Source organism: Microtus oregoni, unplaced genomic scaffold, assembly GCF_018167655.1.
Source record: "Microtus oregoni isolate MIOR12 unplaced genomic scaffold, Mior012 000002F_ref0000024, whole genome shotgun sequence".
Taxonomy (NCBI): domain Eukaryota; kingdom Metazoa; phylum Chordata; class Mammalia; order Rodentia; family Cricetidae; genus Microtus; species Microtus oregoni.
Genome location: NW_024543061.1, coordinates 30,329,637 through 30,401,725, shown reverse-complemented (window position 1 = coordinate 30,401,725; position 72,089 = coordinate 30,329,637).

The window sequence follows — 72,089 nt, the reverse complement described above, 5'->3', positions numbered from 1 at the left end:
TAGTGGCTTAGCTTTCCCCTCTGACCTTTAGGCAAGCTTTATTTATTAAAAAATAAATAAAATATCACTATATAAACCTGTTCTCAATAGGTCTGCTGTTCTTTCCCCTCCCCCTTCCCTCAGGAGTGCAGCAGAGCAGGGGAAGTGAGAAGGGAAAGTTGGGGACGTCCTCCAACATACACAGTTTTCTCATCAGCTCTGGCCCTGACTGCCAGGTGTCCCTGGAGCCTGACCTCATTTTCAGCTGCCAGAGCCTGCTTTCTAGATTGACCAGAGCCCTGCAGTCGTGGCTTGCAGGCTCGCAGGTAGCCTGATGCCTTTGGGGGTTCTTGGTGGGTTCCATCAGCCAGGGGTTTCTGTACCTTGTTTCTCTTCCCGCTGCAGCAGTCACAGGGTAACAGGCACTTGACTGTCAGAGTGATGGCAGGTCTGCTTGCCTGGGTCGTGCAATCAAAGGTGAGAGCATGGGAAGCTGGGGTTGGGTTGTGGCAAGGCATTCACTGCTGCAAGAGTCTGACTGCCTTCACTCCCAGGGTTCTCAGCTCGGCTGTTGCTATGCAGCTCAGATCTCAGATAGCTCCTGGGAGCCCTCCTGCTGCTGGCCACCTAAGATTGTCATGGAGGCTGTTCCTACCCCTGTCACCATGGCCCATGGAACTTTATGTTTTTTTGGTTCCTGCCCTCCACCCCCAACTCCCATTCTCTCTGGGTTTTCTTGTGCTCTAGAATTGAACACACACATTTTGATCGTTCATCACTGGACTGTCATGAAGTCAGATAAGTCCTCCCCAGGCAGGAGCTCGCGGTGTGAAGTTTGTGTCCCATCTAAGAGACTTTTACCTACTCCAAACCCAGAAAGAGTGATCTAAGGCTACAGGTGGTGGTGTGTGCCTGGCAGCCCAGCACCTGTAAGGCTAGTCGGGAAGAACACAAGTTCAAGGCTAAACAGCAAGACCCTGTCTCAAAGTAAACAAACACAAGGTTTTTAGAAGATTTTGCCTTTACCTCAGTGGTCAATTTTTGACATTTTGAAAAAAAAAAAAAAACCAAGCTTTGAGTTTGTTCTAACATCATTTGTTGAACTCTTTACTGTTTCATTTTTTTATGAAATTGTTTTAAATTTTACATGAAAAATGCAGTTTTAAATATACAGTTGTTTTAATGATAAATCCATGAACATTACACAACTGCTGTGAGAAGCACCATGACCAAGGCAGCTTACAGAAGACAGGGTTTATTTGGGTTTACATTTCCAGAGAGATAAACGTTGTGTTCCCCCTAAAACTTCCCGAGCTTGGCAGTCTGCTTTGCTCCCAGCACCACTTTCTTAATGCCCCACCCCTTTCCAAATATTTTAGGTCTGTTTTATTTTGTGTGTATTAGTGTTTTTGCCTGATGTATGTATGTGAACCAGCTGCGTCCTAGTACCATTGGAAGTCTGAAGCGGGCATTGTATCCCCCGGAACTGGAATTACCAATGATCATGAGCTACCATGTAAGTTCTAGGGACTGAACCCAGGTCCTTTAAAACAAGGACCTAAAATTCTGAGCCATATCTCCAGCCCCCATCGTGGCAACAGGAACAGGAGGCTAAGAGCTCACATTCTGAACCACAAGCATGAAGTCAAGAGGGAACTGTAAGTGTCACAGATTCTTTAAACTTCTAAAGTCTACCCATGGTGATGTATTTCCTCCAGCAAGGCCAGTCCTCCTAAGCAGCCCCAGACAGTGCCACCAACTGGAGACTACGTGTTCAAACACATGGGCCAGTGGGGGAATTTCTCATTCAAAACACCACAGGCCTTTTCCAGAAGGCATGAGTACAGTTTTGGCAAAGGAGCAGGTAGGTTAGGCAGGAAAGCAAGCCAGAGTCTGTCAGAGCTCACAGTGACTCTGGTTTCCTGGTTACTAACCCTGTGTGTGCCAGGCATGGCTCTCAGTCCTACCCCTGTGTTCAGGGATTCCATCTACTCAGTAGCTCCAGGGGGCAATACCATCAACATTCTCATTCTCCAAATGAAGCCATGAGGACTGGAGTGATTGAGTGTCCCCAGTCTGTGGGGCAGAACCAGGGTGTGAACACCACTATTATTCCAGACCCCAGAGTATAGCCCTCCTCATCACATCCCCACCACCCGTGAGAGATTGCAGCATGACCTGAGGTGACATTTATATTCAATTAGAAATCAAACTTTTCTTAGTCTTCTTTTCAATTTTTATTTTATTAATTTACCAGTTCACATTCATTTATGTAGTGTAGGAGAGGGACACTGGGGCTATGGCTGGTAGTAAGTCACACTGTGGGTGCTGGAAATCAAACGTTGGTCCTCTGCCAGGCCAACGTGTGCCCCCAGCAGCTTTCCAACCCTTCTCACTCATCTTCATCATGACAATATCACTCGAATATGCTTATAAACTTATAACTAATATTTATTGCTTTCCAATAAACTAAGGTCTTTTTATTTTCCCATCTGGGACAATATCACTTGAATTGTCTCATAAAACTATCATTAATGTTTATTGTTTGCCTACAAACAATTTTATTCATCACTGTCTCATTATTTTAATTGTCTGAAAACCCCTCCCTCATCTTTGCATTACCACAACACAATACTCTGGGCAGCAAACTTTATGAAAGGAAAAGGTTTTGTTAGCTCCACAGCATCGTTGGTAGAAAGTTTAAACAACATGACATTGATTTTATCACTGATAAGGGGCCTACCATGGCCAGAAGGGTAAGAGGGCACATTGTGGTGGAGGGCTGTGTGTGTGTACATGCATGTGTGTACATGTGTGTGCATGTGTGTGTGTGTGTAGCAGCAGGAAGAGGAGGGTAAGATTTATCCAAAAATAGCTAAACAATTGACAGAGACTTACATGACCAGACAGGAAGGCAGAGAGACAGAATAGAGGCTCACATCCTCTCTGTCTTAGTTACTGCTCTATTGCTATGAAGAGACGCAATGACCATGGCAACTCTTATAAAAGAAAGCATTTAATTGGGACTGGCTACAGTTTCAGAGGATTAATCCACTATTATGGCAGACTGTGTTGCAGTGTTCAAGCAGACATGGCACTGGAGCAGCAGATAAGAGCTACATCCTGACCCACAGGCAGCAGGGAGAGGGAGAGAGAGAGAACCAACTCGGACTAGACAATCAAATATAATGAGCCCATTCTCCCTCAAACTACCACACTCTCCAAGTGCATATTCCTAATGATATATCTTCTTCTTATCAGGTTTCACCATTTTTCAATAGAGCCACCCTGGGGACCAAGTCCCTATTATCATAGACCCTTGGGTAAATTACATTCAAGTCACCAAACACATTTGCCATTGCTCTTCTGTATTGTATGGGGCCTTACAGTCACTAGGAGGCTCATTCAAGGTCAGATCTAAAGAGCCTTGAGTTGGCACAACAAAAACCAGGCTCAGCCACTTTCGGGTCTACATTGTCAGATCATGTGACTAACACCTCCAGAAGTGGTAGAATAAATTTGATCAAAACAAAACAACAAAAACAGTTCAGTCTGTAAACAGCTTACATGAGAACCAGAGTTTGAGCCCCAGAACCAATGTAAACAACTGGACAAGGAGGCCCATGGTTGCAATCCTAGCTCCAGGGAAGCCCAGATTGGACTTACTGACTAGCCAGCCTAGCCTATTCAGCAAGCTCCAGGTTCCAGTGAGAGACTTTGTCTCAAAAAACCAGGTGGACAGTTGTGCTGACTAGTCCTATGTCTCCTTGACACAAAGTAGAGTTCTCTAATAGGAAGGAACCTCAATTAAGAAAATACCTCCATAAGATCAGGTTGTAAGACATTTTCTTAACTAGTGATTGATAGGAGAGGGCCCAGACAATTGTGTGATGCCATCCCTGGACTGGAACTTGCTTTGTAGATCAGGTTGGCTTCAAACTAATAGATCTGCCTGCCTCTGCCTTCCAAGTGCCAGAATTAAAGGTGTGTGCCACCACTGCCTGGTAGTCAACTTTCTTATAGAATCCAGGTCAGCCAGAGCTTGTTACACAGAGAAACCCTGTTAGAGATGGGCTGTAAGGTGAAAGTATAAGACAAATAAATCCTTTCCTCCACAGCTTGGTTTTTGGTCATGGTGTTCCATCACAGCTATAGAAACACAGAAGAATGACACCCAAGGCTTATCTCTGACCTCTATAAGTACATGCACACATGCATGTACACACGTGCACACCCAGGTACACATAGACAAATGCCCTTCTACATATGCGCTTCTGTGTATGTCAATCAAGTAGCTATAGCTGCAGAGCACCCTTCCAGTGCAAGCTTCCTGTGTCATGGAACGTTCAATATAATTATAAAATTAAAAAAAAAACATAGCTTAAACATAAAGAATTCTAACACAAGGCTGATGGCTAGACAGAGAGTCTAGAGTCAGAAAGAGAGAAAGGACTGAGGTATGGAGGAGCATCCAGGAGAGTCCAACACACACTTAGTGGGTGGAGAGGTGCCATTCAGAGAACAGAGCAAAAAATCTTCTGGAATTGAGGGAAAGCATGAGTGCTCAGAGAAGAATTGAGATTTGCAAAAAGGATAAAGATAAATAACTTTACACCCAAGCATTGTGTGGGTGAACCTGCCAAAAACAGGAGGCAAAAAGAACCAGCAAAAAGCAACTGCGACAGAAAGAGATATATTGTCTGAAAACAGCTAATCAGTTGACAGAGACTTCTTATTGGCGGTGTCAACAGATCTTCAATGTGTGTAGAGAAGACAGTGTCAGAGAGAGCTCTGTGCCAGCTGAGGCTCGGAAGAGAAGCTGAAGGCAAGAAAATATTTTTTTAAGCTCTGCAGAAAAAGTTGAGTTCCATCTAACTTCCCAGGAAAGAACTTTAAAGACATCGTCTTAAAGAGAGCAAAGACATCCATTCTAAAGGAAGCCGTGAGAGCCCGTGAATGAACAACCACTTTGTGTATCTTGTGACCATGCAATGCCCCAAACCTGTTAACCTGAAGCTCTGCAAATAGACCAGGAGGCAGAATTCTATAATTGGGGGAGGGGTGTGTGATAGGCAGCAGGGATTCAATCATCTAGTCATTGGCACCATCTGAGTCATTAAGAACATAGATTCAGGCCTGGAGAGATGACTCAGTAGTTAAGAGCACTTGCTGCTCTCTCCTGAGGGCAGGAGCTTGGATCCCACCTCCTACATCAGCTGACTCACAAATGCCACATAGGCTCTGAGAGATCTGTTGCCCTCTATTGGTCCCCATAGACACTGCAAACACATGTGTGTATACACACATGCACACACATAGGCATAAGTAATATAAATAAAACACGGATGCTAGCCCCTTTCTTCCATGACTCATAATAGGGTGGAGCGGTGGGGGCAGATGTGGTCCCCAAAGGAATGCGTCACACACAGGTTAGGACCTATGGGAGGAGTCTGGTTGAGCTCCCTTCCATTCAGATTCAAATCCCATTCCCAGACTGTGGCAAAATGCTACAGAGCTGTTGCTGCGACTCTGTGTTCTATTTAGTGTTACAAGCGTCATGCAAGGGCTGCTGAGTGGTAATTTGGTCTGCCACCAACCAAGAAAATGATGAGGACTTGGAGAAAACAGGAAGAGCAGCTTTCAGCTGCTAGATGTGGCAAACACAATAATTACATGTTTTCCCTGGAAAACACTTTAATGTACTTTCAACACACACACATAAAAAGTATTTAAATGTTTTCTCCAAAATTTTTCTTCCTTGGAAAATTGGCATGCAGCATGTTGTCTTCTGGCTGTAGGTAAGATGTCAAATTAGCATGGGACCACAGCTTCCCAAGAGAGCCTCAGAGAGTTTCCAGAGACAGAGTGAGGGGAGAGGGCTGTCACTCCTGGAAACAGTGGGGACTCCAGGAGCATCTAGTGATGGTTGCGGTCCTGAGAATGCCTGGGGACAGTCCTAAGCACATGATGTCAAGGGTGTGGGAGGGAGGATAAGGAGAGATGCTTTTGAGGGAAACTGTCACCATCCCAAATTATCTCAGGTAAGCCACAATCTGTGACTTATGTGCTGAAGCCAAGGATTCTGTGGGATGCCTGAGAACTCTCAAAAACCAGGGAACATTAGAAGTGAATGGGCCATCCACCGAGGGGGAAGCCACAATTGTGAGCAGGAGAGGATCTCAGGCTTCCCAGCAAAGACACTGAATGCCTACAGATCCATCAGATGGGCAAGAATGCCCCTAGATAGGGCATTTGAACACTTTGGTCCCCAGCTGGTTGCTCTGTTTGGGGGAGATTTGGGAGGTACAGTGCTGGTACCAGAAGTACACCATTGGGAATGGGCTTTGAGGTTAAAACTCATGCCACTTCCAGTTTGCTTTCTCTGCTTGGTCCTCGAGGTGCAAGCCACCATGCTTGCCACCAGCTGCCATACTGTCCCTGCCTGCCATTATGCTCTATAGCCTTCTAGAACTGTAAGCCAAAATAAACTCTTGAGTTATCTTGGCCATGGTGTTTTTATGACAATAACGAAAAGTAGCTACTACAACTGTTGAAGGGAGCTGCGGGCTGGTTCCTGCCACCCAGCTCCCGGCTGCCTGGCTAGCTTATGCCCCGAAATAACAACACACAAATTGTACTCATTTAAACACTGCCTGGCCCATTTGCTTTTGCTTCTTACTGGCTAATTCTTACATCTTGATTTCCCATTTCTATTTATGTGTGTAGCACCCCAAGGTGTGTTTACTGGGAAGATTCTAGCCTACGTCCATCCTGGGTTGGAGCTTCATCGCGTCTGCCCTGGCAATGAGCTGCATGGCGTCTGTCTGAGGCGTCTTACCTCACTTCCTCTTCCTCCCAGCATTCTGTTCTGTTTACTACACCCACCCGTGTTCTAACCTATCAGGGCCAAGCAGTTTCCTTATTAATTAACCAATGACCTTCCTCCATCATACAACCAATGTCAGGGAGATGCATAGTGTGTGTATGTGTGTGTGGCTGTGCATGTGTATGTGTGTGTACATGCTTATACAAAGAGCAGGCTCTTCTAGCTGGAATGGGACTCTAGGCTTCTGGAGAACAAGCCAGTGGTGAGTCAAAGCAAAGCGTTGCCCGGTGGCCTGGTGGCCCAGCAACTACTCCCATGCAGATCAGTCCTGAGAGAAGTCAGATATTGTGAGAAACACAGTCAAGCAGGGGCTGGCCTCACCTTGTTGTTTTGGGAACCAAGAACAGTGAACCCCCCCCCCACACACACACACATTCTTTGCTAGAGAAATGAAGGGATAAGCATGGTGGCCTTGAGGCCAGAGGACCTGAGGAAGAGTACTCCACAGTGTGGAGGGTGTGAGATGCACCCAGTGGGGGAAGGGAACAAACACTGTCCACCTGATCACGTATTATCATTTGTTCAGGCTGAATCCAGTGCATTAGTCAACAGCAGACCAAAGGACCATCAAGAGATTCTGCTACCCGGTGACCTTGTCAAAAACATATCTCAGAAAGTGTCTCCAATTGCTGGGCAATAATACATTGATATATTTGCAAAAGGTAATTGTGGTGATTAATCTTGATTGCCAAATAGATGGGACTGAAAATCACCATGGAAACAAGTCTTTGAGCTTGTCTGTGAGGGAGTTCCTAAGTAGGTTAATTGAGATAAGAAGGCCCAGCCTGCACGTGGGCCAGTGACATTCCATGGACTGGAATCCCAGACTAAGTACCAGCAGCCGTCTCCCTCTGCCTCCTGAGTGTGGATGCAATGCGATGGACCGTCTCATGCTCCTGCCGCTATGATGGACATGCCCTCGAACTGTGCGTCAAAATATACTTTCCTTACTTTGCTTTACTCAAGCATTTGCCACAGCAATAAGAAGAGAGGGAGCAAGTTCTAGATACCCCCGGGAAGAGCCTTGCACAGGAAAGAAGGGAGCCAGCCACAAAGTGAAGAAGAAACTGAGTTTGTCTGCAAACATGGTAGTCTCTTCCTTTCCTGGGCCTTCAGAGTGGCTACCTTTGCCAAGATCATTTGTGTAAGTCCTCATTCAAAGGCCCGTTCTTCAGCGCGCTTTTTCTTAGAACCGTGGCTCCAGGCTGTGCTTCAAGGATTCTGATGTAAGTTATAGAAACTGGCCTTCCTTCCTGACTATTCCACCAACTACTTAGCTGCTCCTTCATCATGCAATGGGGAAAAGAACATATTGGTAGTTTAAATTGCACTAAAATTAGTAAATTAGCTGAAAAGTCGACATTTTTGTTTAGTTTTAAATGTGTGTGTGTGAATTTGTACATACACACATTGCCTGTCTATCATTGATGTATATATGTATCTATCATCTATTATCTGTCTATGGATCATCTATATTTACTCTCTCATTTGTCTGCCCCATTCATCTACCCACTTCCTGATCTATGTATTCTACTAAATCAGTTCTTATAATATCGATCTGATAAATTATTATTTATCTATCATCTTTATCAATCTATCATATAGCTATCATCTTTTATATCTGTATCTCTCTACCTTATCCATCCACCAACCCATCCACCCATCCATCTACCCATCCAATATATCCATTTGCCCTTTACCAGTTAATATGTCTGTAACTTCTGTACATGACTAGCTACATCTTGTGAAGCTACACATGAGCCCTCACTGATGACTCCAGCCCTGGTCCATGGCCTGCTAGGCCAGCACCTCTCCCTCCTAGCTCCCTGGCACGTACATTTCATAAGCGCAAACATGACTGTTGTCTCATGGCACATTTTTGGTGGTGCCACATGGAGACCTTTCACTTAGAGCTCAGTGCTTCAGGGATATCACACTGGGCTTGGGCCTTTTTGGGGGGTTGGGGGAGTTGTTTTGGCTCCCCCTGTGTCTGAAAGCACTGAGCACCTCACTTGTCCTCTATGGCCTGCCACAGGGTTGCTCAGGCAGGTGTAATGCAGTTGGAATATTTGGCCCCCTTTTGCCTTCCACACTGGAGTCCTTCTACTTCCTGAGTGATTTTTAAGTTTGAATATATTAATGTTCTCTCCTGCTGCTGTAAAGCTGCGTGGGTTTCAAGAGTGTCACGTGTTCCCTACAGAAACACACAGACAGTTCCACCACAGGGCCACGCTTCATCTGCTCAAACTGCCCCTGAGGCTGGATTTTCAAACATCTCTATGGTTTTGCCTTGCCAGAATGTCGTATAATTGGACTCAGATCAGGTGTAACTTTTTCTTGTCTGGCTCTTTCACCTAACAATTAAAATTTATCTGGAGCATTTTAGAGCTTGATATGGTCTTTTCTCCCCCTCTTAATTAATGGATTTTAGATTTTACTTTTTTGCAAGTTTTTGTGTACATTTTTTGCTTTAAGTTTGCAGAGAAACTGAAGAGAGCATATAGCATCTTCCCCGAAGCCCCGTCCACTGACTCCCTCTATTATCAATACCTTGCTGCATTGCATGCGCTGCAATGATTGAACAAAACTGTGCACATGATCACTTATGAAAGCTCATGGTTTACATTGATGTTCTCTTGTTAGTGTATGTTCTGTAGTGTCTAACATGGATGTGTCAGAATACAAGTAAATTCTGTACACTCCCCCTACATGCTTGTCATATGGGTGGAATCACCTGGAACATGAAGACTAACATCTTTCATTTTCTTTTCAACATTTACGATATTTGTGAGACTAGAGAGGTGGCTCAGTTGTTGGGAGCACTGACTGCTCTTCCAGAGGACATGAATTTGATTCCTAGCACCCACATAATGGCTTATAATCAGGAACTCCAGTCTAGAGGTTCCAAACCCTCTCATGGCTTCCCTAGGCATTGCATGCACAAGGCGTATAGACATACTTGCAGGCAAAACATCTGTATACATAAAATAAAAATAACAAATAGTTTTAAAAGATTAATTCTCATGTTGGTAGTGAGCTATGTGTTTTAGATGCAGCTGTTTGTTTATTTTTATACTCTTGCCTGGCTCTAAACTCAGCCCCTTCCCAAGTGCCATGACGTCCAGCTCTTGGTGTCTTTTCATAGCATGATAGGTAATTTCTTTTTACTTTTAATAATTTTTCACAGTAGGGATATGCTGGTGAGGTTGTCAACTCAGCACAAGCTAGAGTCACCTGGGAAAAAGGACCCTCAAATGAGGAGATGCCTCCATTAAACACCATGTGGGTATGTCAGTGGGGCATTTTCTTGACATATGATTGATGTACGAGGGCCCAACCCACTGCGGGCGGTGCGGTTCCTAAGTGTGGTGGGGAAGGAGTGGGAGTTGGAGGAAGGGTGGGCTTTATAAGAAAGCAGGCTGAGCAAGCCATTGAGAGCAAGTCAGTAAGCAGCTTCCTTCATGGCTCCCACCTCTGTTCCCGCTTGACTTCCTGCCCACAAAAATAGACCATGATGAGGGCACGCAAGCCAAATAAACCATGTTCTCCCCAAATTGTTTTTGGCCAGTGTTTTACCACAGCGACAGAAAGTCAAACTAAGATAAGGAGTAATGGGGGCTGAAGAGATGCTCAGTAGTTAAGAGTACTTACTGATCTACCAGAGGACCCAGGTTCAATTCCAAGCACCTACATCAAGTGGCTCACAACCAGCTGGAACCCCAGCTCCAGGGGCATCTGATGCCCCCCCCTATTTTTTGGCCTTCATGTAGACATTGTGCCTGTAGAATTCTCTCTCCTCTCCTCTCCTCTCCTCTCCTCTTCTCTCCTCTCCCCTCCCCTCCTCTCCTGTCTTCTCTCCCTCTTTCACCCTCCCTCTCTCTTCATCTCCTTTTCCCTCTTTCTCCTTCTCCCTCTTCCTTTCTGCTCTCTCTCCTCTCCTCTCCCCTCCCCTTCCCTCCCTTCCTCTCTCCTCCCCTCCTCTCCCCTCCCCTGCTCTCCCCTCCCCTCCTCTCCCCTCCCCTGCTCTCCCTTCCCCTCCCCTCCCCTCATTTCCTCTCCCCTCCCCTCCCCTCCTCTCATCTCCTCTCTCCCTCTTCTATCCTTCCTCTCTCTTCATCTCCTTTTCCCTCTTTCTCCTTCTCCCTCTTCCTTTCCTGCTCTCTCCTCTCCCCTCCCCTCCCCTTTCCTCCCTTCCTCTCTCCTCCCCTCCTCTCCCTTCCCCTCCCCTTCTCTCCCCTCCCCTCCTCTCTCCCTCTTCCACCCCTCCTTCTCTCTTCATCTCCTTTCCCCTCTCCCTCTTTCTCCTTCTCTCTCTTCCTTTCCTGCTCTCTCTCCTATGCACATTAATGGTAATAATAATTAATAATAATATCCCACACTTCATTCTTTCATCTATTCAAGGTCTCTCAGATGCTTCTTAGTTTTGCTTTGTTAGGAATAAAGCCACTATGAACATCTAGAAGCAAGTTTTTGTATGCATAAGCTTTCGGGTAATTTGGGCAAATCCCTAGGAGTACAAGCTGCAGACTTTATGATGACAACATCCTTAACCTTGTAAGAAAGGGCCAAACTGGCTTCCAAGTACCCACACCACTTGGGGTCCCACCAGCTCCTGAGGCCCATTCGTTTCCTTCCCCCTCCTCCTCGTGCTCGCCCGGGTTCTGGATTGTAGCCATTCCACCCCACCTGTGAATTACACTGTTGCCGTTTGTGTTCCCCAGCTACAAACGCTGTTGAGATCTTTCCCTGTGCTTAGCTGTCACAATACCTCTTTTAATAGATCCAGAATTAAAGTCCTCCATTTGTCTTTTCCAGCAAAATACATAGTACATTTCCTTACAACATTGTTCACAATTTTCCGTGGAAGTAGTTTCTGAGGATTTAATATTTCCTGTCCCTGTGCAAATGAGATCTTTTTCAATGGTAGCGGATGCTGGTATCGCATAGAAAAGCCAGGTACTTGAGGAAAACTCTCTCAGATTGGAGCCTCTTAATTAATTCCAGTTATTTTTCTTCCATACTCTTGGGAAATATAGACATATAAACATATCATTTATAATAATTATGATTCTGTATCTTCACTTAGAAGAATTATACCTCTTATCACTGGTGCATATGTAACTGAAGTGCTTGGAAAATGTTAAATAAAAATGATGGAAACCAAGATTACATTTTATTCCTCACTCTGTAGGATTTTTAACATGACGGCTGCTGACTTGAAGTTGCTTTTGCAGGTTGGATTAAAAAAAGAATCCTTCCGAATACCCGATTTCTCGTAGGGAATTAAATTAATTACTCGATTGGGTACTGGCAATTAAGATGTAGAAGCTTATATAGAAATATGTTCACAAATATTGCTAAGTGAAATGTGAGCTCCCAACACCACCCACGCCCTCATTATGTGAGGCATACAGCTCAGGTGAACACGGCTGATGGTAATTTGGTCTGTCTCCGGTTCCCCATCAAGTGAATAGCTGCTTGTTCTCCTTTACCTAGAAATAGTGACACACAGCACCCAGACAGAGACCTGAGCACACCAAAGTGACTCTCTTCTGCGGTCAAAGCCTGGAGGTGGGGATCCCAGGGCTGCGCCGATGCTTCTGTGCCAGTGTGGCCACCTGCTTTTCCTCCCACATCCCAAAACCTCAGAGTGGCAACAAGGACGCCAGCGTTCCTGCCAATATTCCAGCAACAAACAGAAAAGGGCAGGCAATGATGGGATGAGTCAGGAATAAGTCTCCTTTCCTCCCGAGTGTTATGTTGGCCACCTGAGTGCCAAAGCAGACCCAGTGTTGTCTTAGAGGGTCCATCAGACTTCACACATGAGAAGAATAAAAGGTGCAGAAGTCACCTATACAGAGGAGTTAAGCTGGCCCTGGCCGCTGGAGGGTTTGGGCCCTATAACCCTGGTGTGGTCTATCTCTCAGGTCTGTCTGATGCTAAACTGATATCTCACTGAGTAATCCCAGCCTGTGGAATTCTCGGAAGATCTGAGCTCATGACCTGTCCCTGAGCACGAGAGACACCCAAGGCTGTTTCTAAAAACACAGTCACGTAGAGGCCAAAGTTCCACATCCTCTGGGATGGGGATTGGGGGGGGGGGGGTGGCATCTTCCTCCCTCCTGTCTCCTCTTAAGGGATGAAATGAGTTAACATCTAATCAAAATATTTTTTTTACGCTAGTTGGGATATCAATAAACAAAATCGCCCACAACTTTTCGGTTTATCAAAAGGAAATACATGTGAAATGAGATAACAACTGCAGTGCAGAGGTTTAAAGCCAAGAAGTCCACTGTGCAGAGGCCTCGGTTCGGGAGCTCGGGGCTCCGATAACAAAGCCACTGCTGACTGGCTTCCCCACGTTCCTGGAGGAGGCACCTCTGAAGGAAGACTTCAGATCTTCCTTAGACTAAAGTACCAACCTTTATTCTTTCTTATGCCATTCCTCAACCCCACCTCATCTTTAAAAATAATCCGGTTTTCTTTTCCATTTTAGACCAGTTGTTTTTATCTTCTAGAGGTAAAAAACTTTTGTCTCCCAAGCAAGTCACTTCCTGCAGCGTGCAACTCAGTAAGGGCTTGTTTATTTATTTTTCGAAGGAGCTTTCATGAACTTCCGTGTTCTGTTTCTGTGGCAGAACTGAGAGCTCCCCCACACAGCACCCTCTCCTCACTGTTGACCCCGGGCTGCGGGTTCTCTAACACAGACTGTTCCCTCTGCCTCTTCACAGTGAGGGTGTATGCTAGTGTGTCCCCACACCTGAGGAGAGGAACCGGTTGATAAGGCAGCTGAACAGCTCTGCCTGGGCCAGTAAGAGAATGACAGCCTGGCCACCAAAAGGCAATGAACACAGACCCTCCTGAAGCCCGGTGAGGGGTTCACAGGCATAGTCCCTTGGAATTCTGGGCTAGGAACCCTACCAACCAAAACTCCAGAGCTGTCACGGGCCAGTTTAGGGCAAAAGCATGGAGTTCTTCCACAGCTCACGGCCGTGCCCACCTTCCAGCATCTTCTTCACCCATGTTGACCATTTGTATTTTGTATGAAGTTGTCCAGCTTTTCTACATTTCGGACCCACCCACAGAGTCAGCCCTCTCCTAACCTGGGGACCATAGCGGTTATCTCCTGTGCCTTCATCATCTATACAGCTCACGGGCACCTCCACTTTTATTGCACTGATTGTTCATCTCTGAGAAAAGACTCTGTTTTCTCTCCTGCTGTCTTCTCACCCGGCACTCTCACACCTCTGAGTCAGGCTGTAGATGTGTGTGGTTTCCCTGAGACAAACTGGTCTCCAGGAGGCATCTTCCCGGCATTTACAGTGCGGGGCAAGTCTCACACTGCCAACGTGGAGATTGCCTCAGACACTACAAGTTGGAGGCCTTGTCCCGGGCAGTATCCTCTCTCCACGCAGAGGCCTGCTGCAGCTCAGGTTATGATGAGGCTTCTAACTGAGCTGTTGTACCCCGGGATTCACACTACGCTCCTGGGGTGGGGTCATTTGTGGGAGAAGCACTCAAAACTCAAGGGCACTTTATTGTTACAAAGCACTTTCTGAAGAATGCAAATGAACACCTAGATGGAGAGCCTCGGGGTATCTAGAATCACCTGAGAAGTCTCCATGAAGGATGGCCTAGCTCAGGTTGGCCTGTGGGCGTGTCCATGGGGGACTGGCTTGTTTATGCTAATTGAGGTGGTAAGATCTGCTCACTCACTACGGGTAACACCATTCCCTAGACAGGGCATTCTAGACTGCACAGGCGTGGATAACGTGAACTGACCAGTAAGCATGCATGCATTCGTTCCTATCGTGAATGTGGATATGACTAGACCTTTCCAAGTTCCTGCCTTGACTCCTCTGCAGGGGTGGACCGTGATGAGGAAATATAAGGTCAATAAATCCTTTTTCCTTTCAAGTTGCTTTTGTGAGGTGTTTTATCATAGCCACACGAGAGGGAAAGATGAGGAAAGGCCCCCAGCACAGGCGCGTCTGCCCTGGTAGAGCTGGTGTACTCTGTCTCTTGGCAAATGTTTTAGTAGCTGTTCCTATGTAACACACATATGCTAGAGCTAAGCAATTTACAAAGAGCGGTTTTGATTTTGGCTCCCAGTCTTGGAGGTCTCCAGCTGTGATCAGTCCCACCCACAGTCAGGCCTGTGATGAGATGGCACAGCACAGGGGACCACGAGGAGTGCAGAGCTAGGATGTGAAAGCAAGAGAGGAGGAGGGAAGGACCTGCCTCCCACAATACCTTTTGAGTTCACGACTTCCAGTGAGTGACATAAAGACCTCTCCCTAGGCCCTGCCTTCCCAAGATTCCACCTTCATTTCATTATGGCACACCGGGGACCAAGCACTCAACAAGGAGGGCAGATGAAGTCTACAGAGAGCAAGGAGAGTGTCAGCCAGTGCTGGGGGCTAAAGACTCCACCGGCTAAGGCATGGATGGATGTCCTGAGGACCAGTCCCATCTTAAGGCTGTGTAGAAGCCCCACCACCAATAAGCATACAGGCAGACATTTGTGGGTTTGGAGAGTCTACGAGTTTTCACATGTCAGGGAATGACATAAAACTTCTCTGTGTCACAGTGTCTGGGGTGTCAAGATCTTAGCTCTGTGAAATCTCTTCTATGTTTCTTGCCTCTCACAATGATCTATGTTCATATTTTTTTTAAATCACATCATTTTGCACACTTTAATAACTTGTTCCATGTTCTCCAACACTGCTCTCACACTGCCTGCTACTGTCTTGGTGTCAGGCTGCATAGGCTAGAGTTCAAGGCCTCCTTAAGGCTGTCCAGACCTCGTATCCTGGGTGCTGGCTCTCAGAACACATATGGTTCTGACCAGTGAGCTATGAACTCAGTCTCCCATACTCCCTTGAGGGCCTATCTTTACTAGAATATTACCAAGGCCCTGGTCTAGTTTGATTCTCTGTTACTATATATGAAGAGACACTATGTATGATCAAAGAAACTTCTAGAGGAAAGCATCTAATTGGGGGCTTGCTTAGTCAGAGGGTGAGTCCACCATCATCAGGAATTATCAGCAGGGAACATGGCATCAGGCAGGCAGAGTTGGCTTTGGGCAAGTTGCTGAGCACTCCTATCTGACCCACAAGCCTAGGCAGAGAGAGACATTGGAAGATGGGATGGGCTTTTGAAAGCTCAAAAGCGACAATCCTCCTGGAACAATGCCACACCTCCTAATCCTTCCCAAACAGTCTGCCAACTGCAGAACCAGGCATTCAAATATATGAACCTATGGGGCCATTCTCATTTAAACAGCCACACTGTGAATAAAACACTGACCAAAAGGAATTTAGAGAGGAAAGGGTTTATTTCAGCTTACAGGTTACTACAGTTTATCATCAAAGACAACCCAGGCAAGAACTCAAGGCAGGAACCTAGAGTTAAGAACTGAAGCAGAGATCATGGAGAAACTTGCTCATCCTGCTTTCTATATAACCTAGGACCACCTGCAGTGTGTGTGGGGGGGGGACACTTCCCACAGTGGACTGGGCCCACCCACATTCATCATTAGTCAAGAAAATGGACCCATGGATTTGTCTATAAGCCAATTTGATGGAGGCAATTCCACAACCAAGGTTCCCTGTTTCTAGATGTGTCTAGGTTTGTGTCAAATTGATAAAACTATGACACTGGAGCTGATTTCCCTGCTACTGCCTTACTACAGTGGCCACAGATCAGGACCAAGTGAGTAGAGAGACACCAGGCACCTTGGCGGTGGAAAGCAGCCTCCCAGAACCTGGCACACCACCCGCTCCATTAGCTACCTTTTTGTCAGTGCTCAGACAAACTATGGGACAATATGCACTTAAAGAAGGCAGGGCTCCTTTTGATTCATAGTTTGAGGATATGGTCCATCGTGATGAGGAAGGTGTGAGGCAGTTGGTCACACTGTGTCCACAGTCAGGAAGCAGAGAAAGGAAAGCTGTCCCTCAGCTAACTTTCTCCTTTTTATTCAGTGTTGGACCGCATATCACTGGGGTCCCATGTTTGGGATGTGTCTTCCAACTTCAACCCAAACTGGACACTTTTACGTGGACATGCCTAGAGGCCTGTCTTTTAGGTTGTTCTAGACCCTGTCAGGATGGCAAGAATATAAGTCATCATGCCTGCCAGTCAGGAATCCCGAGGAGCCTCAGCACCCAAGCTTCTGTGATGTCTCCGATCTCTGGCCACAGGACTGGACTCGTCATGCAGAGGTTAGACAGCTCAGGATTCCACCCACTAATCCTGTGCTTGGCTTTCTAAGGATGGCTGCTATCCTGAAGCCAAGAGGATGTCACCAGGAAGCACCCAATCAATATAACAAACACTGCTGTCACTCGGGAAATTCCCAGGGATTTTGGAGCCAGAAATCAGAGAGAAAGACCAGGTGTGTTTTTCGTTATACCACAACTGAGCTTCTCCTCTCGAGCAGCTCATTTATTCATCATTAGCGATTTCTCATCACCGTGTGTGATCTAGGCATTGTGGGATACACTAGTGAACAGAACCAGAAGGATTCTATTTTCGGTTCTCACATGGGATGTGGGGGACAGAGGTCAGGCAAGAAATGCAAGTGCAAACACTAGCATGCCGAGGTGATTCCTGGACCAGACAGAGCAGGTGACTCCTGGGAGGGAGAGTCCCCTCTCGGCATCCTTTAAAAAGACCAGGAACCCTTGAGATGAGGTAGGGATCGGGAGTGCTGCTTTATGTAAGAAACTTCATTACCACACTGCCACAATCGGGACAGTAAGATGGCTCGGTGGGCGGCATAGCATGCTTGATCATCTGAGTTTGGAGCCCAGATCCCACCAAGTACATGCATGGCACACTGCAAACCACTGCCTCTAGCCATAAACAAAATAAACATCATGGTAGTGATGAGAGGGCAGTGTGTAAGTGGCCAGCTCTGGATGGAGGGCAGGGAGGACAAAAGGATCAATGTCACTCACGAGCAAAAGGCACCAAGAGAAAGCTTCACCAACGGCACCCAGGTATTTATAGCCAAACTAGCTTCTTTAAAATGCCCTTCTTATTAAAACCGTTTGCAGACAGATGGTTCTGTTGTGAATCTGTGCCTCTCTAGGCTCTGTCTCCTCTTCATTCATAGTGTGTGCATGTGCGTGTGCGTGTGTGTGTGTGTGTGTGTGTGTGCGCGCGCGTGTGTGTAATCTTCTTAAAATTGCATTATTTGAAATTGTACAATGGCAGTTTTCTGTTAATTTCTTTTTAATTTTGTTTTGTTTTGTTTCACTTGGCCAGAAATCTGAATAATTATTCTGATATATTTAAATAGTCAGATCTCATCCAAGTAAACAGTGTCTACTACAAGCACGTAATGAATGTTGAAGCAGGATGAAGGGGACAGGATGGGAAAGACGGGCTGGGTATGTGTTGGCTCCAGAGAGCACCTGTCTACCATAGTCAAGGCTCTGTACCTCAAGCACAATTAAAGCAAAAGAAACAACAACAAAAGTCTACCACCGATAAAACTAAATAAAATCAAAATGAAATAAATACCAGTCCGATGTTGAACTGGCTAGATTGACATAACTGCCTTGTGTTTTGTGTTTCTTTCTGTAGCAGAATACCCCAGACTGACCACATTATAGACAATAGAAGTTAAATGGGCCTTCTTGCTATGTCTTTCTCTGGGTGAAGGGAAACTATAATGTCTTAGTCTCCTTTCTGTTGCTGAGACACATACCATGGCCAAAAACAATGTGGAGAGGAAAAGGTTAACTTCAGACTGCAGTTCACAGCCCAGCATGAAAGGAAGGTGGGCTGGGAGCTTAAGGTAGGAGGCCTTGGAGGCTGCTGCTTCCTGCCTCGCTCACACTCAGCATCTTATACACCCCCGGCTGCCAGCCTAGCCATGGTTGCTGCCCAGTGTCTCTTACTGGAGCTTGCCCCTTGGCTACACTGGCTAACCAGCAAGTTCCCAGGATCCCCACCTCCCCAGCGCTGAGATTACAGGCTCAGTGTGCCTGGCTTTTATGTAGGTGTGCCCCAAGCTGAGGTATACATGCTTGACCATCAAGCACTTTGCCAATCAAAGACTCGGCCTCCTATTCCCTTTGTTTTAGATTCATGTCTTTGTATGTGTGAATTCACCTCTTTTGTGAATTCATCTCTTTGTATGTGTGTGAATTGCTGGCAGGTGTATCTGTGTACTACTTGTGTTCAGTACCACAGAGGCCAGAAGAAGGCATCAGATCCCCTGAAACTGGAGTTGCTGATGGTTGTAAGTTACCATGTGGGTGCTGGGCACTGAGCCCAGGTCCTCTGCAAAACAGCCACTACTCTTACTGCTGAGCTATCTCTGCAGCCTCTAGATTGGCCAAGTGCTTTCCTTTCTCACTCAGAAGTAATCCAAGAGAGAAACAAGATGACAAGAGACAGCAGAAAAGCACAGGAAGAAAGGTCCATTTCTCCGAATGGGTAGCTTGGAGACTTCAATGTGCTAATTCTTCCTCCATTGCTGGTCTCAGCATGCACAGGTGAGGAGGAGGACCACCAGGGAGGAAGGGGATGAAAAACGAAGGACAGCACGGCAGACTCATGTCTAGATGGGTCTGAGCAGAACAATGAAAAGAATTAAGTGTCCAGAAACTGACCCTCCCAGTGCCACAGATGGGGCTCTGATACCACTGACATGGAATTAAGGAACAGGAAAAACAGGCAGAGAGGCAAAGACAGAGAGAAAATACCACGTGGCTCAGTCAGCCCTGCCGCCACAGTGGGGACAGCACTCCAGGACCACGTGGCTCAGTCAGCCCTGCCGCCACAGTGGGGACAGCACTCCAGGACCACGTGGCTCAGTCAGCCCTGCTGCCACAGTGGGGACAGCACTCCAGGAAAACAGAGCATGTCCATCCTTCCACCCTCTCATGTCACTCAGTGTCACACAGACCATCATGTGACCAAGTCTTTTATGATGCCTTTCTCAACTGCCCTCCAGGTGGGATGGTGACAGACATACCCTGCTGTCCACCCCAGTCCATTCAGCAGGGGGAACCTGGGGTCCTGAAGTTGTCCGGGGTCCCCAGGGCCATAGCCACTGAAGTTTCTTTTACCACTCTCTACCCTACCTGGGAATTCTTCAGCTTCACCCAAGAGGCCATATCCTGGAGCTTCCTCATCACACTGATCCCCGGCCACATGGGCAGGGGACCACACAATCAGCACCCAGCCCACCTCTGCCCCTGGCAGGCCCCTAATCTCTAGTCTGGCTGGTCGCAGGGAGATGTTGACTACCCTGGTGTCAACACAAAGCTCAGAATGTCCTCGCCTATGAAGCAATCAAGCAGAACCTGGTCTCTGTCCCTAACCCAGGGCCTGCTCCCCAAGGACATCTGTGATAGAAACTCTTTCTTCTCCTCCTTGGTCTTGTCCAACACTCACTTGTCTGGGATGGTGGTTATTTTCTGGTTTCTGGAATATTCCAGGTGTTTTGGGCTGGCCCACCCCCAACCTAAGGCAGCACAGTCTCCAGAGGACTCTATGCCTATCAAAAACCAATTACTGTCCCTCATACCCATCAATATGGAGCGAGCTTAAGAGCTGCATAAATGGTTGTTACCACTTTTATTGCTTCCCATATAAACGCCTCCTGAGTTAACACGCCTTTAAAATACCTGGAGACCGCCTTGAAGTCAGCAAGTGTGTGAGGGGGTGGTTTCTGAATTTTAATAGCTCTGAGCAGATGCTGCCCCTCACTAGGACCATAGTCTGCTCCTGATAGGAAGACTCAGCAGCATGGCCCCCAGATGCTGCCGTACCTTGGATTCATCTGGGAAGCATAAAACACGGAAGGCCTGGATCCAACAGGGTAGACAGCCTTGCAGTGCAACCCAGCACAGGGAATTTCAGAAACTCCCAGGAGACTCTGCTGCAGGCCAGGGGAGCCCCAAGTGTGTGTTGGAGGGTGAAGTTGACCTTTAGGCTCCACCCGGTGCATTGTCATCTGCCGTGACAAGAAACTGCACCACTGGCCAGAAAGCCCACGTGGGTCACAGTGCTGCCTCTGTACAGGCTCTAGGGCCGAGAAGAAGCGCTCCCTTTCTCTTCCTTCCTCACCCCCTCCCTACACCTTCCTTCCCACTTTACTTTCCTTGCTCTTTTCTTCCTTCCTCCCTTATTTCTTCTTCCCTCCTCCTTTATTGTTTTCCCTTTCCCACCCTTTCCTTCCACTTCATCTTTCCCTCTTGCCCTCCCTCTCCCTCCTTCTCTTCTCTGTAACTACAGCCAGCATTGCTTATAGCATCTCAGCCAACAACACAGGCACGGTAGTGAACACAAGAGCCCATCTCCTGGTGATGCTATAGCCATCTTAGTTTGCATGAATCCGGGCTGTGATGTTCACACAATGACAGAGTCACACAGGGAGACGCTTCTCAGAACACAGCCCCATCACCGAGTGATGCACAACTAACAGTTGTGTAATCAGAAAACAGTGTCACCTCGAAACAAAACAAAGCCATCAAAAGAGACAAAGGAAGTGCCCTGGTGGCAGGGCTGCCTGAGTACAGCTTGGGACTCTAAGTTCCCCAAAGAGAAGCCTGAGTTACAAAGCAGGCAAGGAGGAGGAGGACCAGGTGGCCCATCCTGGAATATCCACAGGGCTTTGAGGACAGCACAGTTGCATCTGCAGAGGGCTGAGAGAGATCTGGCCTGGGCTGAGCCTGTCCTGTGCAGAGGAGGAGCCCCTCAGCCCTGGCTCCTCACTGGGCACCTTCCCTGCCGTTTCCTTACCACGTCCTTTGTTCCATTTGAACCTGTGTGTCACAGACCCCCTGGCTAATCCCATTGTCCAGTTTTTAAGCCAGGGAGCCATGCGCTGTGGCTGACCTCAGCCTCCAGGTCACCTCCCTTGACCTCTCTGCCGGTTGCTGCAGCTTCTGAGCTTAGGGACTTTGTTCTGGGAGCTTAAGACACAAAAGACCAAGTTTTCATTCCCTCACATTCTCCTTCACTCATTCACTCGTCTGTTAATGAGTCTTGTTCTGTGCTGGATGCCATAAGGGCTCACAGACTTGACTAGTTCCTGTGAGGCTAACCAGGCACATGAGCGCTTGGGGCCTGCCAAACTGTATGTGCTAAAACGTCATCCTCGGCACAGTGGTGAGAGGAGAGGGGCACCTGGAGGGGACAAGGTTGTGAGGGATGAGCCCTGTGAATGTCATTATAAAAGAGGTCCAAGAGAGGGCTGGAGAGAGGGCTTAGTGGTTAAGAGCACTGGTTGCTCTTCCAGAGTACCCAGGTTCAGTTCCCTGCACCCACATGGTATCTCACAACTGACTCTAACTCCAGTTCCAGGAAAATCAACGCCCTCTGTTGGCCTCTACCATCACTGCAGACATGTGGTGTGCAGCCATACATGCAGACAAACCCACGTAAAATATAAATCCTTTAGAGAGAGAGAGCAGGGCGAGAAAATTGGTTTGTCCTTCTACATGAGCCTATGTGGACAAAGAACAGGACTCACCAGATACCCGCCTGCTGCTTCCTTCCTTACAATCTTCTCAGGTTCCAGAAGAAAGAAAACCGAATGTCGTAGCAACACAAAAGGGTAAAGCAGTGTCACATTAAGTACTTGCTGAGAACCCAGCTAAGCTGTAAAGCAAACTCTGGAATGTCAGGTGGCCGCCACAGAGAGACAACGACACACCCATGTGTGAAATGCAAAGAGCCAGGAGGAGACTTAAGTGTTCCTCAGGGACAGCATTGGGTCACTGCAGCCTCACCTGCCCCTCCAGGATAAATTGCAAGCTAGGGTCAGTTAGGTACACATACTGGGTATGGATGTGCACACCTTACTACATTCCCAATATTAAAGAATGCATCAGTGTCTTTAACAGCTTGAGCTGACTGCAGCTAGCTGGATCCCTGAGGCAAAGGGTGGGTTAATTATCGTCAAGGTAAACAAACATCCTTGCAGGGATCACACCACATAGCAGTTCATCTTCGCCTAATCACATTTTCAATCTCAATCGTACAGGTTGACACTTTGAAAGTATTACAACAAAATTTTCAGTATTACTGAAAAGTGATTCTTCTTAGCAAACAGATGTAGACAGAAACTCAACTTTCCGAAGGCAAGACACAAAATCAGTATAGATTGAACTTCAATTTTATGGTAATTGGTATGCAAATATTCTGCAGCATTCTCCTAATCCATGTAACAGGGTGTAATGGCTAGCTTATTGCTGTCTTCACAAAGCATCTGTATCAATGGAATTTTTTTCCAAGATTCTTTATTAGCAGCTAGATTTTGCTGCCTGTAGATCTTGTTTCTGTTATGGCTTCCAGCCCTAGTATCATCAAAGCCTGAGCTTGGTCCTTCCTGGTCTTCAATGCCAGACTCCCATGGTCTGCACCTTGCCACCCCCATCATATTCCCCCAATCCCTCATTCCCACCCATACCCCACCCCAGGGCAGTATCAAAGCCTAGGATTTATGCGCAGGCCTTTGGGGCTGTCCATGGTGCTGACAGGAGACATTGGCCTTCCTCTTAAGGTGAACTGATCTTCCACGCCCACTTAGAGTGATCCAGACACTAGTTTAATTGCCATGACTTTGATTCCAGTCTTGGCTGCTGCTCCTTGTCTGGCCACTTCTCTGAAGTCTGTTGTATCCTCTACTGGAGCCTGCCAGCCTATCCATCCCACCCTGCCCATTCCTGCTGATTCACTGGGGACGCAGAAGTCCTCTGTGGCAAGTCTCTTCCAAAGACTTGCCTTTGTCTTTCTACCAGGAAGTCCTTTCTACCTTTCATGTCTCATCATAAGGCCAGACCAGAACAAATGTATGAATTAATGCTAACCTGGGTCATTTTCTTAGCTTCTCCTCCCCAGACAATTAAGTCATTGAGGCAAGCCTCTACTCCTGCCTCCTCTTCTGCCTCTTCCTCCTCCTTCTTTTCTTCCTTCCCTCCACCCTCCCTTCTTTTCCCCCTTTCTCTTTCTGCTGCACACTCCCAGCTGGGCACAGGGAAAGCTTTGGTTGTGTAAAATTAGACAATCTATCACAGTATTAGTGGCACTATCTCTACCCAGGTACTCAGGACACAGTGGATTCCTGGTGTTCCTTTGCTGCCCCCACCCAGTGGTGCTGGGAGGGGGCTGTCTCCTCTGTCTTGGGTATGGATCGTGCTCTGCCTGGGTGTGTAAATTAAGGAATAATAGAGCAGCAGAAACATAAGCCTTCAATGATGGGGAATGTGTTTGTCTGCTAAGAAGCAATTTCAGCGAAAATTAACTCCATTCCAACGGGAAGAGTGAGGCTTGGCATCAGCCGGCCAATCCCCAAGGACAATGAAATTACTCCGTCAAATCTCTGCTTGCTTAAATTAACCAAGCGAGCACTCCAGGATCCTGGCTAGAGACAGCAAGTAACTAGGTTTTAATGAGCAAAAATAGCTTCTTGGATAAATGAGAAAAATAAGCGTCAGCCTACCTCTGTCCCACACTTGCAGGGTGAATATCTCAAGGACACTTTCCCCCAGGGCTCTGAGTGGCTGTGACAGGCCTTGTAGATCCTATGCCAGCCAAGGCTGGGCTATCAGGTTGAATTCTTGGCCAACAATGTTCTATCTACCTTCTCCACAGCAAGTCCCTTCACGTTTATTCAAATGGGTACCAGGAAGATTTTGACAGTATCCTGTCTGCCTTCTGGGCTAGCCATGCCCAAGACATCTGTCCATCCTGGTCTGTCCTCTGCATGGCGTCTTTAGCCTGTCATATCCTGCACAAATGTGACATGGTTGTGTCACCTATGTCTGTGACCTTGGCTGCCAGAGATGTAAATGGAGCCCTGGGTGACTGGCTGTGAACAATCTCATCTCGAGAAGTTACTAATCCACTGTCTGGTGAAAAATCTGCCCACTGGCTTCTCTTTAAATTAGCCATTTAACTGATTACTAATCTATAGCAGTCAGGGCCCACCAGAAACAGGGAGTGTGTATGAGGGATAGATAATGGGTAGGCTTATTAATATAAAATATCAATATTAATATTGATACCCAGAATTATTATATGTCTGCACAGATTATTGACATTAGGGGGAAATTTAATCATAGGACTGGCCTTGGAGACTAGCTGAGCCTCTCTGAAAACCACAAGGAGGTTGTTGTGTGTTTTTACACTTCAGGTTGAGTGTGACCATTCACATCGTGAATCAGAGTAGCTGTGATCACCTGCACATGACCACACCTCTCTCAAGGGTTATAGAAGAGGTAGCCAATTCACTGGGCAGGGGATTCTAGGGTTATTAGAGTGTGAAGGTTGACTGGGATTATCTAAACCAGTGGTTCTCAATCTGTGGGTCTCAACCCTCTTGGGGGTCAAACAACTCTTTCATAGGGGTAACCTAAGACCATCAGAAAACATAGATATTTACATTATGATTCATAAAAATAGCAAAATTACAGTTATAAAGTAGTAACAAAAATAATTTTATGGTTGGGGGTCACCACAACATGAGGAACCGAAGTAAAGGGTCACAGCATTAGGAAGGGTGAGACCCACTGATATAGACAGTGTGAAGGTTGACTGGGGGTGGGGACTCTTGGGTAGTGATGCTGCCTGTAAGGTTCCCTGGGTACTCCTCAGTGGGACAGCATTTCATGGGTTGCCCTGTGGTGGGTGGAACTCCTCAGTGGCAGGGCTACACAGTCACCCGGAGGCATTCTGATGGTCCCGATACTTTTACTCACCCATGCTCCTGTAAGTCAAGCCAATATACTCAGCTCACCAAGCTGATCTTTGCTGGCATCCTTTCTTGGATGTTAGAACTCTGGGCAAAAAGCAGGCTGGAAACACAGCAGCCGGAGCTACTGTCACAGGCGGCTTCTCTTCCTCGGGGCTGTCACACAGGTCACTCACGGTAAGCTCCTTTTCTACAAAGTGAACCAACTGCAGATATCAGTAGCCACATCCCCAACGTGCCCACCACCAAATGTCTGTGTGACTGGGTAACCAGTGCAAGATGGGGGAAACTGAGACCCCTTGATCGACAGCTTGATACACAACTGTCAACAGTGGGTGCTCAAGGGGTGAGGCCTGGGGTAGTCAGCCCTGCCCATACCCACATGGATACTCTTTTATCTCTAGGAGCATTGAAGAATTTATTATTATTATTTTTTATGTGTATGAGTGTTTTGCCCAAGTATTTGTATACCATATGAACTCAGAGCCCATGGAGACCAGAAGAGGATGAGGTATCCCTAAAAACTGGAATTACCAATGGTCATGAGCTGCCACATGAATGCTGGCAACCAAATTGTGGTCCTCTGCAAAAGCAGACAGTGGTTTAACTGAGCCATCTCTCCAGGCCCCATCTCTTGGATTTTACCTTCAGCTGGGGGGCAGCTGGCACCAGTGTGGCACTGGCCCCGGTGTCCAGGTCCTATGTTCTATGTGTCTGAACTCTTACTGGAGATCTATCAGCGAAGAGCACAAGTTTTCTCATGGCTGCCTCATGGTGGGACTGTTTCTTTCTCATTTTTTGTCTATTTGTCTTGAACTCCAGGCTTCACACCATGCTGAGCACATGCGCTATTGCTGAACCACACACCTGACCGCCATTGGCCGTCTATAGCAGCAAGGAGGCCTAAGACTCTGTCACCTGCTGACACCTCCACCTACTCTATCATCTCCTTTTCCATCCCTGCCTTCCTCTATCCCGTCCTTCCTTCCAGGCAGTATGGGTTATTGCAGTCCCCATGCTGTCCCTCCCACCTGGAGGTTCACAATGAATAAAGGTGACAGAGATGCGACATCCACCCATTCCAGTTCTCTCTCATTCCCCTGAAAGAGAGCTGGGCATGGTGGCTCTCACCTTTCATCCCAGTGTTCAGGAAGCTGAGGCAGGAGAATCACTGTGACTCTGAGGCCAACCTGACTACACAGTGAGTTTCAGACTAGTCGGGGACACACCAGGAAGACTCCATCTCAAAAATAAAAGCAGATAGAAAATGAGTCAGATGTGTCAGTGGCCCAAGCAGCAGCAGAGAGTAGGGCAGACCCCTGGGGTGCGATATCTCCTAAGAAGGTAATGCTTTGGCAAGAAGGCAGAAGAGCTGTGGGCATTACAGCAGGTCCCAGACAGGAGACTGCTCTTCATTCAGAAACGGTAAGATTGGACAGGTGAGGCAAAGCTGAGGAGAGGAGACCAGCAAAGGTGGACAAGTCAGGTGACTAGAGACTGTGCTGAGTGAGATGGTGCCACTACAGCGTGCAGACTCAAAAGGATCTCCCCTGGGACCAAGCCTCAGTCCCCTTGTCAGGAGAGTCAAGCCATCAGATGCTGTATTCAGCCCCAGAGAGCAGCCTCCCCTCCTCGGGAACATCAGGCTGATGAGGGGAACGCAGGCTACACCAGAATCCTCTTTCCCCAAACCGCCCCTGCTCCAGAGCTCAGAGCGCCTGCCTCAGGTAAGGCCTGTAGATGCTGTGCAGCTCCTCCCCCTCCAGACCCTCCCTTCTCAGTGTGAGGACCACCAGTGGATCCCCACTGGTATTTCATGGATGTTATGCCCAGTCTTCCTGCTCTCGGGACAATGCGTGCTGCAATGGCCCTGGTACTGCTGTCTCCCGAGACAGGGCCCATTCAGAGGTGTGCCCGCGTAGAGAGCGCGGTCATCTCACCATCACTGTGGCACAGTCCCGAAACAACTGATTTATGAAGAGAGAAGGTTTACAATGGTTCAGCTTTGGGGCCTCCAGGCGGTAGACAGCTGGCTCGGGTGCCTGTCTCTGGGGTCTGAGGTGGCCTGTTACATTGTGAAGGCGTGGCGTAGAAAAGAGGAAGGAAACAAAAGAAGACAAAGGGGTTGGAATCCCACTATCCTCCACATCCCAAGCACTTAACAGTCTTCAACTAGGACCTTCCTCTCGAAGGCCCTCCACCCTGCTGTGGGGCCAAGCTGACTAGGCCTTTGGGCGACACTTAAGTTTCAAACGACAGCAAGATTTAATGCCTTTCTACCTGAGCATGTGTATCAGATCCATCTCTCGGTAGAGAAAGTGAAGCTGCCAATCAAAGCCCCACATGGGTTCAGATGTGTGGAGCCTGGCACCGAGCCAGCCTGTGATCTGATCGTGAGAGCCTCTAGCATGCAGCCATCCCATGATCAGACAAGTCTGTCCTGCGGTGTCGAGAAACCATACAACAGACCTCGTGGATAAGAAAAGATAACCAGATGGGGAAAAGGCCAAAGGATATGAATTCACCCAGAAGGAAACAAATGGGTCAACAGACATCTCAAGGATGCTCGGAGGGATGCAAATGAGGCCAGGCTCCTGATGCTGATGCATTCAGCTCACAACTGGCCAAGTTTTGCTTGATGCTATCACGGGCTGTCTGGGAGAAGCTCGGAGTCCGGCAGTTCTCCCCCCAGACAAGGTCCCTGGGGGTGGCAGCGCCGCAACACTGCATGGAGCCACACATCTGTCAGCCTGGACTGGCTGGATGCCCTAACTCTGTGAGCATGCAGTAACTACAGATACCAGAGCACCAGCTCAGTCCTACCTGAACAGAGACCGTTCTCTGTGGGCTGGGGTACCTTGCTTCAGCTTCCTGCAAGGAACTGCCCCACAGTGCTCTAGGGTATGGGGCTGATCAGGGCCAGCTTAGTTTCTCTTCAATCTTTTGACTGGCTTAAAAGCGAGTGACTGAAGCAGCAGGGCAGTTCAGCTGTCAGAGGGCTTCCCTGGCATGGGAGTGGTTCATGCCCGTAACCCCAGCAAGTGGGAGGTGGAGGCAGGAGAATGTGGAGTTCAAGGTCATCCTCCGCTACATAGCCAACCTCTGTGTCTCCCATTGCTTTTGCCTCACATATGTGGGGTCAGCCTGGGAAGGCTAGTGGTTTGGGACAGGGCCCACTGAACTCAGCCAAGCTCCCAGCCTTGCCTGTGCCCAGCTGGCGTGGCCTGATGGCTGACTAGTCTGGGGACTTTCCCATTTAGCTGGAACAAAGGGATGGCAGCCTGCCCCAAGGCTGTCCACAGCAGAGTGGCAGGACCTGAGAGCAGGAGAGCCCGGCTCAGAGGCACACGGAGACTCTGCCTGCGCTTTAGATAACTCACCTGTGTGTGTGTGTGGGGGGGGGGGGGGTGGCAGGGGAAGGGGGAGGATTTGGCGTCACATGGCCAAGGTCTGACTCCCAGCTAGTGAAGAGCCTGGTTGTTTCTGCCAACCCCAGGACTTCGCACCCTGCCCACAGTTTCTTTTAATAAATTCTTGGCCAGATTACTACTCAAAGCATGAATTGCTGAAAGAAAAGGTGAGACTAGAAACAGCCCAGGAAAGGAAAATATCTGCAGCATCCAGCAAAGTTCTGGGTGGTGGCTTTGAAATGAAGCCTAGGTTACAAATCTCCCTAGGCCTAGGGCTCTGACCTCTGTGGGGCTCACCCTGAGGGAGGGGCAATGGGGTTAAGGGAGGCAGGCTTTGATTAGGCCCTGGGTGGAAGTCCTGAGCCTGGTTCATCACCAGATGCAATTAACTAGATGGCTGTGTGAGCTCCCCCACCCGTCCATCTCCTCCTCTCCCCTCCCCCTCCCCTGTGTGCATTCATACAACGCCGTTCATGACTTCCAGTCAGAACCAACACAGAACCATGTGACTCAGAGGGCTTTGTTCATTCTACGCATATTTACTGAAAACCTCCTATGTATTCTGTGGACCTTCCAGGTGACAGACAGAGATGGAGCAGAGAATAGAACAGCCCCTTAGGTCTGTGGAGATAACCTCAGCAGTTAGGAGCTCTAGCTGCTCTTCAGAGGACGGGAGTTTTATTCCCAGCACCCACTTGGGACAGCTCACAACCACCTATGACTCCAGTATCAGGGGATACAATGCTCTCTTCTGCCTCTGTGAATAATGAACTCACACATACACACGGACACACAAAAGATCATAAATACATATTTTCAAAACCAGCGACCCCCATGTCTTTTGGTGTCCAAACAGGCTATCAACATTCATATGGCATCCGTCATGGTTTAAATAAGAAGTGTCCCCTGGGCTCAGGTGCTGCACTGGTTGGATGCAGATGATGGTCTCTACGGTGACTGCAGGAGGCCTGGATCTCATCAGCAGACTCGTCTTTGGTAGGTCTCTGGTTTGACAGCATTATTGGAAGAGGGCGAAAGGGAGAGGGTGGAGCCTGGTTGGAGGAAGTAGGTTGTGGGAGACGGCATATCTTTGAAAGGTGTCTCTTGTCCTGGCTCCTTTCTCTACTTCCTGGCCACAGCATCTGAGCAGCTCTGCTCCGCCAAGTTCTTCCACCTCTGAACAGGATGAAGGTAGCACACAGAATGGAGGAAGGAACTTGGGGAGGAGAAAGTGTGAGCTCTCACTGAAGCCTGTGCACTGAGTGGAGCCTGGGGAGATCCCAGGGAAAGGCATGGCCTTCACCTCTGAGAAACAGAGCCTGGATCCCCCGCCCAGAGAGAGCCAGAAGGAGGACATCTGGTCTACCACAGCAGCAGACACAGAAAGAGCAGCTGGCTAGCAGTCCAGGTTGAGGACGGCACTCGTGTGGACAAGACAGGTGGAAAGCGCGGTCCTTTGTCCGCTGGGTTAGAGTACAGGGACACCTACCTCTGGCGTGAGGTAGGTTAGCAGCTGTGATATGGACACGGCCTTGGGGTCTGCGGGCCTCATCTCCTGCTGGCTTTGCTCACGTCTGGGACTATCCAGAAATACTGTAAATTCAGCATGAACACAGGTGCAACTAAAGGATCCATTTCTAAAGCTTGTTCTAAAGAAGCGGTTCTCAACCTGTGGGTCATGATCCCTGTTAGGGTTCGAGTGACCTTTACACAGGGGTCATCTAAGACCATCAGAAAACACAGATTGTATATCTACATTACAATTCTTAACAGTAACAAAATTAGTTATGAAGTAGCAATGAAAATAATTTTACGGTTGGAATCACCACCATATGGAGGACTGTATTAAAGGATTGCAGCAATAGGAGCATTGAGAACCACTGGTCGAGAGGGTGTCAAGCTCACCTCACTGTGCTGGGCAGGGTTCTCCAGAGGAACAAAACCAACACAATGAATGTGTGTTAGAGAGGGACCCACTAGATAGACTTACACGTAGTCCAACACTGGCTGCTACTCACAGGAAGGGCAGAGAACACAGGAACTGCTCAGTCCACAAGACTGGGTCCTCAGTAGTCCCAATCTGATGCTGAAGGCCTAGGGCATTCCTGGAGAGCCTCTAGTCTTCAGTCCACACTGAAAAGCTGAAGAAGTTAGGCTCCTGTGTCAGGGAGAGGTGACAGCAGCGGCAACAGTGGACGAGGAGGAGGAAGAGGAAGGGAAGAGGAGAAAATGCACTCACCGACTGGGAATGAAGGCAGGGAGGCAAAAGCAGCAAGTTTTCCCTTGGCCTTCTTTACCTTGGGGCCACTGCTGGACGGTGTTGCTCACTCTGGGCCTTCACCCCGTCAGTTAATCCTCCCAGGGAATGTTCTCACAGATCCACGCAGAGGCTTCTCTCTTCATTGACTCCAGAGCCCATCTAGCTGACAGGAGTCACCATCACACTTTGGTGCTGGCTAAGCCCAGTGGGAAGCTCTTTGCAGACCTGTGTTCTTAATGCTCACACTAGCAGCCCATAGAGAAGCAGCCAGAGGCATGGAGATGAGACAGGGACCTGCCTGAGTTCTGTTTCTCAGTGAAAGAAAAATCCGCAGAACACTTGTAGACACAGTGAAATGGAGCCAGAGCCTGACAGGGTCTGCCTGAGCCTGCCAGCCCCGCTCTGATCCTGCACTGAGCCACTTTTCATAAACAGGCTTTTTTATTAATGCGCAAAAGCAAGGGCTGTGCTGTGTCTGCCCGTGTTCCGCTTCATTCTGTGGGAGCAAAAGCATAACAAAGAGTGTTCTAGTAACACAACCAGAGAACAGGGGACATGGCTATGTGTCCCACCACCATCTGTGACTTAGCACCTCTGTCCCCTGTCATAGGCCTGGTGCTGGCTTGCTCAGGTTTAAGAGAAGCTGCATTCAGATGGCAGGCACACACCTCTCTTTTGCTTTAAGAGGTATCACTTGCAGTGGGGTGACATGGGGTTTGCTCAGGGATGCCAAGGCTAGCCAAGCTGGAATTGGGGCAGACAGGACAAAAGGGAAGCAGGATTTTAGAGTATCCTACCCAGTGATATGAATAAAAACAAAGGTAAAGGGCTTTTTAAAAATCATGGAAAATGGACTGTGCGGGTGACTCAATGGGTAAAGCACTTGCCTTGTAAGTTTAATTTGAATTCCCAGAACCCACGAAAAAGCCACATGCATAGTGCAAGGGTTTATAATCCCAAGCAGAGACAAGAGGACCCAGGAAGCTTATGGGCAGTTAGCCTGCAGTAGGCAGCAGTGTCTCCAAATGAAGGGTAAGAACTGACACCCAAGGTTGTTCTCTGACCTCCACATACACACAGCGGTGTGTGCACACATACATCACACACACACACACACACACACACACACACAGAGCATAAACACAAAATCAGTTACTTAACTAAATTTAAAAGTAAAATAAATAAAAGGTAAAAGACAAGCTTAGTGGGTGGCATACACCCATAATCCCATGTCTTAGTTACTTTTCTATTTCTATGACAAACCACCATGACCAAAGCAACTTATAAAAGAAAGCATTGAATTTGGGGCTCACAGTTCCCGAGGGTTAGTTTATGGCCACCATGGTGGGGAGCATTACAGCAGGCAGGCAGGAAGCCATAATGCTGGAACAGTAACTGAGAGCTAACTTGTTGAGACAACAACCTGAGCAGAGAGAAGCTAACTGGGAATACTGTGGGCTTTTGAAACCTCAAAGCCCAACTCCAGTGGCTCCAACAAGGTCACACCTCCTAATCCTTCCCAAACAGTTCCATCAACTGGGAACCAAGCATTGAAATACACAAGCCTAAAAAGACCATTTTCTTCCTAGCACTCAGAGGCAGAATCAGGAGGATCACTGCTAGTTCAAGGCCAGTTCACTGTGTACTAGTTCACTGGGTTACATAGTGAGATACTGTTTCAAAATATTACAACAGAAGGAAGGAAGGAAGGAAGGAAGGAAGGAAGGAAGGAAGGAAGGAAGGAAGGAAAACAAATAAGAAAAGTCCCACTTCAGTAAAAATTGATGGCTAGCAATTTAAAAGGAAATTAAAAATCTCCTGCCATAAAAGGCCACCACCCTGTTGCAAAGTTTCACCACCCCAGCCCTCCTCCAGGCTTTCAGACAGCCATGTACCGACCCCTACCACACCACACCACACATACACACACACACACACACACACACACACACACACACACACACACGAATCTGGAGAGAAAATCACTTAGCTGACCAAAGGCCCTTGGGCCTTGTTCTGAGCTGTGGCCCCCAGAGCAGCACCAGATCTCACTTCTAGCCCCCTTTAGTCAAGGTCTTGGTCCACAGTTTTCTGCACAGGCCTCTCCCTGAGATCCAGGGGAGCCCTTTCCAGACACCTGAAAGAAGCCACCAGCATCGGCACCCCTGAGAACAGCCCCTTTGCCATTTCATTCCACACCAGCCCTACTGACCAGCCCAGGAGGCAGAGTCAGTTCTGTCCAGGGATCAGCAGCTGACATATTCACCAGGCTTCCTGATAACCAATCAGCTGGGGCCCCAGCTGGGCACCCTACGAGGCAGCTCCAGAAGGACTAGGCCCCAGAAGAAAACTGCCACACGCTGAGACAAGTCCCAAATACTGAAGATGTTTCCTCTCTCGGCACAGAGATGCCCATTCAAGGACAGGCAGCAAACAGGAACCTCAAGCAAACACGGCACAAAGGAAATGAAGCTCCACGGATGTCTCTAGAGACATGGAGATGTGTGAGCTGCCTAAAGAGGGGTTCAAACCGTGACCACCTGGGGGAAGCTGTGGTGCTGATGAGAGGTGCTGACTGACACAGGGATGGAGGCCAGGTCAGAAGCTGAGTCGGATAACAGAAAGAATCTGTGCTGAGTCACAGAATCCCTGAGCTCCAAGGGCACGCACGAGCAGAGAGAAGTCCTGAACTTCAAGGCAAACTATTTGAGATCAGCCTATTTGAGAGAAATAAAAAACAATGGAAGAGAATGGAAAAAGCATGAGACAGGGTGAGAAACCCACAGGGGGAAACCCAGAAACCATGATTACCCAGAAGAAGAGGGGAAAGGGGAGTAAGTTTATTTCAAGAAATAATGACTGAGCTGGGCATGGTGGCACGCTTTAATCTCAGCAACCAGAACGTTGAGGCAATTGGATCTCTGTGAATTTGAGGCCAGTACGATCTGTGTAGGGGGTTTCAAGCCAGCTAGGGTTATTACACATTAAGACCCAGTCTTAACAACAACAATAAAAAAAAATTTAAAAATGAAAGAAAGATTGGTGGAATGTTTCCCAAATCTTGGGAAATATTTGAACACATAGATTCATGAAATACAAAAAATACCAAGTAAAGATGACTTTAAAGAATATTTCAGAATATATTATAATCATTTTCAAAAGTCAGAGACATAGAAAGACACTCTTGGAGCTGGTCATGTGTGAGGGAACCCCCAGAAGGCTAGCAGACTTCTCGGAGGCTGAACACACAGAGCTTGCTCAGCACAAGGGTGTGCTCCCCACAAAATGAGCCTCAACACCCTCAAGGGCCGAATCAACCCTCGCTGTCGTCTTTGAACACAGCGGTAGTATGTGAGAAATCAATAATAGGAAGAATTTGGGGGAAATTATCAGACATGAAGAAGTTAAACAATGTACTGTCTAATCACAAATGGATCCAGTGGTTTGAGGATGTCCCCCATAAGTCTCAGACTTATGAATTGGTCCCCAGTTGGTGGCTGTTTGGGAAGGGTTGAGAGGTATGACCTCATTGGAGATGGTGGGTTGCTAGGGGAGGGCTTAAGGTTTCAAACGCCATCTGCCATCCCCAGTGCATTCTTTCTGCTCCATGTTTGTGGATGGAGAGGTGAGCTCTCAGCTGCTGCCCAGGCACCGTGTCTACCTGCTTGCTGCCGTGTCTTCTGTCACGATGGAGCTGTTAACCCCAAACACGCCCTTCCCTTTATAAGTTGTCATGGTGTTTTATCCCAGCAGGAGGAAAGTAACTAAGACAGAATCAAATAAGAAAGTTTTTAAAAATCCCAAAGCATCAGGGGCTAGAGAGATGGCTTAGTGGTTAGGAGCACTTGCTGCCCTTCCAGGGAATCTGATCTCAGTTCTAACTCCCCACATCCGGCTGCTGGCAACCATCCGTGACTCCAGCAGATATGACATCTCTCTGGCCTCTGCAGGCACCTGCAGTCATGTGCACACACACACACACACACACACACACACACACACACACACACAAATAATAGGAAAACAAATCTAAATCTATATTCCATGAAATGAATGACCGCAGAGCACAGCCCGCTTGGGAGACTCAGTAGAAACAGCTCTAAGAGGAAATTTCACAACTGTAAACATCTGCATCACCCAACCCAGCCGCACACCTTCAGGACAGGGAAAGAAGACAAACTAAGCCCAAACTCAGCAGAAAGAAAGAAATAATCAAGCTTAGAGGCTTAAAAAGTAGAAATTGGGGCCAGTGAGATAGCTCAGAGGGAAAGGGTGCTTGCCACTAAGTCTGATGAACTGAGTTTGACCCCAGAACCAGGGCCACATGACGGAGGGGGGGAACTGACTTCTGCGGGTGATTTTCTGATTTCTAAATGACCCACGGTGTGTACACATCTCTCCCCTCCACACTAAATAAATAAATGGATAGAAAAATAGATAAACAAACAAATATAAATGTTTTAACTTAAATATTTTTGTTTCATGTGTTCAAGTATTTTACCTGCATCTAAATGTACCATGTGTGTGCAGTGCCCGCAGAGGTCAGAGAGAACATTCGATCTCCTGGAACTGGAGCTACAGAAGATTGTGAGTCACCATATGGGTGCTGAGAACCAAACCCAGGTCCTCTGCAAGAGCACCCAGTGCTCTTAACCACTGGGCCATCTTTCCAGATCCAAATTTATTTTTTTTCTTTGAAGCAGAAATGATCAGCAAAAATATGCATTGAATTATTTGGAAAGATAAACAAAATAAATAGATTGACAGAGCTGTAACCAGATCAGCCATGAAAAAACATATAAATATAATTTAAATAACATAGGAGATATTATAATTGATACTACAAATCAGCTCTGGAGAGAGTGTGGTGAGCAGTGACCTGGAAGAAAGGGTAGAGGAGAAGCACGCTTTTGCCGCAGTTTGCATATGAAATGTCCCCATAGGCCTGGTGTTTGGCATCTGACACTGGTTCTCCCACTGCTGGTGCTGTCCCCGGAGTTTGTAGAGCCAAGAGGTGGGCTTCTGGGGGCAGACCTTAGGTTTATAACCCCACTCTACTTACTGTCTTATCTGTGATCTGCCCAAATCTGAACAAGTTTCTCCAGCCATGCCTCCCTCACCACAATGGACTTTCCTCAAATTATGAACCAAAATAGCGCCCCCTTCCTCTAGTTCTTGTTTAGTGTTTGGTTGCAGCCTTGAAAGGTAAGTAATACCCCTACCAAGGCTGAACACTGAGGATATGCAGAATGTACACAGGGCTGAAGACACACAGAATGTGCACAGGGCTGAAGACACACAGAATGTGCACAGGGCTGAGGACACGCAGAATGTGCACAGGGCTGAGGACACGCAGAATGTGCACAGGGCTGAGGACATGCAGAATGTGCACAGGGCTGAGGACACACAGAATGTGCACAGGGCTGAAGACACACAGAATGTGCACAGGGCTGAGGACACACAGAATGTGCACAGGGCTGAAGACACACAGAATGTGCACAGGGCTGAGGACACGCAGAATGTGCATGGGGCTGAGGACACGCAGAATGTGCACAGGGCTGAGGACACGCAGAATGTGCACAGGGCTGACGACACACAGAATGTGCACAGGGCTGAGGACACACAGAATGTACACAGGGCTGAAGAAACGCAGAATGTGCACAGGGCTGACGACACGCAGAATGTGCACAGGGCTGAAGACACACAGAATGTGCACAGGGCTGAGGACACGCAGAATGTGCACAGGGCTGACGACACACAGAATGTGCACAGGGCTGAAGACACGCAGAATGTGCACAGGGCTGAAGACATGCAGAATGTGCACGGGGCTGAGGACACGCAGAATGTGCATGGGGCTGAAGACACACAGAATGTGCACAGGGCTGAGGACACGCAGAATGTGCACAGGGCTGAGGACACACAGAATGTGCACAGGGCTGAAGACACGCAGAATGTGCACAGGGCTGAAGACATGCAGAATGTGCACGGGGCTGAGGACACGCAGAATGTGCATGGGGCTGAGGACACGCAGAATGTGCACAGGGCTGAAGACACGCAGAATGTGCATGGGGCTGAGGAAATGCAGGATATGCACAGGGCTGAAGACATGCGGAATGTGCACAGGGCTGAGGACATGTGGCATGTGCACGGGGCAGTAACATGAAAGAGGAGAGACAGGGCCAGCAATACAACCCAGCAAAAAAAAAAAGTCTGGCACCAACTAGCTTCCAGGCTCACGCTGCTCAGCACTTAAAGGAAGATGGACGCCAATTCTTCTCAAATTCTTCCAAATGTCTGAGGAGGAGGGAATACTTCCAAATTCATTTTGTGAGGCCAGCACCACCCAAGCCAGAAGAAATACAAAAGATAAGAAATGAAAAACAATATCCTGATGTACACAGATGCCAAAACCCCAACAAAGTACTAGTTAGTCAAGTTCAGTAACAGGAGAAGCTTACATGCCAGCCTGTATTAGGAGAACTGGACGTCCTGGATGGAGCAATTGCCATAATTAAAAGCATCCAGATCAGAAAAAAAAAAACCTGTTACACTGTTTTTAGATAATATTATTATAAAAGAATAGTCAAATTCAATAAAACTAAGAGCCTCAGATCAGTTACTTCCCTCTTCAAGAACACCATTGACCCACTATGTCTGTCCCTTAGATGCCTTGCCATCTACCAATAGCACCTCCTGATAGGCTAGGCATAGACATTCATACTAAAGCTCCTTATAACCCCAAGGTAGCTGCCAAGATTCCAAGCATCACAGAGGCAACCTCATATCGCAATGGCCGGAATGTGGTCAAATGCTTTTTTTTAAGTCAATCAATGGCTAGGGAACTGGAATTGGCAGGACTGGTTTGGGTTCATGAGGACCCAGAACTGTCCAGAGCCTTATGGAAGAGTAGACCAGATAGATCTGGAGCTCTAAAACAAGAGACAATAGTGGCTTTGGGGGAATACTATAGTGATTTGAAAGAAAATGCCCCCCCAAAGGGAGTGGCACTATTAGGAGGTATCGCTTTATTGAAGTAGGTGTAGAGAGAGTGTGGCACTTTGGGGACAGGCTTTGACGTCTCTTCTACTCAGGCTTTGCTCATACAACAGACAGTCTACTTCCTGTTGCCTGCAGATCAACATGTAGCCCTTCCTTCTCCAGCACCATGTCTGCCTGCACACCACCATGCTCCCTATCATGATAATGGACTGAACCTCCGAACTGTAAGCCATCCCAATTAAATGTTTTCCTTTATAAGAATTACCATGCTCAGGAAGTCGGGACCGTGAGGGGTGCACCCACCCACTGAGACAGAGGGACTGATCTATTGGGAGCTCACCAAGGCCAGCTGGACTGGAACTGAAAAAGCATGGGATAAAACCGGACTCTCTGAACAATGAGGACTGATGAGAAGCCAAAGACAATGGCACTGGGGTTTGATCCTACTTCATGTTCTGGCTTTGTGGGAGCCTAGCCAGTTTGGATACTCACCTTCCTAGACCTAGATGGAGGGGGGAGGACCTTGGACTTTCCACGGTGCAGGGAACCCTGACTGCTCTTCGGACTGGAGAGGGATGGGGAAAGGAGTGGGGGGAGGGGGAGTGGTGTGGGAGGAAGGGGAGGGAAATGGGAGGCTGGGAGGAGGCGGAAATTTTTTTTTATTTTTCAAAAAAAAAATAATTAGTAATGCAAGTGGACTGTAATGTTGACTCCAGTGGAGTATCAGTATTTCTGAAGGAGTGAAACACAGATACTGTGCAATCAGCCTGAAGAGGGAACTAATAAAGCTGTCTACCAGGACAAAAAAAAAGAATTACCATGCTCGTGGTGTCCCTTCACAGCAATAGAAACCCTAAGACAAGCACCTAGCTGCTGCCTAAGTTCTTTGTCCAAGCTCTAAGGCATATGGTCAGAGCTATTTAGGATATGGCAGGACATATCTTTCACAGCTGTTGTGGTTCAGGTGAGGAAGTGGGAGGGGCAAAAGGCAGCCAGCGTGTTGTGTCAGGACCCAGGCAGCACCCTGGAATACAGAGGAGCTGGATGGATCCACAGAGTAGAGCCTTAGCCTTTACCCCATCCACACCAGATGCACAGTGAAGACCCCTCACAGACCCAGATTCTTCTCCATGGATACAGTAGTGCTCAGAGCAAGGTCTCCCCCTCTTAAATGACAGAAGATGGATGAGTATGTGTCATAGAGGTATTAGACACCCAGAACCACAGGAAGCCACTCTCCTGAAGTCACTGGGGAAGCTGGTACAGCATCTATAGGGAAATAGCCATCCTCTTTGCACTATGAAGAGTTCATAGAACCTTTTGTGAGTCTGTTGGCTCCTATTGCATCTTAGGGCATCCAGGAAAATGCCAAGGAGGTACCCAGTCCCCACCAGACAAATGGCAGAAGCGTGGGCCACATACTGGGGACAGTAAAGTGGCTCTCGAGTGGCTAGGGTGAGGTAGAAGAGCCCTCTATTGCTGAACACGTCTAGGACACCAGCATGGCCTGCAGACAGACAAGCCATTGGACAGGGCGGATGTGGGGCCAGCCAGATGCCCACTGGAGGAGTCAGAGGGCTCAAACTCTGCTTGTGACACTTGAGCCTTCACTAGGGAGCCAAAGGGCATGGATTCCCTTCATGGAGACCGAATGGAGTGGATAGATGTGTCCCTTCATGGAGTTCTGGAGAAGCAGATAGGGCATAGACACCAGGGACACACTCAGCGGCACAGAGGACAGGCCAGCAAGGGCTATGCCCCTTGTTTTGTTTTTCAAAGAGACAGTGGCAAGAGCCTCTGCAGAGAGGGAAGTGGCAGGTATAACAGAGAGCAACACCAGACATGGTTGGGAGATTGAGGACCCATGAAAGAGCCTGACAGGTGCCACGGAAGCGGGAGGAAAATAGGACGCATGCATCATGGGCTGGAAGATGGCTGTCCTGCTGCCCAGGGTGGGGCTGTGGGTAGGTTAGAGGAGGAGGTATGAGATGCAGGGAATGTCCCTCCTTCCAGTCTATACACATAGACACCTCAGGTATATGGGACCACCTTCCAGTTACTGCCTTCTGAGAACACAGCCTTCTTGCTGACAGACGCACACTGCATGTTCCCTAGGTACCACGCACCCACCCCGGCACAACAACAGAACAACTGCCATCTTCATTAGATTGGCTGTGCTTCTTACAAGAGTCCATCAAGTAGATTTTGTTTGCATGTCCCCAGGGAAGGAATTTTCCCAACACCTACACATATACACACATGTACATGTTCCCCATGCATCTCACACACTACACGCTACACATGGGCTAACACACTCTTCCCATGTATACCACACCCGAGTCAACACGAACTTCATCTCTGAAAGCACAGGACACAAGACTGGCTCCAGACCCTTTTCCCTGGCACACAGGGACTGACCCTGGAGTTGGAGTGACTGGAGTTGGAGTTCTAGGGCCTGCCATCACTAGCCCTAGAACTTCAGGCAGGGGCTCTTCTGTCCTGATCCTTCTGCCGGTGGGGGACCCCAGATCTTGCCAGCCATGAGTCCTAAACAGTTAAGTCCTGTACTGTTAATATTAGGCCCAAGAACCCAGCTCCAGCCACAGTCCAGAAAATCAGATCTTGTTCTGCAATCAAGTCTACTGAGCCAGCTGTTCAGTCCCCATATGCTCCTTCCTCTTCCAAGGCCTCTGCCGCCAATTGGAATCTGAGATTAAAAAAAACACCATCTGTGCCCCGCGTCCTTCGATTTCTTGCCCGGGACGTCTTGGGGCCGGGAGATGCTTTTCCAGTTTCTTCTGGCACTGCCGTCCCTCCTTGGCTAATGATGTTAGAGAGATGGTCTTGGCTGATTCTGCCATGCTGGGGGAGGGGTGCAGGAGGTGTATGCTGCCAAGGGTCCATATGATGGAAGTATGGGCCTTAATGCGGTGGTGTAGAGGTGGTGGGACTCTTAAGAGGTGGGATCTGGGGCCAGTGGCACAGTTCAGTGGGGAAAGGTGCTTTCTGCCTAAGTTCCTAACTAGAGCTCCTAACCAGAGGAACCCACACAATGGAAGAAGAGAACTGACACTGACTCCCACAGTTGTCCTCTGCCTACAATGAGCACAGGCACATGCATGCAAGTGTGTGCACACAGGATCATAGAGAGGGACAGAGAAAGACAGAGAGACACAAAGAAAGACAGAGAGACACAGAGAGATATAGGAAGAAAGACAGAAAGACAGAGAGAGATAGATAAAGACAGACAGATAGAGAGAAAGACAGAGAGAGAGAAAGAGACAGAGGGAGAGAGAAAGACAGAGAGAAAGAGAGAGAGAAAAAGAGACAGAGAGAAAGACAGAGACAGGGAGACTTTTTAAAAAGGTGGGGCCTGGTGGGAGAGTGTCAGGTTATCAGAAAGGTCTAACACGGTCACCAGGGACCATGGTTGGGTTTCACCTTGTCCTCCCACCTCATGTGCTCACACCCAAAGGGGCACTATTCACCAAGATGTCCTCATAAAGCCAAGCTAAACCTGACACCACGCCCTTTATCTTCCAAACTCCAGAACATCCAGCCAAATAAAGACTTTTTCTTTAAGGTCCCCAGTCTTGGGTATTCTGTGACACTAATAGAACACTGATAGATGTCTTTCCCTGACATCCACAAGAAGCCCCCGGCCACAGGACTGCTGCCACACTAACCCCTTGGTTTTGTGGCCCTTTCCAGGGTCAGTCACACCAGTGACAGCCCACCTGGATTGGAAGGTAATTCTTACACTGAGGTCTGTGTGACGAAGAGCAGAGATGGCCAAGCAGCCATGGCTTCAACAGAAGGAGGTCCCAGTGCCTCTGACAGGGATGGAGAGCATGGGTAGTATAAGATGGCCCATAGGTGGGATGGTGTGAGGAGACCATTTTTCACTCCTTGCTGAGCCCACACCTGGCCCTGTGACTTTATAGTCCTTCTCGTAAGATCTGGAGTCCCCTCCTTCAGCCTGGAGTCCTGTGGCTTGCTGAGGCAGATGAAGTGGGTGGACACTGAGTTCTCAATCCCAGGAGTCCTTGCGGCACCCATCTAGCACCCATGTGTCCCCAGCTCAGCGTAACCTGCCAAGGAACCCAGAGGAGAGGCCCCAACCTGGCCTGGACCAGCCTGCATGCTACCTACTCTTGAGCAAGTCAGGAACCTAAACCACAAGTCTGTGAGCAGATACTCAAGTTCAGCTGACTGGTTGAGCCAGGTTGGAGTTAGAAGACCGCCCCCCATAGGCAAACAGAGATCTGTGAGAAATGCTGTTTGTGGCTTCGGGCCATGGGACTGAGGGCGATTTGTTACACAGCTGTACAAACTGATACAAAAAGAAAACACCTACAGTCTCTGTGTTTGTTGTTTTCCCAGTGCTATGACAAGAAACCCAATGAAAACACTTAAGAAAGGAATGGTTTGTTTCTGCTCACAGTTTGAGGGTGCAGTCCATGGCAGAGGGTCTGTGAGACGAAGTCACATGACTTCCGTAGCCAGGAAGCAGAAGATGGATGGTGGTGCTCAGCTCACTTTCTCCTTTTTACTCAGTCCTGGACCAGGGGTGATGCCCCACACAGTCAGGATGGGTCGTCACATCTCAGCTAACCCAATCTAGAAACTCCCCACATGAATACCCAAAGGTGTGTCTTCTACAGATAGACCCAGTCAAGCTGACAATCCTTATTAATCATCACGTTCCCTGAGCAGCACCGGGAGAGGAAAGAGCAGTGAGCGCTAGGTGGCTCAGGCAGAGTCAAGAGCCCCAGGCCAAAGGGAAGGACTCAGGCCCCTGCTCTGAAGCCAGCAGCAGGAGGGAGAGGGAACCTCCCCCAGTACCGACATTGATAATTAGACCTCCCTGTCCAGTGCAGGCCCTCTCTGCCACCCACTCAGCTTCTACTCCACCCTCCACCAGCATTGGTCCTTCCCGGTCACTAAGGAAGCCGCCACCATCTTGTATCACTGTGCTGGGCTATTCCTCTACCTTTCTCCCAGGCTATCGGGACACAGCCAGGCTTTGTCTCTACAGAGGCCCTCCTTGACATTCTGCCAAGTTTGTGGTACCCCAAAGAGATGGTGCAGCTACCACAGGTGACATGGGCTATGGCTTGAGGTGACCTATGTACATTTTATCTTCTGTTAGTCTGTTTACTATTCTAGAATGCCTGTGTCCTGGTCCATTGGGGTTGCTTTACACACACACACACACACACACACACACACACACACGCATATACACACACGGCAGGGTTGTGGTTTGATATCTTATTAATAATAGTTCAACAAGTTGGAAACTCCAAGAGAAAGGTGCCAGCTTCTGACTAGTTCATGGGTGGCAACCCTTTGCTGGAAAAGGGCACAGCCCCTTGTGCCCTTTTCCATTTCCCAGGGCCCTACCGTCAGGCCCACCGCCCACCTCAGGGACCAGGGCTCCAGCCTGTGAGTCCGGGGACAGGAACATGCAGTCTACAGCAATTTATCAAGTACATTCAACTGACTGCATAAAGGCCTAGTTGACTGTGAGATAGGCAATGTTTCCTTCTAAGATACAACCACATCTGTCTTTGGGGATGCAGAAGGCTATAGCCAGGCCAATAGATGCCCACCTGGAGGTGTGGTATAAAATGCCCATAAAGAAGATGACTGGAAACAAGAAGAGAGAGAGAAGGGGAGCCAGGGTGGTGGTGAGCTCCCATAACCCCAGCTCTCAGGAGGCAGAGGCAGAACCGTTACTGTCAGAGCAGGAGAGGGGAAAGGAGGTGATGAGAGAGAAAGGGAAGAAGAAGGTAGAGGAGAAGGAAGGAAAGGAGAGGACATGTGGTCCAGGACCTTTGACAGGCCATACTCTAGGAAGAAAGGCAGAGGTTAAGAAGCATGGAGGCAGTGGAGCTTCAAGGTCATGTTGTGAGCAAGAGGGACACAGCCAGGACCCAGAAAGGTTAATCCTTAAGGCCTGGCCTGACTCTGAATGGTCGAGATGGACATTAAAGTAAACTTAGGATCTTTTTCAATCCCAGGAGGCCATAGAGACCACCCAGCTGAAGCCCAGGTTTCCCACAGACAGCACAGCTAAAGGGCACATGGGTATTTCAGAACACAGAGAGCTCTAGGGCTGCTCAGGAAAACCCCACAGAAAGGAAGAAGCAAAACCTTCTGTTACACCCATGCAAGCCTGGGGAGAGGGATGGCGTAGGCTAGGGAGGAGGGGTGATGGCAGCGCAGGGGTGGGGGTGGGGGTCTGTCTCCACAGAATGCAACAGATAGCTATCGTTCTATTCTGGATGTTCAGCTTCACAGCATATGTCCATTTAAACATGATGTAAAGAGAAGCCAGCAAAATTAAATGCAGGAAGTACTCCCCCTACTCCCGAGAGGTAAAAATCAAAGCCGGTGGTGTAAGTGGAGCGAAAGAACGGAAGTGAGTAGAGCCAGCAAGCACAGAACATTCCAGAAGCCAGAGCAGACAGAATTAGTGAGCAGCTCAATCCGTCATCGTGGGACAGAGCCCAAGGCAATGTTGCCGAGCAGAGACACCTAGGGTATCGTGATCTAACTGGAAGCTTCTCAGAGAAAGTGTGAGGTGTCCTCTGCTCAGATCATCTCACAGAAAGATGTGGGGGACAGAACTGGTGGCCACGGTCTCAGAAGCCAGGAGGTCAGCTCAGGAGCAAGGCCATGGCAGCTTCCCTTCTGGACACCCAGGTTCCTCTTACCCAGTATGGAACGCTTCCTTTCGCCCCACTGGATGCCCCTCCCTCTCTCAACCCTTCATGATGTGATGTGGCTAGGTCTTCGTGTGTATGTGCTGTGTGTGTGTGCACATGCTCATGCCTGTTCCAGGGATCCACCTGTCTCCCCCCTTATCCACACCCCACCCCCGCGTGTGCCATACATATATCACTCTGTGCTTGGTGATATGATTACAATGCTCCTTGCTTCTACATGGGCTCTGGGGATAGGAACTCAAGTCCTCATGCTTGTGAGATAAACACTACCTTCTGAGCGATCTCTCCATTCCCAATTTTTGGCTTTTTTGAGCTGTAGCAGAGGGTGGCCAAGGTCCTGTGGGCAGCTGGCCTCAACATCTAAAGGTCAAGAGGTTACTGTCACCATAAAATAAATTTATTATATGCCATCTGTCCTCTATCAGACCAAAAACTATCAGAGCTCCTCCACCGCCACCCAGAACAAAGACCCATGTAGGAGATCTTGGAGGAGGGAAGACCTAGAGAGCCCTGTGCTGTACACCAGGTGAAGAGGGTGACAGCTACAGGACAGGGACCCACCTGGTCCAAGAACATCACCAGTCCACGTGCCTCCCGCCCGTCCGCCCGCCCTTTCCCTTCTTTCCTGCTCTCTTGCTCGTGCCCTCTCTCTCTCTCTCCATCCCTCCCTCTTATCCCTCTGTGTCTCTTATGCATCTCTGGGGTTTCCTAACCCTAAGGCTGAGACTGTCCAGATGTGCACAGAGATGTTTCAGTGCTCCCCGTACTTGGTCATATTGCCCACAAAGGGACTTCCTGTTAGAATTCCCACAATAATGTCCCTGGGTGGATGGGTGGGTGGGTGGGTGAGTGGTTGCACGGATGAATGAATGAATGGGTGGGTGGGTGGGTGGGTGGATGTAGAGTGGGTGGGAGGATTGTATATGAGTCAGCATGCTATCACTGTGACAAGATACCAGAGAAAGTTCAGAAGGAGGAAAGGTTTGTGCTGGCGCCCCATCAATTGGTCCCACTTTTTAGAACCAAGGCAAAGTAGTATATCTCTGGACATACATGTGGAGAAAATTGTTCACCTGAGACAGGCAGAAGAGGAGGAGGAAGAGAAGGAGATGTGTGCTGTGGGATAATGCTCTTGTACACTGTAAAGATTTGTCACTCATATTGGTTTAATAAAATGCTGATTGGCCAGCAGCCAGGAAGGAAGTAAGATAGAGCAAACAGACTAAAAAAATCTGGAAACAGGAAAGGCAGAGACAGAATCTCAAGACAGATGCAGAGGAAGCAAGATGAGAATGCCTTACTGAGAAAAGTTACCAAGCCATGTGGCTAAACATAGATAAGAATTACGGATTAATTTAAGGTGTAAGAACTAGTTAGTAATAAGCTTGAGCAACAGGCCAAACAGCCTGTGTGTTTGTTTTGGACTGAATGGATGAAGGGCCAGGCAGGACAGAAACTTCCATCTATAGTCTAGAGATAAAACAATCACCTTCAGAAGCATTCTACCAATGACCTGTGTGTCGTCAGCTGAGAACCATGAAGAGATTCCCTGGCATTTCAGACGCAATCATGTCAAGTAGGCCAGCATCCCAGGGCTGTTGGGTGGAGAGCTGTCCTGCCTGGATTGTGTGGCTGGCTTTTGGCTCATCAGTCCCTTACCTCTGCTCCAGCACATGCTGGCTCTTCCTCTGGTCCACCCCAATCTTCCGAGTCTTCTCTGAATCCCCTGGGATGCTCTCTTATTTCATCTTGGCCCACCACAGCCAAGATCACAATTGGTACAGAGTACCGGGGGTGGGGTAAGAGAGCTGGTTGGGGGGACCAGACTTCTCTGTGTCTTGCTTGAGAGACCCTGAGGTCTATGAGGAGTGACTGCAGGCAAACCTCAGCTGTGTCTCCAGGAAGCCGAGCAGACAGGGGATTAGCCTCAACAAAACTCAGGGCCTTGGCAGCTAAATTCAAATCAAATATAGTTTGATGTTAATTCAAGGAGTCTAGGCAAAAGAGCCGAGGGATTTTTTTCTGGAAATTGTATCAGGAGATGAAGGAATTGTAACAGCTAAGAGTTTCAAGAAGAGAGCGATTTGGGGATCAAGAAGAATCTACTTGGAACAGCCTCCCTTCCCTGTGGTGTAGGTAGCACCAATCTTTGCTGCCATGGTGACAGGCTGGGACCAAATGCCAGTGTGGAGAGGAGCTAGCCCCTCCCCCACAGAGTGTCACAGTCACTGAGCCTCCTGAAAAAAGAGCCAGCCACAGTGACTGAATAGACACATGAAACAGGAGCCCACATCCCGCACAACACAGATTCCAGAGGTGCCCTCCTGAGCATCTGCAGTATTCAGGAACCTGAGCATGACCCCCTAAGCTCACAGCCTCATACCCCAACTTCCTTCCCCTCTAGTTTTTAAAATGGTAGCTTCAAACAACAAATATCAATCTACTGTCATGGGATCAGGGATCCGGCCCTCAGGAAGGGTGGGCCAGTGGTCTGGCTGCTGGTGTAGATGGTGGCTGGGGTGGCTGACCAGGCATCCATGTTAGTCAGCTCTACAATCGCTGAGACAAAATGCCTGAGGCAATGATCCCAAAAGGTAAAAAGCTTGTTTTGGCTTGTGGCTTTGTAGGTTTCAGTCCACAGTCTGGTAGCTCCATTGCTTTTGCACACATGCTAAGGCAGCATGTCGCTGCAGGAGCTGGTGCAGAAGAGGTTGTTCACTTGATGGCTGCAGCAAAGCAAAAAGAAAGGGCAGGGTCCCACTATCCCCCTTTAGAACAAGCACAGTAACCTTCTTCCAGGAGGTCCCATAAGCTCCATCACCTCCCCTTATGACTCTAGGCTGGGGCCCATCCTTTAGTGCTCTTGGCCTTTTGGGGGCACTTATGTCAATGACTCTCACAGTGGCAGCGTCTCCTCAACTGAGGGAACAGGGCTTCTCCAGGTGGACCACAGTAGCATCATCTCACGGTAGCAGGATCTTTCCTACTGTAGCAACAGAGCTTCTCTAAGTTGACTATCTGGGGTTCCTAACAAAACGCAGCTCAGTGTCTCGGGAAAGTGGACTCACCTGAGGCAGGAGCCAAGTGACTTTCTAGGTCATGATGGTGTCACAACAGAAGGGAAGTGGCTCCTATCCCTAGACAGGACAGTGGCAGTGTTCTGAAGGAGACTGAGGGACCAAGGAACAAAAAGTGTCTTTGAGGACACACCATACTCACCCTAAGAGAGAAGAAAAGGAATTCCTATATGTTTACTAGCTCAGCTAGAGGATTGGGCCTGCTCTGGAGGGAGATAGCCACCACAGGCTGTGTTCTAAGAATTGAGATTTCCCCTCCTCCAACCCAGGAAAATATGCAAAACCCAGCAGCAGACCAAGAAGGAGGCAGGAGTGTGCTGTTTGAGGGCAAATACAACTGCCTGGAGCAATATTTTCCAGAACAAATTCCACCATGCAGACATGCCCAACATCTCTCCTGTCAGTAGTGGTGGGATACCTTACTCAGCCTTGATGGGGGCGGGGCTTGGTCCTGCCACAAGTTGGTATCTCAGGCCTTGTTGACTCCCCAAGGAAAGCCTCATACCTTCTGAGGAGTAGGTGGGAGATGGCAAGGGGGGAGGTGTGGGTCAGGAGAAAGGGAGGGAGAGGGAACTGAAGTTGGTATGTAAAATAAAAAGTAAAATTTTTAAATGAAAAATAAGACAAAGAAGTTGCTACCAACTAAATCTTTGGAATACAGCAAGGAACAGCTTGACCACACTTCTTCATTTTCATAACTTTAGACAGCTATGATTGACTAACAGCTCCTGGATCCACCAAGCCAGACCTAGGGCTCAGCGACCTGTGAAAGAGTGGCTGGAAGGGAAACTGGCAAAGTGCTTGTTTTGAAGCAAGAAGATCTAAGTTTGATTCCCCAAGACCTACAAGAAAACCAGACATGGGGCTGAATAGACAGCTCAGAGGTTAAGAGCACTGACTGTTCTTCCAGGGGACCTGGGTTTCTTTCCCAGCATACATGTGGTGGCTCACAACCACCTGTAACTCCTGTTCCAGGAGACCCGATGCCCTCTTCTGGCCTCCATGGGCACTGCACACACATAGTACACATACATACAAGGAGGCAAACACTCATACACGTAGAATAAAAACATCAATTTTTTTTTAAAAAGACAACCTATCAAAGGTAATACTTTACATAAAATGTAAACAGCTAAGAACACTAGAGAAGGGAGGGGCTAATCCTCACCAGAAACTGAGAATGAAAAATGCCCAGAAAAGGAAAAACCTAAGACAACCAAACACCTAACATGAGCAGAACTTCTGAGCTTGGTGAAGAGGCACAAAGTTGGAGAAGATGGTCAAACCTCAAGCAATAGGAAGACAAGTCGCCAAGATGTCAATCTTCTCCCAGTCAAAATCCTAACTGAATTCTTGATTTAAAAAAAAAATTAAAAACCCAGTGGACTTGACAAAAGTTTTCAAAATATGAACAGATTTATCAACGAGAGAAAGAGAGAGGAGGGGCCGGAAATAGGATCGTGAACATCAGTGTTTAATAGCTGGTAAAGATGGCAAGAAACCTGGGGGAAATGATGGATTGTTTAACAAATGGTGCAGGGAGAGATTTGGGGAAGCTAAATCTCTCTTATATTTAAAAAAAATATTCTTGAAGCATTAAAATTCAAATGTCAGAAATGAATCTAAAAATGTAATAGAAGAAATCGTGGGTGATTTTTTTTTTTATCTTGATGTGAAAAAAGTCTTTCTAAGCATGACATAAAACCCAGAAGCCAGAATGGAAAAGACTGGCAGATTTGACTATGGAAAAGTGCAAGGCTTCTGGTCAGCAAAACACCCATTTAAAAAGATAAAAGACATATGCGAATACGGATTGACTCAAAGGCCAACTTTCCCTAAGAGGAAACAGCAAAAACAACAACTTAGGGGCCATTGAGGGAAAAAAAGTCACAAAGCAATAGCAAAATGGAGAAGGTGAAAAGGTAGGGGGATTTACCAGGGAAGACCACAGGCTTCTGCCACCCAAAAAGGACACAAGAAGTGAACCAAAATCATCACGAATGGGGAAAAAAATGCAAGTGAAGTCAAGATATAAAACTCATCTCCCCATTGGAGAAAAATGACCATGGAGTGCTCCCTGCCACAAAGGAGGTGACAGTGGTGGCCTAGAAACCCAGAGGCTGTCCTGGGAGCTGCAAGATGCAGCTATGGTCATGCCGCTTTCAAAGAACAAAGTTCTTTGCAGTCATTCCTTGCAGTATTCCATTCAACGTTCTCAGAACTGCATGTGGAAAGCAGGGTGCCATGACACCCTTCCTTGTAATATATTTGCGCACACACAAAGGTCAGGTAGCGACTGGATGACCCACTGAGGTGTATTGCCTACAGAAGGCACGAACACGCTGGTAACTCAGGCTGTCTGGGGCAGTATGCAATGTACCGTCAAGAGACGCGGGTTGTGCATGTCTGCAGGGCCATCACTGTCCTCATTCCAGGGGTCTTTACTACCATCATTTCCCCCCATCCTACCCCGTTTTGGGGAGCACTCCAGCTGGGATGGTTTAAAAGAGAAACGTGCCCCATAGTCTTACATACTTGAACGCTTGGTCCTTGGTTGGTGCTTTGGGGGGAAATTACGGAAGCTTTGAGAGGAGGAGCATTGCTGGAGAAAGTACGCTGCTGATGCCGGGCCTTGACAGTTTGGAGCCTCCCCATTTCCAGTTCAACCTCTCTGCTTTCTGTGTGTTGTTGAATACGTGGTTTCTCAGCTTTCTGCTCTGTGGTCTCTGCCAGGACTCTCCTGCCATTTTGGACTTTCTCTGGAACTGTAAGCCAAAATAAGCTTTTCTCTAGTTGCCTTGGTCACAGTGTTTCATCAGGATGACAGGACGTCACTAACACCAGCCTTCCCCTTCCATTCTGTAGTGTATAACCTCAGTGGGTCTTTGGCAGTCTTAGGTCTTTCCAGTTCTGAGTGCCCCAGGTTTAAGTTGCGCTTCCCTCTCCTTGCTATTCCCTGCATCTGGTTGTCCCTGGGGCTGGCTGGCTTTACAACAGGTGGTTTGTGCCCTTCTTCCCCAACACCCTGGCATTGTCTTGATCACACCCGTCATTATTGAGATTCTTGGTTTTTGTTTTGGTTTGGTTTTTGAGACAGGATCCTATGTAGCCCAGGCTAGCTTTGAACTTGGTATGTAGCTGAAGACAACTTTGAATTCCAGTACTCCTGGTCCTGGAATTACAGGCACGAACCACCAACTTACTTTATTTCTTTGTCAAGTTGCTCACTTTTCCCCTAGAATAACCTCCAGGAGGGCCAAAGCCACATCTGATTTGTCACTCCCAGGGATGACTTTCACTCACAAAAGAGCCTCTTTTTCTCTCTCTTCTTTCTCTAGGACATGCCCTATTCCTGCTCCCTTCAGCCTCTGCTCCTAGAGGCCTGGATACCGGGGAGACAGACAATAGATCCCTGACACTCACCAACCAGCCAGGCTAGTCAAACTGGAGCTCTCCAGGGTCAACGTCTCAAAAAATGAGATGGAGAGACACTTCAAGAGACATCTGGCACCAACCATTGATCTCTGGCCCCTACATAGATGTGCGCATGGGTGCAAGTGCACACATGTACACACATACACATGCACACACACACACACACACACGGAGGGAGGGAGGGAGGGAGGGAGGGAGGGAATCCTGAAGCATTTGGCAAGAGAAATCATGGCCCTGATGGAAACCACAGGTAACAGAATAAAACTGCTGATGGATGTGTGAGAGACTTCTCCACACCCGTCCCATGTATCAGGCACCTAACAAAGATAGAATCTGGTATGCGATAGCTCATTCCAGCTGGAAAACACCTCTGGGTCCTTGAGCCAAGATGACAAAGTGCCGTGAGGACTGAGAAGGTGGCCTGGGTACTATGTGCATGTGAGCTGGGAGGGCATGGCCTTCCTAGGCAGACATAGAAGCGTTCCTTAGAGACACTGGTCTTCCCTGTTACCTCTCCAGCATCCGATTGCCATACCTGATAACCGTTGACTGTGGTAGAGCTCGCATACTGCTCACAGTCCCTGAGGAGATGATGTCACCCTCTGCCTGATGGCCCACTATAGTGTGCTAAACAAGGCTCTGTTTCAGCCTTCTAAGGGATCTCTCCAAAGCACATCCTGTGGTCTTGGAATATGCAAGCCATGTCCTGTGACTGACCCACGCAGTCATGCCAGGCTGGGCGCCATTCCCTACTTGGGGCAACTCTGCATGGCAGCAGTCACAGCTCAGCCACCCGTCCTCAGTGCCTGCTTCCTCCCTCTGGCCACAAGCCTGCCCCTAGGCTCTGCCACAGCATCCCTGCCTATACCACACCAGAAATGCCCAGAGTCCTTGACTCACTGACTTGGAACCTGTGGAAGCACTGTTGGAAGACCCCATGTCCTGGCCCCTCCACTGCAGGTGGATTGGCTGCTGGGGCATGAGGAAGCCTAGGCCAGGCACACAGGGCTTGCCTCATTGACAGCCATGCCTGAGCCACTCCCCACCCTCCCCAGAAGGTGTGAGCAGATTTCTCACCGTCTGCCACTGTCATTGTTGGGGGGAAGCACCAACCCCCGGCATTTGTTTGAAGGAAATTAGATCCTCACCTCCCCACTAATGAAGCCAGGCTGTGCAAACAGGGAGGCGCGGCAGCAGGCTGCCTGTCTCTCCGGTGGGTGGTGGCCCAGAAGTTGGCGCCCCAGGTGTCTCCTGGCATGCGTGCCTGACAGGAGCAGCCCACGCCAAGCTGGCTCACAGCTTCCCCAGGTGACACATCTTAGTGGGTGTGGATCCCAGCCCAGAGTTTTGAACAGCAACCTCCCTGGCAGTGCTTAGGGCGGAGGGCACCCCAGGCTCGGGACTGACTGGCTTAGGTCTCTTCCCACCACAGGCACCCTGGCTCACACCTGCTCCTCCATACCTACTGTAGAGCCACCATGGGCACATGGATCTTTAAATTTCCATTTAATTGAGATATAACTCCATAACTTAACACCTGGTATTTTAAAATGGACATATCAGCAGTTTCGAAAACATTCACCTCTTCTAACCGCTCCCAAAGAAACCTTGCATCTTTAAGTTGTTCGCATGCCACTCTGTAGTTGTTGGCTTGGGGGGGGGGGCACCAACCAGACCCTGAATAAGGCACAGAGACTTATTATTAATTATGAATGCTCGGCCTTAGCTTAGGCTTGTCCCACGAGCTCTTTTAATTTATCCTGTTCCTGTTCATCTATGTTTTTCTTGGGGTATTTTACCTTTCTTTCATTCTGTATGTCCTACTGTCCTGTTTCCTCTGGGTCTGGCTGACTCCTAGCATCTCTTTTCTTTCTTTCCCCAGCCTAAATTCCTCCTCCTACTTACTCTCCTTGCCTGGAAGTCCTACCTATATCTCCTCCTTCCCCATTGGCCATTTAGCTTTTTATTAGACCAATCGGGTGCCTTAGGCAGGCAAGGTAAAACAGTAACACATCTTTACATAGTTAAATATTCTGCAACATAAACAAATGCAACACATCTTTGTGGAGCTAAATAAATACCCCACAAACCACTCCCGCAGCTCCTGGCAGTCACTAACCCACTGTCCTCCTCTGTGGACCTGCTGCCGCATCAACAGAATCACATAATGTCTGGTCCTTCCTGGCCAGTTTTCCACTCAACACAATGTTTTTAAGCTCTATCTTTATAAAAATACATTCTTCAGTCCTCTGCACGGCTGTCACACTTGGCTTGTCACTTCTGGCTAATAGAAATAATGGCCTCCATAAATATTCATAGATTGATCTATGGGGATATGTCATATCTAGGGTCGGGCTGTGGTGCTCCTAAGGTTTGCATTTTGAGGAAGCATTGGGTTATTTTCCAAAGCGGTCCACATATCTGAGGAGCAATGTGCCTGGTTTCAACTTCTTGGAATTTGACCTAACCTTGTTACTTTTCATTTCTCTGATGGCCAATGATGTTGAGAATTTTCTTTCTCCTGCGCTTACTGGCCATGTAAGTGTCATCTTTGAAGGAACGCTGTTGGAGGAGGCTGCTTGTTTGTCCTGGCTGCCCAGAACCAAAATAACCACACAGAAACTATATTAATTAAAACACTGCTTGGCCCATTGGCTGTAGCTTCTTATTGGCTAAGTCTTACATCTTAATTTAACCCATTTCTATTAATCTGTATATCACCACGAAGTTGTGGCCTACCTGCAAAGTTTCAGTATGTCTGTCTCCTGCAGCAGATCCATGGTTTCTCCCTCTCCACCTTCCTCCTCCCAACATTCAGTCCAGTTTTCCCTGCCTACCTAAGTTCTGTCCTATCATCTGGCTGAGGCAGTTTCTTTATTCATTAACCAATAAAAGCAACACATAGACAGCAGGACCTCCCACACGAGAATGCAGATATCCATTTTGGACTGGGCAGCTCATCTTTGTTTGTTTGTTTGTTTGTTTGTTTTGTTTGTATGTTGTAGGAGTTTGATGTATCCATTCTGGATAGCAGGCTGGAAAGTGTGTGTGCTCCTGGCCAACGAGGCTCCTTCTCACCTCTCTGTGCAAAATATGTTTCTACATTTGGTAAAATCCAGTTCATTCGTTCTTAAGCCAGGCAGGGCAGCATATGTTTTTAACCCTAGCACTCAGGAGGCAGAGGCAGTAGATCTCTGTGGGTTCAAGGCCAGCCTGTTCCACAAAGCAAGTTCCAAGACAGCAGGGCTACATAGGGAGACCCTATCTCAAAGAAAATCATCCTTTCCTGATTGCTGTGGGCTGGTGCCCTTCCTAAGAACCCTCAGGAATGTGTACTCACCCCAGGATCCACCAGGAGGTGACAGGCTTTATCTCTCAGAACCTTCAACCTTTGACCCATTTGGACTCACTTATTGTACATGGTGTGAGGTTGGGGTCCAAGTTCGTTCTTCCATGTGAAGATAGACAGATCTTCAGCACCATTTGTTCAAAAAATCATTTTTTTTTTGCATTGTCTGATGCTGCAAGAACCTCCTTCTGTGGGGAAGATGTGAACAATGCCAGCACCTTCCTCCTAAAGTTCAGACTGAAGTTCTCAGAGTTCCCTTGGGGAGGAGTCATGGCAGGGTTAGCTTACAGAGCCTTTGTGGAGGGCTATGGGCAGGAGCACAGGTGACCCCAGAGCAGCCCTGCTGGGAAGTCTTAACTCTCAGCACAGATATGGCTTCCCACAGCCACATAGTGGAGCCCTGTCCCCTAGCTCTCCCCAGCATACAGACTCTAGTACCTTCCTAGACCCCAAGGCCCCATGCAATTAGGACAGAATTGCTTACAACTGGCTGAAAGAGGCATCGGGATGCTCAGGGGAGGTTTCCATGACATTCCCAGCCCCTTCTTCTGTGAGGACATGTCAGCAGCCACCAAGCCCAGCTGGGATTCTCTTTTGCAAACAACACAGCTGATCTTATGGCGATGGTCACAGTTTGGCTCTGAGGATAATGTTGCACAAGTAGTCACCCTTGTCAAAGATCAACTGGCCTTAAATTGTTGCTAGACTCTCCATTTTATTTTACTTTCATTTGTGGGAATTGGAACCTAAGACTTCATGTATTTAGCAAGCTCTCAACTCCTGAACTAGATTCCTGTCCTCTTTTTGTGTTTTGAAATGGGTTATCGCTAAAATGCCTAGATTAGCCTTGAAGTTGTAATCCTCCTGCCTCGGCCTCCTAAACGCTGGGCCTGGCGCCATGGGTCTGTAATACCAGCCACTGGATTGCTGGAGTATTCTGTGTATTCTACCAGTAGCTCAAAGTAGCCTCCTAGGTCCTGTTCTTTTGGAGCATAGCTCGTGTACATCCGAAACACTAGGAAGTGCTTTGCTTCCCCTTCCCTGTCTTCCCTACATGATCCCAGACTCCTCTGTGTTCAGAAACGGCTATGGGAATAGCCTGAGCTCCAGTCAGGGATATGGTAGACATCAACAGGGAGTTTCAGAGACTGGGTGCAGGTGACAAGAGAAAAGAGACTTAAGATGTCACGGCAAGTCACATGTAAAACTAAGAAATGATATCACTGTTTTCAAAATGAGTTGAGGAACTCATCAAGATTAGATGCTTCAAGGACAGGAAAGTGTATTTACCAAACATACATGTGACTAAGGACTGCATCTAGAATATTGAGTCTTCTGACTCAAAAGGAAGATAAATCCCCCAATAAAAATAGGCAAAGGATCTGGGCAGTGGTGGCACACACCTTTAATCCCAGAGCTGCTGAAGGCAGAGGCAGGAGGTCTCTGTGAGTTCAAGGTCAGCCTAGTCTGCAGAGTGAGTTCTAAGATAATCAAGGCTGCCTAAGGCTACACAGAGAAACCCTGTCTCAAAAAACACCCCCCAAAAAAAGGTGAAGGAACACTAGGCACGGTGGGGTAAACCTGTAACTCCAGCCATACCAGAGGCTAAGAGGACTGTGAATTCAAGCCTGCCTGCACAACAGAACCAGTTTGAGGTCAGCATTGACACCCTGCCACAAAATAAACATGGGTGGGGTACAGCTCAGTGGCAGTGGCATTGCCACTAGGGTGCACAAGGCCCCAAATTCAGTCTCCGGTAATGGGGGGGAGGGGCAAAAACAAATAAACAAACAAACAAAATCCAGAGTTCAAGAGAAGTTTGGTTTTCTTTTTTTCTTTTTCTTTTTAGGAGTTGTGTGGGGGAACTGTGAATGATGACATTAGTGTCACCAGTGTTTGGAGGAACATTTGTCCCAGATGTACTACCTAGCACGTTCACCTCTGTGTAAAACCTCACAAAATGCTGCCGAAGACACAGCCTCCTGAAACCTCTTGGACTGGGCTGGGGATGTCTTTGAAGGCACTGGAAACAGCAGGATAGCCACAAAAGGCAGGCACACATTCGCCACACCATAGTGTCCTGCTCCTCGGTGAGGAACCCAAACCCATGCAGCCTAAAGACTATGTGCCGACACACAGAGAAATCTGTCCCCGACAGACTCAGGTGGAAACAGTTCACTAGGCATCAGTGACTTGGCCACACAGGGAAACATAGCCCTGTGAGGACAGCGTCCATGCTCAGAGGAGAATGCCAGACTCCACTGCAGTAGAACTCAGAGAAGTCAGGTTGACCAGACAGAAGTAGCCTCAGAGGGGAGAATCCGGCCGCAGCAGATGGGCCTCGCCAACCTGACCTTAAAACACCTAGGTTAGACAGAGGATGCTCCCTCACTGGGGCGCTGCAGGCAAGCACAGCCTGAATAAATGCGAGCACTGGGAACTACGGGAACGCACTGGGGCTTGATTTTTTTAAGGCAGTATTATGCTAAATGGGGGAAGCCAGACACAGAAGCCACATGCTGCCTGACTCCCAAGTCAGCTTGTAATGAGGACAACATCTGGGGTTCTGGGCCAGAGGTGACAGCCGGGATTAACTGCAAAGGGGTAGGAGGCTGGTTTGGCACTGCGGGGAGGGAGGGGTCCTTGATTGCTGTGGCAGCCACCTCACTGTAGTTATTTGTCAAAACCCATTGAACTATGTGCTTAGAGGGGTAGATCTTACTGTATGTAAATTCTCTCTCCAATTATGTAAATTATACACCCCTGACTTTTGCAAAAGTCAGCTGAGTGGAAGAGAATTGTTAGATAAACAATCGCACAGGTGATGTGCAGAGATGGTGGAGGAGGGACCAGGACAGGGGGCACACTGATTGTGCTTTCCTAAGAGAGGGAAGTTACTGGCGGTGGGTAGGCAGCTCTCCTCCTGCCCCATCTGTGAGGCTGCATGTGTTGGTATTTGGTCCTGGATTCAATGAGAGCTCCCTCACTTCAGGAAGCAGGCATCCAGTCTACAAGGTATTGCTGCCAGGGGCTGTGAGGCTAACAGGTTGGAGATGCCAGCCTGCAGCAGGGCAGGGTGACAAGGCCCCTTCCTGTGGTCTGAGGGAAGGGGTGACGAGGGCCACCAGTAGAATAACTTTGGGGCTCTGGCTTTGCAACTGCGCAGGGTATTTGTCCTGAGCCTGAGGTGAACGGGGTACAAACAGTGCCCCAGAGGGTGAGCGCACACAGAGGAAGGGTTTGGTTTACTCTAAAGACATACTGGCAGAAGCGTTTCCTGTCTCTGGGACCTGGGAGGGTCAGCAAGCCCCCTTGTCACAAAAGCACCAGAAATAGTAAGTTAAACAAAGGCTTCCTACGGGCTGGGATGAGCTCATGCCAGAAGAGGAACTTAGCAGAGACCTAAAGAAAACTGTCACAGAGACTGTGACTGGGGGTGACTCCATAGAACACTTGCTTTGTAGAAATGAGACCCAGGGTTCCATCCCTAGCCCTGGAGAAAGTAAACAGTCCGTCACTCTGGAATGCAAACAGAGTTGACCTGGAGTGGGTCTCTATCCAAGCCTGCCGCAGGACACAGGGTATTGGGGATGGGTAAAGAGACATCCATTGCCAAAAGGAGTCACTCACACCTGTGTGACAGCCATCACATAGGCTTCCCCACAGCTGAAGGGTCCAGCTCCCTCATCTCCACCCCTTCAAGGCCCTCCCATGGCCTTTGCCATTTCTTCCTCTCTGCAGAGGGCTCTGTGGCTGTGGCTGTTCTTACCTCTGTTGCCTCCCCGCCCCTCACACTGAATAAGGTCACTGCTATGTCACCTTTAGACCTCCAAGGCTCCAGCCCCACTTGCTATGAAGAACAGCTTCACATGCCAGGAGCCACGCTAGGAGTGGGTGGGGGAGAAAGTGAGAACACAGAGTCAAGTCAGATATACAAGACTTGGCCACTAGCCTCAGCTGGGTCCTAGACTCACTGGGCACTTGCTGGCCAGCTATAAGATGATAATGGGAGGGGCAGATGGGGTAAAAAACCAGACAGAAAACAGGCTTCTGGCTACCTAGGGTAATGGCAAACATGGGATGACTAAAGCCAAATGCATTCGGGAGCATTGGACTTCTGCACTGGGCCCTGCTGATGCCCTTACAGATTTGAGTCCTGCTTTAAGATGGCTTATCCCAGGATGGAGCAGTTTCTCCCTGGTGGCTGGGGATGGGAGTAGTCTTCAAGGCCTTTCTGCTTAATCTTCCTGGCGTCCTCAGCATGAAGTCCTTTTCTGAGGACCTTTTTCTTCTACCAACGTGCTTCACGCCGCCCTCTCCCTTCAAACCAGCTTGCTGTACCCGGCTCATGCATCAGCCGGGGTCCTGTCCATCCTGAAGTGGTAGAAGTGGGGCTTGTTCCCTGAGACACCATGTTTCCCCCAGTTTCCCTCCAGTTGAAGCTGGTAAGTGATAGCACTGCACAGGCAGAGTCTGCACCCAGAATTCTCCCTTTTGTGCAAACCCCACAATCCTGGTGATCCCCGGAGTGGATGCCCTGCCTCGTTCTATTCATAGGATTTGCTGACTCGGATAGCAGAGGCTGGGGTGCAGGTGGTGAGGCCAGCATGGGCACTGAGCCAGCATCAATTCTGTTCATGCCCATGATGGTGAAGTCAGGCTGAGCAAAGGGGACCAAGATCATTTCTTTGAAGCTGTTAGAGAATGTCCAGGGTTTGCAATAGCCTAGCCAGGCCTCTCTGCCTAACCCCTCCCACTCGAAAGCAGCAGGAGGCCTGTACCCTGTGTGTGGTCACCTAGCTGCCTCTCCTGCTTGGTAGGGGTTCTGGGGACTTCTGGGCTCTGAATCCTAAGCTCTCAGCAAGGCCTGATGGGGGGTGGCCTTGGGCAATGCCAGCCAAGGGACCTGGCACAGCAGCTCCTGGCCCTCGAGTGGCTCTACTCTCTGAGTCTGGCCATTAGCTCTCTCTGGGCACCAGGAAGCTGCCACTCTCCCTGCCTGGCTTTTAGTCCAGCACAATTAGGACCCATTATTTCTGCCGTGTTGATTCTTGAAAAATCATTTTAAATTGTCGTCCTTTCTCTGTGCTTTGGAAAAAGAACGCAGCAAAGAAGATGAAAACAGAAAAGCGTGCCCACACCCCCCGCCTGGCTCCCTATGCCCCCCTCGGATCCCCCATTTCTCCTGACCCGTTCCCTTGGCAACCAGCAACTGGCTGCTGCAGTATTCAAAGGGAATCTCACAACCACACATCAATGAACGCAGGGGATGCTTCCAGCTGCCTGAGATGAGAGGAAGGACAGACAGACACCCAGCCACTCCAAGAAGACATGCAGACAGACAGCCATGAGCAGAGAGAGCAAAAGACAGAGACGAAGAGGGAAAAAAGCAGCATGAAAAGACAAAGATGCACAGGGAGAGAGACAGAGACCTCAGGACGCCAGAGTGGTTACTCAGAGTGAAGCAAAGACAGGCAGCCAGGACAGGAAGAGAGACACAGAGAGATCGCAGAGACAGATAGACAGGGCATGGGAAGAAATGAGAGAAAGAGAGAACTTGGGATTGGGCATAGCTGGAGTGGAGGTTGATGTTCCAGGCTGAGGTCCGGGCCACCTTTTCCCTCCTCCCTCCCCTCCTTTTCCCCCTCCTCCCTTTCCTCCTCCTGCCTCTCTTCCTCTCTCCCCCTCTCCCAGGCAGAAGTCTCTCATCATGCTGCACCTTCGTCCCTTCCTTCTGCCACTCTGCCTCTCTGATCATGATCAGTTTCCTTCTGAAGTAGACAGAGCCCACAACAGGCATAGCCTCCTGACACCATCCTGTCCCTTCCTAAAAATGAAAATAACTCTGCCTCTGGGATGCTGTTCCAAACCCTCCAGCAGGGCTCATAAAGTACATAGTGAGACCTGTCTACTACACAAAGCAGCTCTGGGGAGGCCAGGGGTCCCTTAAGGATGAGCCCAAGCTCGAGGTGCCAATGCAGCCCCACACGGGAAGGAAAGGGCCTCAGGTGAGAGCTCAGCCCCAGCTCTGTTCCTGACCTCTGCCCTGCCTCGTTGCACCTGTCCCCAGAGCCCTAGGCTCCTCACATCTGCCTGAAGATAGCTGCAGAAGGAATCTAAAAAGAAAAATGCTGAGGTCAGAGGTTAGAGTCAGGGCAAAGGTCACCCTCAGAGACAATATGACAGGCCAACCTGGAGACCCTCAGGAGTTCCACTATGGACCACTGTAGATAACACAGAGCCTCCCTAGGCTTGCGTGCTAGCAGAAGCTGGAGCCCAAAGTGCCTATTCCGGCAGGGAGTGCTGGCTATCAGGGTGGTAGAAAGACCAGAACCAATCCCATCCTCCCAACAGAAGAGCCACACACCTAGCAGGGAGCAAGAGGGCAATGCAGGCTGCTAAGGAGCCTGGGGCATGGCTGGAATAGAAGAACCTCCTGGGTACTAGGGGAACCTAAGGAATGTCCCCTTCCTGGGTACTGGAAGAGCCTGGGGGATGACACCCTCCATGCTGGACCATGGAGGAGCCTAGAGTCCTTTCCCTTGGGTGCTGGGGAAGCCTGAGATGTGGGCAGGTGCAGGCTCAGAAGGACAAACCACGCCATGCTTTCAAGAGGAGCTGAAATCGGACTTTTAGTGCCCACTCTGAGTTTAATTATTGTTGGCCAGTTCCATTTTTAAACAGTTGGAGGCAGAATGAGATTCCAGAACCTAAATTGCAGCCTGCAGCGCTTGTCTATGGGTCAGTGAAGGGTGAGGTGCAGGATCTCAGTCTATCAGAAGGGGGCACCGTTGTTAGGGATGCGGGACTAGGGGGAGGGGCCCTCAGAAGCTAAGCTGCAAAGTTTTATTTCTCCCTGCCCAGGTGGGGCAGTGACAGCTCCCTGGGGTGCTGAGCTGAAAACCTCAGTGGGACTGGGGAGGACTGGCAAGGGAGGACCTCAGGGGGACAAGAGAGGACCTTAGTGAGGCCCCTGTGCATGGTGTCTCACGGGAAGTATCACTGTGTTGACCTCGTGACCTCTGCTCACAGTCAGCAAAGGGACTCACGGAGGGTCACAGGCCTACAGGCTCTGAGGCACTCCCAATCCTTGACTAGCTCTGCTGGGTAGCAGGCTTAGATCTCTCCCAAGAGAATATCTAGAGGCTGCCCTGAAGCCGCAAGGGAGAGCCAGCTGGGGTTCTCTTTTCAGCAAGGATCTGCAGGCTGGCCACAGGGTGGGACCTCAGGCTAGCATTTTGAAAGCACAGCCTCTGGGCCCAGGCATTGGGACACCAGCAGGTGCCCTGCTAAATTAACAGAGCCTAAGCCCTGTGAGTCACAGCCTTAGCCTGTGGCCTCAGCTATCAGGTCAGGTTTCAGGAAGGCTGAAATCTTTCAGGGGTCTGTTGAGCCACTGAGGTCATGGCAGAGGTACCCCAGGGTGGTGGCCAGGCCTGCAGAACTGAAAGAGGCTCCCACCATCCTGCCCAGGCTCTTTGCAGCTACAGCCTGCCCCCACCAACCCTGCCTTCAAAACAATTCCCCGTGGCCTCAGGTAGTTGATGTTCTGTCACTTGTAACCAGATATATCACCCTGAATCTACTGGCTCAGAAGAAGCTCCAGATTCTTAACAAGATCCCCAGGTGATTCATGCCAAGCCGCGCTTACGAACAACTGATGTTCAGGGCTGCCAATTAAGGGGCTATGCCGCTGGACCCACATCTTTGGGAGGAATCTCTCGGGGTTCCCACAGGCCTTCCCCCCACACCAGTGTGGATATCCCACATGCTGTTCCATCCCCTTGACCCACAGCAGGACAGGAAGCGACCTGAGCCCCTTTCCATCCCAGATCAGTTAGGGACCAGGAGACTCCAGGAGCCCTAGGTCCTTTCCAGAAAGGAGACTGAGACAGAATGGAGGGCAGGGCTGCCTCACAGAGGCAGCATGGAGTACGAGGGGTGGGATCCTATCCCAGGAACTGCCAGTTGCCCAACAGACTGTGCCAGGCCTCAGCTTTAGGTGCCACTTCTGCGGTGCAGTCACTTCTGAAAGGTTCAGTATGTGAATGAGGGCGGGACATAAACACAAAGGCCACGTCAGCTTCCTCTCAAATGTCCTGTGGTTGAAAACATGAGCTTTCCCTTGACCTTCTTCCCTCCTCATTAGAAATGGAGATGTGATGGCTGGAACTGGAGCAGCCTTCTGGGTCAGTGAAGGTTATACCACATACTGAGAAACATAAGCTGGAGAGCGGTGGAGCCACCAAAGACCCGAAACTAATCACCTCTAGGCTTTGTCTACGAAAGAGAGGGTGGGAGGTGGGTGAGGACGCTGGATAGCAAACTAACATGTAAGCAAATAATAACTTCATATATAAAAATAAAGTAAATGATGGCAGCCCACTGAGTACGAAAATGGAGTGGGGGGAAAACGAGTTCCAGAGAGGGACTGAGATGAACTCAGTGGAGAGCCGGCGTCAAAATGCAGCCCTAAATAAACGAGGTCACTGAGCGGGACTTAGGAGGGCTGCCACATTAAGATGTGGAGGGACACAACGGCTATCAACTTGATTGGTTGGAGCCCCACGAGGACTTGTTGATGTCAAAAGACACCACTCAGAAATGAGCACACGGGACATAGAACAGGGAGGATATTTGCCACATGGACATCTGAGAGAGGAGTTCCATCAGAGGAGAAAGACCAAAGCAGTAAGGAAAGATGCCGCTCAGTGTAGAGTGGACAGGACCGTGTGTGCACACAATTTACGGAAGCCATTTGTGAGGGATGCACACATACATGTGTTTTAGGCAGACCACGTGGGATTGGATAACGTATCAGGAGGCTCAAGCCTGGAGAAGACTGAGTCTCCGGTTCTCCGCAGCCACCTGTAGCTCTTCACCTAGAGGTAGAGTTTGTGAGATTTTGCCCATTCTTACAGTTGGTAGAAAGTAAATTGCTTGGCCGTTTTGGAAAGAGACTAGCATGTCTAAAGCCAACCACACATCACCTCTGACCAAGTGGGTCCTCTTCCACATCTGTACCCCACTGAGAGCCTGGTCACAGCCACAAAAAGAGGCACAAACTCACACTCACCAAGGCACTGTGGACACCCCAAATACAGAAGCACCTGGCTACCGGTAACACCAGGAGAAGTAGGAATGCACCCTGGAAGCCAAGGCCTTCTGAGTTCCACAGCACACAGACCTCTGCCCCTCTCGTGCTTCCCAGCTTCTGGCTTTGTGGGCAGAGTGGCCAGGGATGGGGGGTAGAACCGGTTGGTAGAGGGATGAATGCGATATTGTGGGGCTGTCTGTAGGGAGGTCAAAGGGGTTCTGAGGGAGAAGGCTGTGACAGACCAGTCTTCAGCCATAAATCTGCAATCAATTGTATGCCACCCACCTGCCTAGTGTCAGACAGAGTGTCCCACACGAGGAGCAATGAAAGCAGAACGGAGAGGCCAGGTGACTGAGAAACATAACCCCAGATGAACTCACTCCTGTTGCACAAAAACTCTCCGTGAGGTGGGAAAATGCTCACCGTGCCTAACGCACCCAGGCACAGGGAGGCCTGGCCTTCATGCCTAAGCTGATGTCCGTGACACCCCGTCACCCAGGCTGTGTGCTAACTAGTTGTCTGTCAATGTGGCATAAGCCAGGGTTATCTGGGAACAGGGAACCTCAGTTGAGACCATGTCTCTATCAGATTGGCCTATGGGCAAGTTGGTGGGAACTTTTTCCTGATCAATGATATGGGAGGGCCCAGTCCACTGTGAGCAGAACGAACTCCGGAGGGGGGGGGGGGGTCCTGAGATGTATAAGAAAGCAGATTGAGCAAGCCAAGATGAGCAAGCTAGCAAGCAGTGTTCCTCTATGGTCTCTACATCCGTTCCTGCCTCCAGGTTCCTGCCCTGGCCTCCCTGGATAGCGGACTACAGCTGTAAGATAAAATAACCCTTTCCTCCCCGGCTGGTCTTGGTCATAGTGTTTATGGCAGCAGTGGAAGGCGGTCCGATGCCAGCTGCTGCATAGTAGCGTGGACGTCTCCAGCCTCATTATAAAATGTATAAAATGGCCCAATCAACATGGAGCTGAGCAAGATGAAATATGAACAGAACAGATTTGTTAGCTCAGTCAGAGAATGAGATCCCAACACAGCTCAAGAGCAAGGCAAGCTCGAGTGAGGGGGTTCGGCATGTCCACAGCTGAAAGAGAACTCTCAAGACACCCCTACTTTTACAAATAAATTAAATAAAATTCAAGATCTAGCCTTGATCTTTTTACTAAAAGAAACTTTCGGCCCTAGTAGTGGTTGCTTGGCTCTGTTGCTTTAGGCCTGTGGCATCCTAGTGTGCCCTGGTGGAGGAAGAGTGCTCACCTCAGTAGAGGTTAAGATAGAGGAAGGGGTTAGAGTCTCAGCATCCCCTTCAAAGGCACACCTCTGTGACCTCATTTCCTCCCACTAGGCTCTGCCCCTTATAACTTCCATCCCCTCCCATTAGTGCCATGGGCTGAAACTACACCTTCAATGCTCGGGACTCTGAAGTGCCAGCTTCCTCCACACACTTGCTACCCTGCCTTCCAAGGCAGAGTCTTTCTGTTTCTATTCTGAGATCTACAATGAGCTCCTTGTCTCTTCCTTCCCCTGACAACACTAATTCTCTCCCTTCTATGTTCTGGGTACTGCCACACCTCCTCGGTGGCCATTTCTCATGAGTGCTGGCCCTGTCACTTCCAGTGCTCTGTGAGGGTTTGGGGTCCACACACAGATGCATCCGTTGGTGTCCGAGCTTTGCCTGTTGGTGGGTTCTGCCTCTGTTTACCATGGCTGTGAGGGACAGGCCAGAGTGTCCCGTGAGTTCTCTTCAAAAGTTTGCTTTCTGGGCCCTGAGATCTTCATGGTCCTATATCTACCCATCACTAAGACCACTCCGCTGCTTCCTGCCCCCAGCAAAATGCCACACCTCCCCCTTAACACACAGAAGGTGTCAGCTGATGGCCTTGCCCAGTCCGTTGACAGTGACCCAGGCCCTGCCTTGTGTTCAGGAGTCTGGGGACCCTCACATTGTCTACCAGTGCAATCCCCTCTGCAGACTGGTGCTCAGAAGATGAACTTTGCTTAGAATGCATGGCTTGACAGTTTTGCAGAGCTGTTCAAGACTCATGAAAGAGAGAAGACAGAACAGGAGAGACAAAGAGGCCTGCCCGTGCCGTTCCTAGGGATTCAGAGTGGCAGGGAAGGGAAGTACACTTAATCTGCCATCTGTGTCTTTTTTTAATTTGAATATAAAAATAGATTGTGACAGTTGATAATAAATGATAAGCAGAGAATAAGATTAAGACAAAAAAAAACCAGAAAAGTAAGTGGAAAAAGAAGGGGCAGAGATTTGGACACAAGCAGCTGTAAGATTCCTGGTGGCCTGGGTGAAGAGTGGAGTCGGGCTGCGAACACTGGAAAAACCGCAGGCTCCCCTGATGCTTCCCCAGCGACTCTCCCTGCTGAAGGAAGGCTCAAGTGCAGCTACTGTTACTGCAAAAACACCTGGCATGTCGACTTAACAAGATGAAAGGTTTATTCGGCTCCCAGCTTTGGAGGTTTCAGACCACTGTTGGGTGGATAGAGAGGCGGTGCGGTGACAGTGATGGAGGAAGCTGCTCACTCATTGGTGGTTAGGAAACAAAAGCAGAGGAAGGGGGGGGCTCAATCTCCCCTCACAAAGTACCTCCCATCATCTCACTTCCTCCCACCACACCCTAGTTTAGCATTGACTCTGCTACCTTCCACAGCACCACAAGTTGGGGAACCAAGTCTTCAACACAAGGACCTTTAGGGGACTCTTCCAATCCAAACCATAGTGAGAGGGAACATCATTTTTCCTATGGGTGAACCAAAGCCAGCCGTCAGGGTCACACCCCATAGACACTGACCGTAGTGGTGCCCACAGTAAGCAGAGAAACACAACCTGAGGCCCAACACACAAGTCCACACCAGTGTGCGGTCCAAGACCTTTGGAAGCTGGTCTTCCCCAGGCCAGTATTTGCAGGGAACCTTGAGGGTCATCTGGAACACCATTTACAGGGTCACTTGGCCTTGCTGTCTGGCCCCTGGCAAGGGAGGGCTGGCCTGCACAGCTAGCAGACATGGTGTCCACTGTCCACCTGTGATCACCAGGCCTGTAACACTCAGGACCAGAAGAAAGGTGGAGGCCGGCCATTCACCCATGTATTCTGCTGAGGGACAAGACTGGCTCCCTGGGAGCAACCCTGAAGTCAGGAGCTCGAAATTCCCCAGTCAGCCTTTCCACCGAAACTGCTTTTCAACACAGCAGGGCTGGAGCCGTTGATTCAGACACCAGGGCTGTGGGTGGAACAAGATACAGGTCCCATCGTGGACCCCAGGGAGGTGCTGCGGCTTGAAACACCAGGTGGCCGCCTCTTCCTCTGTGCATGTTCTCCCTCTCCATGCAGCTCGTCATGAATCTGCCAGCTCTGAGAGGACAGTTCACCATCACCATGGTGCAAGCGTACACATGGAGAGGGGTTTCTGGCTCCAGCACTGTGGGGCCAAGCTCTGTGACCTCTGCTGGTCACCCAGCGCTCGTAGGTCCCTGGACATTCTGAGGGTAGGAATGGCCGTGGGAAGGAGGCTTAGCCGACACAGTGGATCTGCTCCCCAGGGAGTGGTGCATAAAGGATGCGGTGGCCCTCGGGTACTCGATGGAGGCAGAATTTGTGGCTTCCAAGATGGAGGATGAACACCCTGAGTATGGCTAGCCTCCATATGGCTCACCTGGGGACCTGGACTTCATCGTCATCCTCCTGTTAAGACTGCTTGCCATAGACAGCTGTAACATTCACCTGTGACACCTGACACCTGCTCCTCTTACAAATGACGACAATAAGGAGCAGTGAAGGACTGACACCTGACACCCCCTCCAGAGAGAAGAGAAAGGAACAGATGTGGGGGATGGCTTCCACAGGAAGGTGGGATGAGGAGTGGGGAGCAGAGAGGCCAAGATGGAGGAGAGTCATCTCTCCCACCGGGGCCCCCAGAGTGGAGCACTGGGAAGAGGCCTGGAGGCAAATGGGAAAATCCTGGGTAGTTGAGATTCAGGCTGAGTCTAGAAAGCCAGGCTCATGGCCTCACTGTGGCCTGGGGCAACCGAGGGGCCTAGAATGGTCAGGCCCACCTTGGAGGAAAGTCGTCTGCCTGCTGAGGACAGAGAGAGGTGCCAGGAGAGACCTTCAATCCCCAAGAAGGAGAACTTCCCAGTACCACATAGCTTTCTAGAAAGAACTGCTTTGCCAGGATCTGTCAGAGGGAACCAGGAGTGAGCAGGACTCTGAATGGAGGGTCTCTGGGTTGAGCCTCATCCAGTCCCCAGGTCACTGTGATAACTGTCGGTCCATCTTGCTCTCCCCGGCTGGTCTAGGAGACCTGACTCCAACGACCACAATGCCAAGGAGAGACAGTCCTGGGAGGCAACCTACAGGCAAGGGTATGCTAGGAAGGATCCCTGGGCCACAGATGCTCTGCTGTCTACAGTCACCTGGAGGGCAGGTCCCCTTCTAGGTGGAGCTGGGTACCCACCGTGGGTTCTGCAAGTTGGACAGGGGCTGAATTGTTGCCATGGAGGTAACAGGTAGGACTATTCCATCCTTGTCAGGGTAGCTGAGGTAGTGAAGCCGTCTTCAGGTGGGTGTAGGACCAGACCTCATCAATCGGTGACCCACTCAGAATTATTGTACAATACGGAGGCAAACAGGATTATCTGTGGGGACTTTGGTCAGCACTGTTGGGAAGAAGGTGACTCTTTGGAAGAGGGTGGCCAACCTTGGGGAGAAGACCCAGGGCCCTGCATGACCTTTCCACTACTGCTTTGGGAAGCAGTGTCCCAGGTCACACAAAGCCCAGCTGAGAGAAGGGAAAGTGCTGATGGCATCACCAGAGCACCTGGATGCAGCCACGCCAGAAGTCTACCTTGGGTCTTTTAGTTTTATGAGCCAATAAATCCTTTTGTCTCACTAAGCCAAAGAAACAACAGAGAAATAACACCTGAAAAGCAGTGGAAAGTCTCTTCGTTCTTAGAGTGCCTCCTGGGGATGCCCTGTCTCTATTTAGAAGAAATATTGAAGAGCGTTGGTGCTTGAAGGTGAGATTCCAAAGGACCTGGTTATGGGGAAATACCAGAAAAAAATGCGTATTCCCGATTTTATCCAGAGAGGGCAGGGGAATGCTCACCTGGGGTGGACATCTAGGGCCTGCTGCCTCCTGTCTATGAGTGAGGACTGCTGGCATGTGATTTGGACAGCGTGCCCCGTGTGTGACCACAGGACGGCAAGGCAGCAGCCCTAGATGGTGACACAGGTGAAGGAGTTTCTGAAACTCTCCTTCCTCCATAGCTGGGAGGTTCACAGCCTTCTCAGGCTCCTTGCCACCCCTTTAACCACCCTCAGTCCTCCTAGTCGCCAATATTCCCCTTAAGTCTGTGAAGCATGCCCACCCTCACTATCCTTTCCCGGCCCTAGCACCCCCCCCATGTCCCCAATATCCCACTCAGTTTCATGCAGTTCACCCAGGTTCTCCCCCCTCCCGAAGTCCCCACAGCTTCCCACATCTCTCAACAGCCGGGTGCTGATCTGTGGTGCCAACCGGAACTCAGAATCTTGAGAACTATAAGTTCTCGGGGTACAGAGATGCCCAAGTCAGAGTCACCCACAATGGGGACCTGGGAGCCATCTGAGTGAGTACTTGGTGCTATGGAGATAAACAGTCATGGACCAGTCGGGATGCTGTGTGGTTGCTGAGAAAATGTCCAGCAAAGAACTCGGAATGGGTAAGGAAGCCCAGGCAGTGAGGGGAGTCACACTCCAAAGCCAGGTTGGGAGCCACGCACCACTCTGGAGCAGGTGACTCCACCCTCAGTGACCAGACAGACTGTCCTGAACAGGAACAAATGCAAAGTCCTCTGGGATCCCAAAACTCACTTGTGTTACCACGGGGTGCAGAAGGCCCAGCCCCACAGCCATACACTTAAACCAAGCAAAAATTAATCCAAGCTCTAGCCAGCCATAGGCTGGAGGTAAAAACCCTAAGAAACATAGACGTACAGAGACAGGAGGGAGGTGACAAGTACAGCCAGGCCGCTTCTCTGACTTAGGTTAGTGCGAAGGGCCTAGAGAGCCCACATCAGCTCCCCACTTCTTAGGTCTCCACCAGGGCCTCAAAGTGGGCTCAAAGGGGGTCTATGCAGTTCTTTCCTAAGCCCACACCCCATGTGGTACAAGGAGAGTGAGCCTTGTAACAGGAGACTCAAAGGAGAACTGGCCAGGAGCCAGGAAACTTCTCCCCGGCCTCGTCAGCTGTGTAATTGGGCTAATTCCGCAGTATTTGGGCTCCAGGGCCTTTGTTTCCCTTTGCGGGTAACTCCTGCTTGGAACACGTGCTACTCCTTTTGTGAGCACTAAAGCCAGTCCTCTCTGATAATGTACATGAATGTGTTTCTGATGGATGTGTTCCAGGGCCTTTGTTGCCTCAATTAAGGGATAATGAACAAGAATTGTTTGTATTTGTAAAACAGCCCAGCCATTTCCCGCTTTCCCATTGGCGGGACCATGCGTCTTAATTAAGCACAAAGACTTCTCACTCCATCTAAAGGCTGCAACAGAGGATGGAGGCTCTAGGGAAGAAAGGGAGTCTGGTGTGGTTTGGAGTCCCTCTGGAGGCTGTGACAGCCAGAAGGAGTCAAGGGTCAGGGTGGCCATGGGCAGAACAACAGCCAGGGTACCACCCTAGACCACATCATCAGCTCTGAAAGCCTAGCATGAGCCCCACCTGAAACCTGAGAACAGAAGACTCCAGTGATGGTGGCAGCCACTCCTGCAAGAAGGCAGCAGGAACCAGATTAGCAGTGCTAGGCTGAGATGAGTCCTCTGATTGGTCCACCCAGCTGTCAGATGGCACCAAGGTTTCCTTGGGAGCTGTCCTCACCACCCAATCAGGGGGGAAGTTCCTGTGAGCCTCCACAGCCAAGTCCTCCAGAAGCTGGTTCAACCAAAGGGCCCTGGCCAAACTCCTGGGTGGCCTACTAAGTGACTGGATGTCACAGAAGGAGTGCTGTCACGGGGACGCCTGGAGGAATGTCTCCGGCCTGGTTCTCTGGGAAATACACACTAGGTTGGTTTTTTGTTTTTGTTTTGCTTTTCTTTTGGTGGGAATTCCCTGAACTTGGGGGCTCCAAGTTCACAAGATGGCTTACAGAATCCACCTAGGCTGTCTTTCAAAAGGCCTTCCTAAGTGTGGTACCCTCCCCCATCTACAGGAGCCCCTCACCCACCTGTGTCACCCACAGGGGACCCTCACTCACCTGCTTTGCCTGCCTACCTCACCCAACAGCAGGAGACTGCCACTTCCTGCCTCACCTACGCGCTGGGGCATCTGGGGGTCATTTATTAGTAATTAGTTCCCATGATAAGAAGGAATTGGGCAGGATTGAGCAGAAAGACAACAGCAAGAGGGAAACTGAGGCACCACACCTCTCCCAGAGCAAGTGCGGGGAGCACTGCCCACCAGAATCCAAAGTTTATAACAGCTCTCTTCCTTTCTCCTCAGCCCAGCCTGAGGGAGTTAATGGCTGCAGGTGCTCGCCAGCTCCTCAGCTGCTGCCAGGCACCGCGTGGACAGGAAGACACCTGACATACTCACATGCAACATCCCCTGCTGGCTCAAAGCCTTTGGGAGCACCTCACAGCGCAGAGGCCAGCTGAGCACAGGCTGTCTGACCCCCATTCTCTTCTGCTAGCTGGGGTGCCATTGTGGCACTGGACCCATGGGGGGTAATCAGGTCAGATGATGAGGGAGCTAGAGTAAGGGGTCTCCTGGCCCCTGACCCTTGGCAGATTAACCTCATTCACACTCTAACCCTAGGTGGGCCCGGACTGCCTGCCGCCACCACCACCCCCAACCCTTCCATGAGAAGTTAGGGTCTTCAAGTGACAGATGCAGAAGGTGCCTGCGTTGTCATGACAACAAATGAGGTCAGCACTCAGGCTTTACCGGGATCCCTCCTGCCGAGGCCTCGGGTGTGAAGGTGGGCTCTGCTCCCATGGGTCAGGCCCCAGCCACTGGTTAACATGGTGACTGGGACTTGTTAGGAGACACCGCAGCGGCTCCCTTGTCACAGATCCCGCACGAGCAGGCAAGTTTCCTGACAGGCTGCTGTGGGGCTTGGAGCTGCCTTTCACCATCTGAACACTG